The sequence below is a fragment of the Passer montanus genome, unplaced genomic scaffold (genome assembly GCF_014805655.1).
Source record: "Passer montanus isolate IOZ18808 unplaced genomic scaffold, ASM1480565v1 scaffold91, whole genome shotgun sequence".
Classification (NCBI taxonomy): Eukaryota; Metazoa; Chordata; class Aves; order Passeriformes; family Passeridae; genus Passer; species Passer montanus.
Window position 1 is genome coordinate 849,525 of NW_024374479.1, and position 72,089 is coordinate 921,613.

A 72,089-nucleotide genomic window follows, 5' to 3' on the forward strand; every position below is an offset into this window, starting at 1 on the left:
TTTCTTTTTTAATTTTCTGTAATTTCAGGTGAAATCCAAATACCAGTACTAGGGTTACAGCATGATTTACTTGTTATCCCACAAGAAAATATGCCTTGCCCTGCCTGAGAAATGTTCTTGTGTTTTCTTGCATGAGATCCCTCTGTGGACTGTCAAGTCTAACTTTCCCTTCTCTACCTGGCAGGTTTCAAAGAAACTTTAAAAGTAGTCATAAGGAGTTCATTCTTGTTTTCACTCCTGGGAATCCCTTGAAAGCCCTATTTTGTCTAGGGAAATTCTACAGTGTGGGTTAGCCTGCAGAAGGACAAGGGTGGTTGCCTCCTGGCATGGCAGCCTGGGAAATTCTGTTATCCTGGAGAATGCTGCAAATTTTCCTTCAGAGGCTTCTGTGGTGTAACAGGGACCCCCACTTTTCTGGCTTAACACAGGCCCTTTCTGCCTGGCGTTCCCTCTCCTGATAGTTTTTCTCTGTCAAGTAACTTTGAAAATAAAGGCACAAAATGCAACAGTTCACATTCTTCCTGCTTGGACAGCCAAGCCCCAGGGAGGCTTGGCTCTAAGGGCAGAGTTTGTGTTGCTTGGAAGCAAACGCTCTCATTCCCTCTGCCCCTTTCTCCTTGCCAATCCTTTTCAGCTTACACAGGGGAATCCTTCTGCTCCTTTGCTAGGAAATAAGGAAAGTTATGCTCTTGATTAATAATGATAACAATATTCTTGGCTTGGAAAGTCTGAGTTAGGAGCAGAGACAGATTTTCACCCCTATCCCTCCAGTTTGTAATAAAACAGGCAGAATTCATCACAGACCAAATGTAAAATGCTTAAGGCAAGCTCACATCCTTTCATCCCTTCAGAGCTGGAAAGAAACAGAGTCTGTACATTAGCAAACGTTAAACTCTTGCGTATGAAGATGTAGGATGTAGGATTAATGCCTACTGAAGGGACAGATGTATGACCCTCACATGCACTAACTATACATTAGGGCAGTCACTCTATTGGTCAGGAGACGATGGTGTGAAGAAGCACTTCTCACCAGGGAAAAAAACAGACTAGAGCGGGAAAAAGCCACTCTAAGATGCATCCACTCCATCTGCTAAGATGCACTTTAAAAAAAACTCATTTCCCATTTCTGGCATCCACAGTGCAGATCTGCTGGAATCTGCATGCCTCACCCTGCAGTTCTGGTGCATACAGACCACACAGAGTTTTCAGCTATGACCCTGGGACTGGCTCATCTTTGGACAAAACAGACCTATGCCAATGCTGGATTTGCACATAAGTAGAATTTTGCTTGGACTCTGTCTGCCCACATGGGGTTTTGTGGCCTTGTAGGATTCTGGCTGGCTGTACTTTAGTGTATCCATTCTGATTTAGCTAATTTGGAAAAGACTTTTCCCAAAGACTTTTCTCCTTCATCCTGTAAACTAACGAAAAGAAGAAGAAGTGATGAATAAGTGATGAAAGTTTGTCAAACTTTCTTTTCATTAAAGTATGAAATCTTTATGCTAAGAAAGCAAAAGCTGATTGTTTCCCAGGGTTTGCTGGGTTACATGGAAATACTGGATTTGACTCTGGTCACATCCAATTTTTGCGTTAGTCTAACTCATAACATTGAATACTACAGAAGCAACTGCAATTTCAGTGCATTTCTGAAAACGTTCATTTTAAGGGCTCATCAAAACACTTTGTTAGAGCAATCCTGAAGTCTCACCTGTCACTTAAAATTCATATTTATAAGGGAGTCATAACAAAGGTGAGACCAGCTGTTTTTGAATTGAATCTTTCAGCCAAGGTAGTTTTTGACTGTATTAGGTGTGCTGGCTCATGAGTTGTAAGAGTATTATACTTGCTCTTAGCAGTGCTGAAAACCTGCTGTTCTACAAGATGCAATTATTGGCTTTGATCAGCCTAAATTGTCAGATATAAGGAAAAACAAACCTGCAAAGAAGACAAACAAAGAAGTCCTCTGTGATGGACTCAATGGGGATTTGTGCCTTGCTAAAACAGGTCCACATGTATTGTAGAAGGCAACTACTAGACCCTGGCCCAACTTCTGGAAAATATAAAAGAAAAGATACTGACTGAAAAGGTAAAAATTTAGCCAAAGTTCTGATAGTTTTTTCTCTTGTAGCAGGGAGTAACTTTTTTATTTTATCCCCCCCCCCCGCACTGTAGCAGCAGGGACTAACTTTCCCCCCTGTATAATTGGAGGCTATGCATTCATAGCTGTATGTGTAGGTAGGTAGGGAACTGCTGGATACATTAAAGCTGGAAGTTAGGTGCTAAAGGGCATCAGTCCTGCTGCTCTCAGCTTACCTCTAAGACATTGAGCTCAAATAGCCAGGTGAAAGGTTAGAAAAAAAAATCACGTTATAGCAAAGTACCCAAAAACTGGACACCATTATTTCTCTGGAAACATGTTCTCCCAGCAAGTAAATTGATTTTTTCCTCCATTAAATTTGTTTTTAATTCATCTAGAAATTCATACAAGTGGTTAGCACTCATGAACTTCTGAACAGTATTTGGGAGTAGATCTCTTGCCTACCCATTTACCTCTGCTATTATGAAGCTTTAAACAATTCACCTCCCTGCATGAGGTGTTGCTATATTACAGATCAAAGTTTTTCTGTTTGCAGAACCATGGAAAGAATATTTTAATAATTTAATCTGTTTGATTAGAACTCGGCATTCAATGAGTAACAAGTTTGTGCTTTTCCACAGAAAGTGTGGATTAAAAACTCCAAATGAATGAGTAGGACTTTCTTGCTTCATATTTTACAGTCATTGCTGTATTGATAATTCATTTTTTCAAGTGAGTAAAAAGTATGTGGCTTATCACACTAGCACCTCATTACTAAGATCACAGGCAACATATTGAAAATGGTGGGATGCTAGTTAGTTCCAGTGCTTTATGTAGCTATTAAAATTAGCTGCATCAGAACTTCTTTCAGTTTACACCATGTTAAAGGAAGTTAAAAAATGCAGTTCTGGTTCTAATCAGCTTTTCAGATTTACTGTATTCCAATATATCAAGAAGACCATCAGTAGTAAATCATAATTGTGTATGGGTAGAGATCATGGCTCTAGAAGGGAAGTACGGCTGCTTCATTCCAAAATCCACTGATTTTAAACATGGCAACAATTAAATTTTCTAGTCACAAGCTCATGTTCATGAGCTTGTGAGTAGAAAATGATCCCTGTAAGATATTCTTTTTGAAGAGCTCAACATGAACTTTCTTGACTAACTGCTATGGGACTTCTTCAGCTAGAAACACTGACATTAGTTGGAAAAATGCATAGGTTTAGTCCACACTGCACACTGCACCAACAACACATCTTGATCTTGTGCACTCCATCATCTACAGATTTTAAATAATTTTTGAAATTATTCTAGCAGTCAGAAAGGACATTTAAAATTAATTACAATACTTCTCTATCAAAACTGTGTTTTATCTTCTGAGTAACATTTTCAGGTTCTCCCCTAACATTTGAATAGTAAAGACAAAACTACCCAACATTTTGTGGTGCTTTTTGTAGTTTTTCTCAGCTTTTCTAACTGAGTCAAAGTTATCTTTTCAAAGTTGCTGTTTTGGTTTTCAGTTTTTTTCTTCATCCACTGTCACAATGATATCCTGTCTGGTCTGTGAACATTTCCACAGACCAGAAATCTATGTTTTCACCAGAAATAAAAAATGTGCCAAAACATGAGTTTTGGTCATGGTTACACTTCAGTTGTAGTTTATATTTGATTTGATGCTGCCCCTTAGAAATGACAACAGCTTTAGAGAAGGTTTGAAAAGCATGCAATGATCCATTGCAATCATTACAAAATAGCATAGGAATGCCTACAACAGTAGGAACAACACCCTGTCTATAATTCAGTTTGGCTAATTACATCCTGGTATTTGTAAATTCACCTTTATTTCTAAGCTTGATCCAAAACTTCCAGAAATAACTGTTTTTTCCCATTACCACTTTCTGGAGTGGGATAGGTTGTATTTCACTTCTAGGTGAAGCCATCTCCATGTTCTGGTTTTTATTTTATTTTTATTTTTTTTAATAAGAAATGACCCTTGAGTTTATAGGGAGGTGTAAGGCTCTCATCTGAATGATGAAAAAGGTAAATTCCTTAAAATTTTTCCAGCTAAAATAAATTTGATTTTATCAGTTCACAATTCATTCTTTGTCACACGGACCCTCACCATGAAAAAAAAAATACATCAGTACAAATTGACAAGAGGCAATTGTCTGTCAATGGACTTGCTTTGTAGGTACAGGAAGAGGCCAAGAATAAAGTATCTTACAGCACAAGTGCACCAATCACTCAAAAATTGCCTGATTCTGTTGTCAGGATATTGAAAACATATCTTTAGAAATGCATGAGATAATAATGAATAATATAGCAAACAATGAGTTAAAATTTCAATGTAAGAGAAACTGCATTTAAGAGACTTCCTAAATATGCTAGCTGCATGGCTCAGAAGTTTTGTTTTGCAACAAAAGCCTGAAAGAGAAATTAAATAGTAAAAATCTGCACTTCTGAATATGATTAACACATATTAAACTGCATCTTCAGCACAGTTTCATATTTAAGGTGTTTGTGTCTTGTTTCCATCTCTGTCTACAACTATCTATCTGATTCTGTCAGACTATGATAAAAATACAGATTTGGATGTCATTCCTTATTAAATAATCATACAATGTATAGATGCTTCTCAGCTACAGAAAGAGGGTAAAGCAGTCGCTCTTTAACAAATGCCACGCTATATGAATTATGCAATTTCCATGGTTATAAAACAACTTGAGAAATTGTACTGTAACAATATGATATATGGTAGGATTGATTACTCCAAAAATCCTTTCAAGGAGGAAAATTGCAGGGGGAATGGGGAAGGGAAAAGCTTTTTTTTTTCTGTTCAATCTTCACTTCCTAAAAATTTAGCTTCTGTGGAGAAAAACCTCACATTCAGTTGTTACATTGAGTGGTCATTCAATTTGTTTATTAAATAGTCAAATATATTATTTTCAGTATATATGAATAGTTTAATTTATTCTGCTGAAAGAGAGATAAGTATCAGAAATAGCAATAGAAGACATATAATGAGATAAGAATACTAGAAAATCTGAGGATTTTAGTACAGTCCATTATTCATTCAATTCCTGGCAGCCTTTATGATTACAAATCACTTGATTGACTAACTAGACATTCTCAAAGTGAATTATGAATCAGGTTCATTTTTCCTAGTTGAGAGTTGGTACATGTTGTAACTCTTCCACTTTGTGATATATCAAGCTCTTGTAACAGTAATAAGAGATATAATCAACTCCTTATTTCAGAACAAATAAATTGGCTTTTCAAAAATGAAATGTGGTTGCTAACATTTTTACAGTGTGCAATTTAATTCCTTCCTGCTATTCTCAGAGTGCAATCTGGTGTGATGACACAGCTTTTGAATATTTGACTTTGCTGAAATTCTTTTAGGAGACTCAGACTCTCAGTCCAGGCATACTGATATCAGTGGAAATTTGGTGTTTGGTCTAAGAGCAGTGAGTGGTCCCTTTACTTGTTGAAAACAAGCCTCAGACACTGAAAACCTGGGCCACAATTTGGCCTTTTGTGCCTGGCTCTGATCTCAGCTTGGGAATACTGAATAGTTTTAAAGCTGTTTAAGTTTACTTTGAAACACAAAAAAGAAAAAAAAAAAAGAAGAATCTCTTCTAAAGTGTGCTTGACCCTCAAGTCCTCTTTCATGAAAAAGTCCCTCAGGCTTTTGTGGAAATTATGTAAAGGGAATGACTGGCAGGCTAGGGTAGGACTCATTTGTAGAAGAAATGCACAATCAGATCCCAAATCCCTCTGGAATAGGTTTAGTGAGAGGTGCATTTCACCTTCAAATGACTGCAGGGAAAACAAAATTAAAACCAAAAAAGACTGCCCAAAATCTGTGTGAGTGAATGTCCAAGATAATTACTATGAAGAGCATTTATGCCTTGCATTTGCATGGCAGATGTAGCTTATAGTGCTGGTTTGGCTTTCTGGGATGGAGTGGTCTCTGGATGCTTATGTCCCAGTCAGCAGAGGCAGCTCCTAAGTGTGGTGATATGGGCTGGGGTATATGATAAAGTGCTAGGTCTGAGGGACAGGGTACACCACATCCTCTGGTACATGTGCTGAAACAACACATCTTCCCACATGGGGTTCTGTGCAACAACACCACCGCACTGTGCAGGCAGGAGAGGATTTTTCTGTTGCTTAGGGAGGTTAGCCTGGTGTCTGTGTGCTTATTTTAGTTCCAGTAAAGGGATAGGCTGATATACAGTGGGTTGACATTATTTGTAAAACAATTTTAAAGACTTCAATCCTCTCTGTTTCTCTTCTGAAACACAAAATCACATCACTAAAACAAGACCTTTTGGGAGAAAAGATGTATTACCACTTTAGTTTTGGAAGGACATAATGTGTTCATTCATTATAGAAACAATGGTTACAGACTTCAGATTTCTTCTTTATTCATCTTTCTTTCCATCTAATTTCTAATAACCTTAATTAAATGTTGAGTAGTTTAGAATATTATTAAATAGCTTTCACAGGATTTAAATTTTTTTGATTACATCATGAGTATAGATTATTAAATATTCCATTCATTTAAAAATTATGATTAAGAGGATAATACCAAAAAAGATGTTTGTAACAATTTTAACTAAGCTGTGTTAATTGAGTTAGGGAATAAGAAATGAGATTTAAAGGGTGAGAAATGACTGAAATCAAAGCCTGCATAGTTTTGAAATCAAGTGGATGAAGAGAATGTCAGAATGGAGAAGGTGGGGGGGTCAAAACCTGAATGAATGGTTTGAATAGAAAATTCACTTACTTTTAGGCCATGTGTACTGTTTTTCACATAAATGGTTTGCAATGGCACCTGATGTCTTGTGGGTAAACATGAAAGGTAAAAAATGCCTGCTACTACCAACAGGATACATGCTACTCATTGTCAGGCAAAGGTATGCAACAAGAATGGACACAGAAAAGTCTGCTCAAAAGTTTCCACACCTGGCAGATCTGCATCCACTAATGTGCACAAGCACAGCAGACACACCGCTGGGATCACTGTCCGAAGTGGTGCACGGAGTGGGAATGACTTTGTTTAAAAGATTGACACAGGCAGCCTGTTAAGGACAGGCTAACTCACATGACCAACATCAGGCTGGCTATCACATGTATCTTGCTTGCACATGGATTCCTTATACTCAGTATGTGCTACCTCCTTCTTTGGCATGTTTGCTGGTTTCAGAAGTTTTGTACTGATTCAGGGCATTAAGAGAAGGCTAAAACATCATATGTCTTAATGAAGCTGCGGAAAGACTGACTACAGAAAAAAAATCAGCTCTTGAACCCCAAAGAGAAAAGCATAAAATGAATCTGAATTTAACCAAGAATAACAAAATACTGTAATGATATACTAATGATGGAGACATTAGTATTGCAGACTTAGTTATGTAGGCTGGGATTTAATATGTACCTCTTTCTTTCAACCTTAACAGCTTTAATTATTTTTACAAACAAACAAGCAAGCAAGTAAACAAACAAATTCAACGCATCCTTAAACACTACTAATAAAAAAATCAAATCATCACTGATATTTGAAAACAGAAATCAAAAAGAACATATTGCATTCACACCAACTACATACCAAGCAGAATCTTAATAACATTAACCTTTACTCTATCAGATATTTTCAAGAAATACCACTACATTTTTTGCAATGGCTCATATCTGTCATTTAACTGACATGTGAACTTTTCTAAGTTTGCCAAATCACTGAGGCCTGAATACCATTCAGCAGTGTTAATTTTGTTTTCCTATTCGAGCTTTTACACAATTATTCTCATGGCAATCATTCTAGCCCTGAGTGTAAATAATACTTCAAGTGGTTTGTTGATATCCAAAAAACAATGTATATCTACATTAAGAGACTCGGTAATCTAATGGGAAAACCATGCATATTATTAAGCTGAAATGTCTATTTCTTTCCTCCCAGATGGAAAGTAGTACAGGGTAGTGCCATGACATATGCATTAATTTTATTTCTTCCGCAAATTTTAACACGTATTATTTTTGCACATTTTGAATCTTTGCCTCCCACCCAGTATACAGGAGAGTTAAAAAGGAATTTGCTGCAGAGAAGATCTCAGTCTTAACAAGGGCCCTAGGTGAGCTGAGGAAAAAGAGAATGGGAACAGTTCTGCTTTGGAGAAGAGTAAGAGAAAAAATGAAAGTTTGATAGGAGGAAATCTGAGGAGGATTACTGGGGGAAAAAGAGAGACAGGGAGTATACCATTTTCCTGGCTCTCACATTTCTGTCTTATAGACTGGGTATACTGGATCTGAAGGTTCTATCAATAAATAAAGAGCACAATTAAAATGAGGATTACAACCAAAGAATAATGAAAAACATAAATCCCAGTATCTGTTTACCAGTGTTGCTACCCAAATAAAACTTGGTCTGTAACAGATTTCTTCCTAAGTCTACGGATTTCTTGCTTATTGTTTTCCACAGTTTTATTTCATATTATTTTCTTTTCAAAATTCCAGGGCTTTTCTTAAATTTTTTTTTTGCTTTTCAGTCCAATGGGGCTTTTAATTTCCTCAGGATCTGAGAAAGTGGAAGGAGCACACTGTATTGCAAGATGAATGTTTGTGTGGGAATGAGCTGCGTGGGAGCATTTTATGAAGTACTTTACAGGTACTCAAAAGAATAAGTTTAAAATTGTGATTGCTGATGTTTACAGATGTACAAGCATAGCATGGCATAATCTCTAAACACTTATGGCCTAAGGAGAGGTAGGACATTACAAAACAAGGATTTACTTATTTGATCAGTGCTTTTCTTTTTGCTGCTTTACTCTCTGAGTTTCTGTAAGTTGGTCTTTGTATGTGTTTGGACTTCACAACCTGTGCCTATCACTTACAAGGAGTTTTGAGCCAACATCAGTTAATGGAATCTAGAGTGGGTGTTGAGTCTTGAGGGGAGCCCTGGGTAAACTGGCTCAGAGTGGTGGTGTGGGTTCAAAATGGTACTGCCCTTCCATGCTGGCTCAGCCAAAGGCTACAATAAGGCATCTGCTGTACTTAGATGAAGTGACTCCTCCTATTCCATAGAGGAAAATGATATCTACAAGTGACATGGAGGGTGGAGAAAAGGCATGTGTTGTGCTCCACAACACACCACCCAAAGCAGCTCCTGGGAGAAGCCCAACCTGTCACACATGCACAATGCAAGCTGGCTGCCTGTGCCTCTGCAGAACTGCAGTGAGGGCCATGGACCTTTCCACTGTATAAAGACTTTCTGAATTGATGAACACATCTATCTCCTGAACAAAAGGAGGTATTATGGCAGATAGGCACACGCTGCTTGATTTGAGCATCACAGTGCCCAGCCAGGTCAGTGCCAGATACATAATGTATTCTGAAAAAACAGATCTGGCGGCAAAGCACAATAGTACATACCTAGCTGCAAATTTACATAAAATCTAATATTTTTGTATCTGCTTAATCTGCTTACTTTTAATTTGACGTACATACTGTTATGAAATACCTCGGTCTTCTCTCTTTCCACTGAGCAGCTGTGGTCAAAAGACATCTCATTTAAGTGCTACCACTAGATGGAAAGAAGTCAGCTTTTATTTCTCTAGTCCTTTTTTTGTCTTTTTTTTTCCCTCTTCTGATCAGCATAGATGCAGTTTTCATCAGGATATTTTCTGTTGTGTTTGAATTCTTCTTTGTGTGATTCCCAGACAGTGCAGCACTGCAGTATCACACCCCTCTCTGGTATGTTATTCCCTCAAGACTCCCATGGCAGAGAGAGATGGGTAATGTTTTCTGAGCTTCTTCCTCTATTTTTATTCTTCCTCTATTTCTCCTTTTCTATAGAGGATCAAAATGGATTATTTTCATCTTGACATGCAAATGCCTAGGCTGTGCCCTTGGCTGAGATCTCAGCATTGACTACATAAGTGTAAGATATGGGAGCAGTAGAGTTTTAATATTGCATATGGAAGCAGCAGCCTTATTTCTTAAGGAAAAAAAAGAAACAAAGTTACTGTAGTCCTTTGTGCATTGAAAAATAATAAAAAGCCTAATAAAAACATTTCTTCATGCACTACTGAATACTATATTCACATGCAGTCATTGGTCTGCAGAGAGGCAAATGAACATTGTGTACAGCTCAGTATCTTACTGTTGTACTCAGATCTGCCTACTTGCCATGCCAAAAGTATCAATGGGAGTAAAAGACACATGAATAATTTTACCAAGTCAGATTATGCCTCCAAATACGAACATTTAATAAGTGGTGGAATTATAAAAGAAATAGAGAGGATTTCTAAGGTTGCTTGAGAAACATTTACAGAGATAAAAAGGTCAAATTCTTCACCAATTTTCACTCTGCACAACAGTAGTTAAGTAAATGACCTGCAAATCGGTGCAGGATACAACTCTCAGAATACATTGATACAACATAAAAGTTATCATGTGGTTTCATGTTAACATGAAAGAAATGGTATCTGACCTTGAAAGCATGCACACTGGCTTACTGTTTCTAATTATTATAATATTCTTTTTCTGAAACAGCAGCAGCAAAACACTATCAAGAAACTGCCTCCTGGCTAACATTCTCAGCAAACCCTCATGGCTATTTACACAGATGAGCAGCCCAACAAGTAAGTTGTTAGTTTAAATGAAAATTATAGCAGGTAAAATTTGTCAGCCTGGGAGCTGAACTAACCAGGAAAAAATTACACAAAGCTGATGGCACAGTTTTGAACATTGGGAAGAATAAAGGAAAGCACAGCTACTCAAATTAACTCATGAGACTAAGGTAAACAGGAAAAGTCCACATCTATTGTTATGTCGCACACAGCTGATGAGTGCAAGACACTCAGAAGTGATGGCTTAACTGTGCTTTAACACACTAAAACTCAAGTGTTTGTGGTAGGCAGTGAATTAAGTGTGGACTGACAACGTAGCAGCATGGTGCTACTGTTAATTGTTCTTGCTTTTTACTTTCCTGCCGGAAAAGTGACTGGACGAGTTTAGGCAACCTGGATGCATTCTTCAAAGCATTCCAGAGAAGTAAACATGGTATTTGTAAGAAGCTGGGGAAGCACTCTGGCACAAGGTTCTAAGCTGGCTGAGTGGGGTGAGGAGTGGGAGAGGAAAGGTAATAAGTCACTCTGGGCTTGTTCTACAGTGTCCCTGGCTGCTGTTCAGATAAGGTCTTGCACATAGTCCACTGACAGGCTCACTGCCAGGAGATTTGTTACTACAAGAGTTTTGCTTAGGCAGGATTTCATTATAAAAATTGTTTCAATCCTCCTTTTATAAAAATCTATCCCACCTTTCTCTTCTACCCCAGGAGGAGGAATATTTTGTGTATATATCTGGGTGAAACACACAAACAAATTCATTTCACATGGATAATATATTCAGAGCGATTTGCTTTTCAGAGTCAGAAGCTCAAAATCATGAATTTATTATGCAAAGTAATAATTGCAAATTATACTGACAAACTCCATTCCAGAAAAAAAAAAAAGGGAGTATTAATATAACTGAAAGGATTTAAAAAATACTGTCTCTTAACTTGGGGCTACTACAGATATTTTAGGAGGTTATATATCTCTGTTCCATGTAAACCACCAGCGGCAGTAGCTTTCATTTTAAAGGTCTAGTGAGATACTGCAATTAATGGGCCATCTAACAGCATATGTCGTGCTTGTATTGAGTAGCAAGACATGGAAAGAAAATGAAAGAAATGCTTAGTGCCATAAAAATTTGCATCTCTTTCTAGTACAATTTTAGTGCAAAGAAATGAAATATATCAGGGTCAGAACATGAAAGGCTTTGACACCAGTTTTTGGGTCAAGCTAGGCTATGCCTTTAGTGGGATAACTGGACAGCATATTTTGACTTTGTGGGTCTTAAAGAATCTGAAATGCCTCATTAACAATCCCTTGGAGATATATAAAACTTCCCAAGGATGACTGGACCAGCCCAGCTTCTCCATGTGAAACTAGGGGGAGGTGGATATTGCCCTTCAAGATGCTCACATGTTCCCTGCCTGGCTTGGTCCTTTGTGGTCATCAGCAGAAAGAGGCACTGACAGCTGCCAGAGTCAAGATCTTTAATGCAGTGCTTGTCAGCTAAAAGAGATTTATTTGCTCTGCTGGATCTGTAGGTTATATCAGGGGTACTCACAAGATTAATTTGTAATCATGGTCTTCTTCACAAAAACTGCACAGCTCTTTGCTATAGGAGTATTTTTCTCTCTGGCACAGATGTTCCATTAGAAAGCATTCTGTAGTACATGTTATCCAGGCTAGTAGAGATTTGTGGGTAGTTATGACAAAAATAATGTGCCTGTAAGCTTTGCAAGTAACGATTGCAGTACTTAAATTACAGCACCATTAGAAAATAACTTTAGTTCAAGCTAAAGTTTCTAAAGCTAATACTTTAGTGATATTTTTAGCATTTCATAAAAACATTATGACCTGAATGCAAGGATGGGATTCAAGTGCTCTACAAGTTTTTTTCTGTCTCTGTTACACATGCTGGCTGTGCTCTTGAGAGAGTATAGTTCTTTCCCTCCCATAAGTGAGATGCATGAGAATCACTTTTTGCTACCAGCCCAGGAAGAACTTATTCAGATTGTGGTGTGAGAGTCTCCATGTAGCTAGGTTTCCAGGTATTACATGAGGCATTTGGGGCATTTAAAACTTCACCTGATTGTAGTTCAAGCCTTAAGCCATGTGCCTTTGTGAGGGAGAAGAGTGATAGTTTAGCATTTGCAAGGGACTTTGAAAACTTAGGAGCTGTGGGAGTTTACAACCCACCGCAGAGAACAAACTATCTAACCCTTATTATCTTTTCTCATAGTGTGCCTTATTGATAGTGATTGCTGTAAAAGGGGTTCCATCTTGTTGAAAAAGGTCATTAAAAAAAATATGTAACTGAGATGTTTGTGTGTAAGCACTGAATTTGTTGAAATTCTCCTTAACTGAATAAAAAGCTATTTTGCTTTTCAAGCAAAGCAAGAGAGATCATGATTTGCAGATAATTTACACAGCCCCCAAGAACCGACATGTCTTTGAACTGAAAAAGAGGAGCAGTCTGCAGCCTCCAGCCACACCCAACTGTGTTATCAATAGCACTTGCAAAGGTAAACCTGCTCCTTAGGCGTCACAACACAGTTCCTCCAAATGGAATCATACTGTAGTATGGTTTTGGTCTACCCCATCAGATAAGACAGACACAGACTAATAAACTCTTTCAAACATGCAGTAAATCCAACTAAGAGCACAGTTAAAGTTAGAAAGGGGAATTGGAGTTCAGCAAAACTCAACAAAGCTGAATAACTACTCAATTGAATCCAATTATCTTGGTATTTGGGAACTACTTTGTGTTATTCAAATCATGCTTGATGTGGCACTGTTTTGACATGGTTTGGGAAGTTCCTGTCACTTTTTCATGTTCTCAGTGAAATTGCTATCATGACTGATGATTCAGCAGCAAAGAATGAGGTACTCTGTATCTCTCCATCCATTGATCCAAAGAAAATTTGCTATAAGGTTTAGCAATAAGTCTTGAAGTACTACAAATAGTTACAATTGATCTCTACATGCCAAATAAATGAACATCATAATGAAGTGCATTGCTATTAGGCAAAGATAACAACAGATGTTCTAGCATGAGCTGAAGATGGTTAAAAACCATGTTGGTGGCCCCCAAATTGCATCATCAAAATGATAATGTAAAAATGAAAACTCAGGTCTGTATTTCCTTGCTAGGGTCTCAAGTCTGATTTTGAAGCTTCAGTTGGCCCTACTGACTTGAAAACTACAGAATAGTTGGATTTTACTCTATTTTAACCTTCAAAATGTTTGGCAGTCTAGACTCCTTTTTCTGCTGGTGAAGGAGACAGATCAGCCCATCACTGTATAAGAGAGGCAGGCTCTGGATTGATGACTTCTGAAAACACTGAGGTGATCCTGGACTGATGTGCCTCTAAAGCTGATACCATGCAGGTGGCTCCAGCATGCAATCCACAATGCTGAGTGAGCAGTTTATGTTTCCTACCCTACATCTCAAAACATGTCCAAAACAGCAGACAGAAGCATCCATTCACTTAGCAGATAAACCATCTAATGAGTGTAGGTCTTATGGGCTGGTTTTTTTTTGTTTGTTTCTCATCAAACTGACAAGTGAAACAGTGTTTTCTGTTAAAATACTTTGGGAAGAGGACAGAAAGTGATAGTGCCTGCCCTCTTCTTGTAGTGCAATAGCCCTATTGTCAGATCTGTCACAGAGGAAGAGGGACACATGGGTCCCATTTCCCCTTCTGTCTTGAGCTGCTCAGACCTTTGCTTCCTGCCCTTTTGAGAAAAGTCTCTAGTCAACGGGAGGATTCAGTATTCACCAATGAGCCAGTGAGCAAAGATGAAAGGGAGCTCATGGTTTCAGGGGTCAAGGAATCCTTTCAGTTGCACTTTCTGCTCTCAGGATAATTTCTCTTTATTTAAAGACTCACTCGTGTAAGCATACACAGTCTTGGGATGACACACTGAAATGGTTTCACCATTTTTTGCTGACCCACATGAAACGTGCCTTGCAAAAAATATATGGGACACATGTTTTTGTTGAATAGAAATTGAAGATATTTGGACTACTCAATTGACAGAAATGAGTAAGAAGGAATATAAAATGGCATTATTGAGATAAGGAATTGTACTGAGAAGGTAAACCAGGTTCTTTGTTTATCCAAGAAAATAATGAAGTAGAGAGGAGGAAAAAAAAAGTAATCAAAGGAAGCTTTTATTTTCATTTTCTGTCTTTCTCTTTTTTTCCTAAACAAAAGCTGGAATTAACCTGTTGAGCTAATTACTACTAGGTATAACTTAGGCCAAGAGATTAGTAGGGTCCAAAAAGGATTACACAAATATATACATAATGAAAATATCCATAAACTACAATAGGTAGAATATTATATCCAACCATTTTATAGACTAGTTTACCTCTTAATACCAAGTGAATCCTGTGTACCTCTGTCTAGGCAAGGACCTTGTGAAGCACTCCTCTTTTTATCCAGGGTCTGTACTTATCTATCCTACTGAAGAGAAAAAAAGAAACCACAATAAAAGAAGTCAGCTAAAATATAATACATGCCTCTGCATTATTTCTGTTCCAGGGGAGCAGCTCTTTTATTGCTTAGATGGAACAGTGATTTTACAAAGTTGAGTCATACTTATACTTCTTGTATTAGCATTTTTACTCTATAATTAAAATTCAGCCATGGTAAATAAAGGAAGAAGCATAATTTGACCACCCAGCTAGGAATGAAACATTGGAGCCATTTCTGTAAGAGGAAATCCACAACAGTGGGGATGTACTTTTCCATTATAATTGTACTCCTACTTGCAACCGGAGTGAGCTGACAACAAAGGTATTTGCAGAATAGCTTCACACCAATAATGCAGTGGGAGAGATGGACATCTATCAAATTCTCTATGTGTCATTTTATGCAGGCTGAGAATAAACTTTTCTCTTCCACTCTGTTACAAGGATCACAATAATGCTTTGGAAAATCAGAGAGCATTTCAGGGTTGGGCTCTTCTTCCTCCTCTTCCTGGACTTAGTTATTTAGAAACTAATAAGTACAGGCAGATCTTAAAATAACTGTCAAGGTTTTATAATTGGTTTTAGTGTCTGGGAGGCGATAGAAGTTAAGGGAAGATTAACTCTCAGATTATATTAAGTCAATAGTTATTTACTGACTGTAGTAAATGTCAAATCAAAATTTCATTTGAATTTATATAGTCTTTTCCTCTCTGATCTCTTTTTTGCTGGTCTCTTGAGCCATCTAAATTTTCCCATTCAGACGAAGGCTGCCCTTCTAGCCTCTTAATGTGACCCTAGGGGTGAGAAGACCAACTGGTTTTCTGTTTGCTGCTGAATATATTGTTTTACTGTTATGAAAACATAGAAAGGTCTTGCCTTGCTACCAGACTCACTATCTCACATTGTCAAATCCAGAGAAACAGATCCACTGTAGTTACATCCACCAGAAGAAGCAGAGCATTGAACACTGGATTCCTGAGTGTTCTTGTGTCCGCAGGTACTACTGAAGTTTTTGCAGTCCAAAGGTGTTCACTGCCTTAAGAGTCCAAGACCAAAGAAAGGTCTTTCTACCAATATAAATGTATCAGCTAAATTCAGTTGTGAATGATATTTAATAATTCCAGAGTCCCTTTACTCTTGTTTTATAATTTGTCACATTACTTTATTACTGTTTGCAAAAGTAACAAAAGATATTGCAACAAGGATTCATTTGGGCAAATTAAACCTGCAGAGGGATTTCAAATGCAGGTTTTTGTTCTCTGGGATTAGACATCAGCAGCCTGCAGAATTATTTCTGACATTTCATCCATCATACATTCAGAATAACTAAACAAGCTGCTGATGATCTCTTCCTGCTCAAAGAACAACTTTCACAGAACATTCCCAACCTATTAATGTCAGGAAATTGTGATTGGAAAATTCAGAGAAAAAAGAAAACTGTTCTACATATGAAAGGCAGAAATCTTATAATGTGCCAATAACATGCATTGTGAGGTCTGTTCATATACACACCTTTAGCTGGTGTAAATCAGAATGACATAACTGGTGTATGTATATTGATTTAGTTCAGTCCTGGAATTTTCCCACAGGAGCGTCTAGATCCACAGCTGTCAGAATCTGGACCTGGTCTTCTAAAAGTAAACCATGAAACTGGTGTTAGGTAGAACGTAAGGTGGATTGCTTCTTTTCCTCTTCTTTGTTTGAAAAAGTAAATTCTGAAGCATGTAAGTTTTCAGCATAACATTGTGCAGTCTGCACATTTCAGTCTTTTTCTTAAATTTCTGAGCACATATTTTAGTGGCCTATGTTTTTACTTCAACCAGTTGCTTCCAGGCCAAACGCCGTCAAACTAGGTTAACTATATTATGTAAAAACTATCGCATCAGTGAAAAAAACAAACCCCAAACTATGGCTACCTCATAATTACAGGTTAATAACCTTTAAAACGTTATTAATTACTTTTTCCTAATACACCTCAAATAGGTTTCCCATTCTGGACAGAACTTCAAGGATTTTGTCAATTACAGGAGGTTTCCCTCCTCACCCTGCCTCCTTCTCTCCCCTGTTTTAAAAGTGAATATAATGTGCTTTGATATAACATGGTCTCACAGTGAAATCTATAATGATACACCTAAACTTACAGAAAAGGTAAAATCACCAAAATGGAGATTTTAGAAACAGAATGCATAATCAGATAAATGAGAACAAAGTTTTGAAAAGTATTGCAGAGGAGTAATATAAAATATTGCTAGTGTGCTTCTTACTTCATCATTGTTTTCCTTCAGTAAATGTTCTATCAGCTGGGGAGAGTTACTCACATGTTTGAAGCTGGGTCTAGTTTCTCTGAAATCAGATTCCTTATTCCCAATACTCTACTTCACAGTGCCAGCACAAACATATATCAGCAGCTGAACAGCACTTTAAAGAGTTAGGAAGGACCTATCAAGCAATTACTCAATTTCAGATCTCTGTCCCTTATTTTCACTGAGCAAATCTGAAATTGGTGTAAGCAAAGTCAAAAAAAAGCAAATAAGCATTTTGAAAGTCTGAGCATCTCATCTACGGAGTGAAACTCACCTACTGTTTAACCTTGTAGGTAAGAAGTACTGCTGTGAAGAATGATCCCTTTCCCACAAATAAAGCTTTAAAAGGTACTTGTATCGTCACTGATGAAAACAGTGAGTGCTGGTGCATTGAGCTGATGTCAGCCTTATTTCTGTCAGGGGCAAGTCCAGTTCTGGTTGCTTCTGCACTTGGAAAATTGTGTGCAAGCCTATTTCACCTCTGGTGGAATTCCCTTAGAGTTAGTAGGGCTGTGCCATGGATGAGCTGGCTAGAATAAAGTGAAGGAGAAACTAAGTTTGAAATTCTAAGATTATTTCCAAAATTAACTTCTTTCTGTTGTAGTTGTTGTTACTGAGCCTAGATTTGTGCTGTTTTCTAGTGTGTGCAATACAAGCTATTGTAGACAGATATTGGCATTTTGTATAAACAGGTGCACACTCATCCTGTGGGCTGAACTTGACAAATAAAAGCATTTACAAGCTTCTCATACGATAAGCAACAGTGTGACCATGAGCCACCTTTGCTTTAAAGGTGTTGGTGTGGCTGAGGTTTGTTAATAATATTAGTGGTGTCCTTTGTTTGACACCAGCAAAGAAAAAGCTATCACAATAAAAAGGCAGCAAAATCTCAAGCACATCTCTGCAAGTGTTTGAGAAAAGACAGGCTTTGCTGTTTACCCAGAACTTGTCTTTTGGCTTGTATGGTATTAGTTAAACCCTGTAGAAGTGCTACACTGAATAATCTGAGAAAAAAGGGAAAAAACCCTGAACCCATACAGATATGATTTACCACAAGGAGGAAGTCAGAAAGTTTCAGAACAACATCCTGATGTTTTAGCTACTTAAGCTCCATCCTTCCTTGCATTTTCCTATCTGAATATTAAAAAAGTCTGAAATTAACAAGAGAAAGTTTCTCATATGTACAGTTAGATATGTCTATGCTGTGGATGTAGGATTTCGCAAACTTTCATAAAACAGAGGAGAGTTTCCTGCAGCTGTCACTGAAAGCAGAGCTGTGGGACTATAGATGAAGAATCTTTATCCTTTTTTTCCTTTCCTTCACCCAGAAAGCAGTGAGATTTACCCTAGGTGAGCATCCAGAGTGAATCTCCCTACTTGTCTCCCGCTGGCAGAGGTGGCCAGTGTTACTGTGGGATGACAGATCACTTGAACTCTGCCACTGATTTTCAGCCTGGCTCTTCATCTATCCTCCTTCAATAATGTATGTGTAAGGGTACACAACCATTTAGGTGTCTCCCATACCAAAATTTCAGGAAATTGGGCCTCAGTAGGAACAAGTACTTTCCCACCAGAACAATTTGCTAATTTTACTGCAAGTGTAAGACTTGTGAGCAGGTCCATGAGCAGTTCTGGACCCAAGCTTCTAACCACCTTTATATATGTATTTTCCATCTTTGTGCTGGACATGTTTAATTTCTCTGAGAGCATATTTTTTTGAGCTGAGACAGAACGTAGAAAGAAAACAAAGCTGGGTGGGATGGCTTTGAAATACGAATGCCAGGCTTTGCATGAAGTGTTATTTTAGACATTCACCCAAAACACCAGAGGATCAGCCCTAATCTCTGAGTCACTAATAAAACTAATAATCAGTACAGGAGACAGCACTGAAAGTTTTTGGAATGATGGGGTTGGATGTCAGCTTGAGGGAGATATGTATATGTAGATCTGAATTGCTGCAGAACAGAGACAGGCATCATCTCAGGGCTAAGGATTTCCAAGGATGCTTTAAAAGTAGGTTACTTTATTTTTTATCCCTCTAGACTTTTTTTTTCAAAATCTGGTTTTGCTTCTGAAACATTCACAAGCAAAGAATTATGGAAGATATCTGCAACTGAGTACTTTGTAGCAGACAGCTTTTTAAATGAATGACTTACTTGAAATTTCTTTTCTGCCTGGAAAAACTGAAATTATTTTTTCAGTCTTGATATTGGAGACATAGAGTCTAATGCATGGCTCCTATGTGGTGGCAACAACTTTTTTGATTTATGCAAGCAGCCACAAAAAGCCTGGAATAAAGAAATCTTGAATAACAGGTAAAAGTTGGTCACTTTGATTTCCAAAGTGGCTCTGAAGATAATGAGAAAATATGGCAAAAAAGCAGTAGTCCACTTCCCATACTGATCACATAGTTAGGATGTGAACCCATATGCCAGACTTAATATCACTTTCTTGCACAAGGACGGAAGCTCAAAAAGGATCTGTGCTTCATGGTGACTCTTGAAGCCCCATTTCCTACATGAAGCAAAACACAGCATAGAAGTTAGGCCATCCCTCGTCTTATATTTCTCAAACTTCTCTCTAGTTCTAAACTGTTTATAACTGCAAACTTTGAACAAGGTTAACAGTCAAAAAAAAAAAGGAAAGAAGGCAAGACACCTATAACACACTGCATTTGTCTTGCCCAGAACAAGAAATCTCTTTTAAAGGGAAAGGAGCTGGCTGGGTACACAAAATAAAATCAAGACATCAACTCTGCGGTACTGTTATTTCCCAGCCTTTAATATCTATGAAGGTAGATAAATACTTCTAGATGACAGGAACTGTCTTTTAGACAATCAAATTTGGGTGAGTTGAATCCCAAACATATTTTACAACTAAATATTTCAATGAACAATATAAAACTGAAGTCCCTGTAAAACAAAGTCTTATAATATTTTATAAGATGTCTCCAGTGCTAAAATTTCAGTAGTACATGCTACTACTGCATTTCCCAAAAGACATGAAGTATCAAAAGGCTGTGATATCATTTAATGTATGACAGTGGCTGAGAGAGACAGCACAAGGCCTAGGCTGCAGATAGTAGCTTCACCCTGTGTTTCTGAATAGCCTTAAAAATTTACTGCCAAAGAACTAGGCTAGGTGTACTAAGAACTCTAAGGAGAGATATTAGGCTGGGCTTGATATACTAAGTTTTGTCTCAAGAGAGATATTATATTCACTAGGATTCTTTCTAGGTTCTTTTGTGTTTCTGGCTTGTGGTCAAAGGTTAAAAAATATATGTTCAAATTTACTTTTGCCACATGCATGTACATGATGGAGTAAAAACCTGACTATCAAGTTAAACAATACTGCAAGGGTCAATTATGGCAAAACTAGGTCAAATTATGGCCCTGATAGTGACAAGTGGCCCTGATGGTGACAAATTTGATTTGATGCAAGTTGGGGAAGATTTCCAAGTAAAATTTTTAAATTTCTTCATTGGACATCATGTCCTTTGTCTCAAGATTCTAAAGTCATAAATGCCTAAAATCAACATGCTACCAAAAGGCATATGGAAAGGTAAGTACTCAAGCTGTGTGCTAAAACTATGCTTTTCTTACAAGAAAGGTCAGCCCTTACCTGAAAGTCTATTGTGTGATGCAATCACAAAGAGCAATTGATCACTCCAACAACCAGCACCATACGTAGAATTTAGAATAAACTTCTCCTCTTTAACCTGCCTTGAGGTTCAGCTGGTGGTTTGCACTCGACACATCTGTTGGCATCAACAAGGTTGACAGAAAAGTATGTCAGTGATTGCAACCTCTGCTTTGATTAATTGACTCCATAATTTGTCTCTTTGGAGGGGCAAATAGAGGGACTATAAAATTAACATATTTTCAAAGAACTGTATCTTAATCAAGCATAAATATTTTTCTAGATTAAACCATTACAACCTCTTCCTATACTAGTAGATACTGTCTTAGCTCAAATTTGGTTTCAGTAAAAAGGTATTAAAGCATTGACCTAAAATAAGTTGTGTTAGGGATTTTTTATGTGTTGTGCATTATGGAAAGTACTGTGCTTCCTCCATCAGAACAACCTACAACAAAGACTACATGCCACAAAGCTTTGAATTCCTGAGTACCCTGGCTTTCTAAGGTAATAAGTTACTACTAGTAACTCACTGAATATTTAGACAGAGTTGCAAGCAACTCACAACCCCAAGTATTTTTTTTTAAATTTAGCTTTGGAAAAAACTGAACAAATAAAAAGACAACAAAAATTTTTAAGATGATAACTTAAACTATATGAAGCATCAAATTATATTTAAATACATCCTAAAAACTGAGTGGTCTTGCCTTATTCTTATCTGTGTATAATTTTACCCAATAAGAACATAATGTTCTTTTCTTATTATGGTTGTAAGACTATGCTATTCATACCAATTTTCATGTATGACAGATTCCAGCTCTATTTGATACTACAGTGACTATTCATGTGTACTGGTGATCACCTCCTCTTTCCATGGCTGCAAAGAGAAACACAGAAGGATCACAAAACCCTGTAATAATAATGTACAATTTACATATACTCACATTCTACCACTGAAGCAGAAACATTGTGTTCTGCTTTCTTAATTTGCCATTTGCTTGTTGAAAACCTTAAACATTAATTGGAGATCAGTATTATTTCTTGAGCTAGTGTTGACTTTTCTTATGTTTCTTGTCAAGATAATTTGTACAGACCCTTCAAGGCCAAATATCAGGTACATATAATACATAGAGATATGTGTAGACAACACGTTGGCAAAGTATTTGAAATGATATTCAAAAACTATAGTACTTTCCTCATCATGCACATTTTTGATTGTACTTATGCAATTGCTGGTGCATATACTTTGTATGCAGGCTCTTAGGACATCTTCATTTGTTAGGATATAGCTTGCCATACATATCCATCTACTGCTTTTCCACTACTCTTCAAAAATCTTGTCTCCAGACTTGGTTGAATGTAAGAGTTTAATTAGAAATTTGCAGATGTTTCCCAGAGGCTATGTAGAGTGGGATTTATGTTTCATCAATGAATAAGTTTACATTGGCTCTTATTTGAATATATATGGGCAATGATTAGATCCTCAAAAGCAAATCCAAAACACTCATGGACATACTTTTCATATCACTGAGAAACAAGACATTGACATTAGGGCTGTCACTTTTACAGTACATAGGGCGGGAATCTACAATATAAACACAGATAAAATTATTGGTTTTCAATCCAGTTTAATGATCTTCCACCCACACACTGAAAATGGGGATGCATCCTCTCTCCATCTGAAACTAGCTACCTGAGAGATTGCAGCTGCCTGCAGAACAGGCACACCTTGCACTTCGTACCAGGTGGGCAAGGTTTTAATCATGGCTGTGGTGATAAAAAGGCTGGGAAGGCTTACATTTCATGCACTGACCTAGACAAACACAACACCACACAACATCTTTGCTGCAACCCAAGCTAGTTCTCTGATTCAACTTTCCCTACATACAGAATCACAATAGGTTGGAAGGGACCACAGTGGGGCAACTGGTCCAACCTCCCTACTTAAGCAGGATCCTTCTGGAACAACTGGCACAGGATTGTGTCCAGATGGTTGTGGAATATCTCCAGTGAGAGAGACTCCATGTCCTCTCTGGGCAATCTGTTCCAGTCAGTTGTCACCTGCATAGCAAAGGAGTTCTTCCGCATGTTTAGGAGGCACTTTGTGTGCATCAGTTTCTGTCTATTGTCTCCTGTTTTATTAGTTTGCAGCACTGATCCATCCTCTTGATACCCTTACTTTAGATAGCTATACACATCTATGATATCCCCTCTCAGTCATCTCTTCTCAAGGCCCAGCTCCCCCAGTCTTATGTCATACAAGAGATCCTCCAGACCCTTGACCAACTGAGTAGCTCTCTGCTGGACCTGCTCCAGCAGCTCCATGCCACCCTTGTACTCAGGGGCCAGAACTTCTCACAGGACTTCAAATGGGGTGGCACCAGGGCTAAACAGAGAAGGATCACCTCCCTGGACCTGCTGGCAATGCTCCTAATACATTCCAGCATTCCATAAGGCCACACTGCTGGTTCACGTACAGCTGGCTGTCCAACAGGATGCCTGGGTTCTTCTCCTCAGAGCTGCTTCCCAGCAGGTCAGTCTGTGCTGGTGCCTGAGGTTATCCCTCCTCTGCATTTACCCTTTTTGAATTTCATAAGGTTCTTCTCTGCCCATCTGCCCAGTCTATGAAGGTCCTTCTGAAGGGCTGCACAACTCTCTGAGACATCGGTGACTCCCCCAGCTTTGTATCATCTTCAAACTTGCTGAGGAGGTGTTTCCCCTTCATCTAAGTCATTGACAAGTTAAACAACGCTGAACCCAGTACAGAATCCCAGGGAGCACCTGTAGTGACAGGCTTCCAACTAAACTCTGTACCACCAATCACAACCTTCTGGAATCTGACAGAGTAATCCAGACTCAGCCAGTTCTCAACCCAGCTGAAGTGTCCATTCATCCACTCTATACTTCTTGAGTTTTCTAGAGAGACAGCCTTATAAAAGTCAGGGCAGACAGCATTTGCTGCTCTCTCCTCATCCATCTGGGTAATCTTTTCATTGTAGTAGGCAATCAGGTTGGTCAAACAGGGTTTACCTTTAGCGAATCCCTGCTGACTACTCCTGATCACATTTATGTCTTCCATGTTGGTAGACATGGCCTCCAGAATAAAGCATTCCATCTTCTTCCCAGTGATCCAGGTGAGGATGACCGAATGGTAGATCTCTTTCTTCTCTTTCTTGCTCTTTTTGAAGACTGGAGTGATATTTGTTACTTCCAGTCCTCAGGCACCTCTCCTGATCTCCATGACCTCTCAAAGATGATCATGAGAGGCCTATTTATGATGTCTGCCAGCCCTCCCAGCACTCATGGATGCATCCCATCATGGCCTGTGGACTTGTGGATGTGAAATTTATTTAAGTACTCTCTGACACAATCCTACTGCCGTGAAGGAAGGTCTTCTTCCTAACATTCACACACCCTGGTCTCCTGGCTTAGAGATCCCTGGGGGCAGATGCAAAGAAGATATTGAATACCTCTGCCTTCTCTGTGTCCACTGTTACTAAAGTGCCCTCCATTTACTAATAGTTCTCTTTTGTTTCCTTTTGTTATTTACATATTTGAAAAAGCCCTTTTTGTCATCTTTGATATCCTTGGTTAGATTTAATATTAGATGGACTTTGGTCTTTCTAGACTTCTAGACTCAGGGAAAGAGGGGTCCCTGCACATACGCCTTGTACTTTACAGTCACAAACATAACTTGCTTACATGCTTCTGTGTCTTGATGCATTGCTGAGTTTGACCTTTTAGAAACCTTGGGTTAATGCTTCCCCATCATGACAGCAAACTTCCATTTTGGGTTTACTTAAAAACAGGAAAAGAAATTAAATTAATTTCAAAATCCCTCTTAATTATTGACACAAGAGGACAAAAAGTTCTCCTCTGGAGTCCTGAAAACTAGTGTAAAATGTCAAAGCTAGAGTTCCTCTCCAGTAAGTTATTCTCAGTAAATTTGGTCTGTTTGTTGCTCACATACATATATAGATCTGTCTTTATATATGCTTTCTCCTCGTGAAAAGCATTCTGGCTACTTAACAGGCATGTGGGATCCTGCATAAATTATGCTGATTCTATATGATTCAAACTATAAAATAGAAAATTACATCCCATTTTCAACATGTGAATACACAGATTATGTAAAATGTGAAATATCAAACTGGAAATCCTTAATTCTCATTTGTGAGTTATTTTTTTCTTATCCCACAGTCCCATTGATTTCAACTGGGCTGAGTAAGGTCTCACATAAGACCACATTCTGGCCTTGTTCTAAAACCACATCAAGTCTCTAATCTTGCAATCTGATCTGTGCAAAGACAGTCATGTTATGCCAATGGGCTGTTTTTCTGGCGTGGGAAGACATTTCATGAATCAAGGCCATAACAGTTAACTACCCAAACAAGAACATGACAAAGCTTCACTGCAGCATTTAATCTGATGTTTTTGAGGTTATATTAACTTTTAACTTCAGAGATGTGCAGTGATTCTTCACCAAAAATGTGTAATATTCTGGAAGTATTCTTACAGCTTTAAGATGACAGAAATCACATAAATGTTAGAGAATGGCAGTGTAGTCACTTCTGTAAGTGTGAAGTGGACTACAGCAAGAAAATAGCAATGCCTGCAGAAAAAGTGATCCTTTCAGGACACACACTCCTACTGTTGAATTTTTGCATTATTTTTTTCCTGCTGTCTTATATTGACATTTCCAATTTGCTTGTGAGCAACATGGGTATGTGTCTTGGTTTGAAAGGACAGGTATCTGCTAGGGAAGGCAGGAGCATCTCTTGAAATGAAAAATATAAACGCTCTCCCTCCAAACTATAATTTTGAAATTAATGGCAGGGTGGGGGAGGTGGGGGGGGTCTCAGGCAAAGATATGGGAGTAGGAATAATGTTCTTTATCAGGAAAAATAAAATTGAAGGAAAAATAAAAATATAAACCAGCACTGATAGAGTCAAAAATCAGACCTGACACCCTGTGGGTCAGGGTGTTGGTAGCAGTCTGATTGAATGGTGACTGCAGTCCTCTTGGAGTGACAGATGTAGTTCTGTTGAAGCAGTGATCCTGTAGAAGGGTGTGGCAGGGTGGGGGAGGTGGGGGGGGTCTCAGGCAAAGATATGGGAGTAGGAATAATGTTCTTTATCAGGAAAAATAAAATTGAAGGAAAAATAAAAATATAAAACAGCACTGATAGAGTCAAAAATCTGACCTGACACCCTGTGGGTCAGGGTGTTGGTAGCAGTCTGATTGAATGGTGACTGCAGTCCTCTTGGAGTGACAGATGTAGTTCTGTTGAAGCAGTGATCCTGTAGAAGGGTGTGGTTTTCCTCTGAAGATCCAGTGGTGGTGTAGATGGGCCTGGTCTTCCTCTTTCAGTAGAAAAGAAAACTGCTTCTCTGGGAGTCCAGTGGGAAAAGGCTATGGTGTTCTAAAAATCTCAGATTATGTCTAGGTAGGAATGCTGGGCTCTTCCCCTGGGGGCGGAGCATCTCCCAATGGGATAATGTAATTTTGTCAGTCATGCAGGGACACTCAATGGCCTATTAACAGAAGATGTCTCCCCTGAGGGAAGATGGTTTCTGGAAGAGAAAAGGAAAACTGCCCCACCCGGTTTTAACAGGTGGCTCAATTAACAGAAGATAACTGCCCCATCTCTAACAGATGGCAATGGAATACACACCCCTGCCCATATCTTGCATTTGCAAACTAAGACAGTATGAAAGCTCAATCAGCCACACAAAAGGTTTAACTGAGCACTACACAGAAGTTATACATCTGTGACAGTGAAACTGAGGTACCTACCTATTTTATACAGCTTTATAGTGCCCATCTGCTCTCACTGCTATCTATTTTATAATTAATAGCGATCAGAAATATGAATACTCTCAACAGGTACTTTTCATAAACTTTCACTGAACTCTGATGGGCATATTCACATCTCTGCAGCACTACAATGTGTTTTCTTCTTACAGATATATCAGACATTTCACTCCTTTAGTGAATGGCATACAGATAGATGGATGCACCCACATGAGCCCTGTTGTATCAATGTGCAGCCAGGTCTGCATTACAAGTAGAAAGAACTGGGGCTTGACATGAATAAAAGTGTCCTATCATATTGTATATGAATTGATCTTTAATGACTTTATGTGACCATTGTTTTTTTATGGCATGAACACCACTGTAAGATTTGTTGGTTACCAACTGTTAAGCCCATATCATGAAGCTCCTATGCATCCATAGTTTCAGTTTTTAAATACATCTTCCTTGGGTGATAGCGAAAATGGTGAAGGACCCACAAGAAATATTTTGCCTTTGGCTTTCAGAGTCTCTTGTAAAATAACACTGATGGGCTACATGTCTATAGCTGCTTGTCTATGTTAGAGCAGGACTGGGATGTCTCAGATTTATGAAGAGTTGAATTCTTTCTGCATCTCCTTAGCTCATAAAAAGTTGTATTGCTGCCCTCAAAAGTGAAAAATAAAATTTTGAATAAAATTTTAATTAATAAAATTTAATTAATTAATTCATTTTGAATAAAATTTCATTTCAGACACTGTGAATCCAATCCATCACCTGATTTTGGATTGCCATTTTGATAATTACCAGGAGCTGCATAATGGCTTGAAGAGCATCTCAGTAGGATTTCTCCTGGCTGGAGAGGAGAGCTGAAGAGGTTAATCAAAACAGGTACAGCCCTTCTTACCTGTTACTGCTTCTGCTCATCTCCCATACAGCATATGTATAATCTGTGCATGTTCGGTACGGTATTCCCTGTCTGTGTACTCAGAATTATCTGAATACAGCTGTCAACATCTCGATCAAGGCACAGCTCTAATTAGAGTTCTCTGTTGTAGTTGAAGGAAACATGCTTGGAAAGTTGCTCCATGCCATGTTTCAACTACCAACTACCAACAGTGGCTGGTTTTGTTGAAACTTCTGTTATATTTAAAAAAGGATATACTTTTAGTTAATTTCAAGCTTTCGCTTAGGAAAGACTTTTGGAGCAAAAGTGAAGACCAAAAGACAGCCCAAAATGTAATGGCATGAAAGTAAAGGTGAGAAAAATTTAAATACATAAATATAGGAGCTTAAAATGGAAACTGGTGCTCCTCTTTAGCCATGGTTATTTTCTGTACTAATCTACCTGTCCCTATGAAACAGACAAAGGCAGACATGTCATCACTTGTTTTTGCGGCCAGACAAGAGGATGTCTGTAAAAAATAATTGTTCAAAAAAAAGCCAGAAAAATTAATGCCACTGAGTACCAATAATATGCAAAACAAATAAGGGTCAGGATCAGGAACACTGAAATGTGAATATTCAATTAACAATAACAGAAATGATGTGGGACATGGTATGCAAAGGATGAGTGCCTCAGGCCAAGCATTCTCAATAGCAAAGCCAATAAGTAATTTGTTAAAAACAACCCACATGACTGTTTTTTTCAGCTCATGAGAAAATACATGTTGAAGATTTGCTGTTCTAACAGCAAAACCAAATATGTTCCATAACGCAAACATAAAGAGGATGTATAACCAACACATCTAGGAAAGTGATAGGAAGGAGAGATGCTTGAGGAGAAAAAACTTGCTAACCAGAGGTTTTTATGTTGACCACGGCACCACATGTCTGACATGCTGATTTCTCAGTCAAACCTGTTGTCAACAGAAATTTTTTCTTGAACTGTAAAATTCATAGCATGTGCTTGGCTTGCATCAAGAACACAGCAGTTTATTCCCCACACAAACAGCTCTGTCTAGCTCGGCTGGGTATAAACAGAAAGACTTATTCACTAATTATTTATACAAACATAGCTGCATTCTGGAAGATTCCTAGGAACTGGAAACTGGTTTACTTCTGATTCTTACTGTTTTGATTTTCAGGGCAATCAGACTACTGAAAATCATCTAGACCTTCATCCACAGGTAATCCACAAGTGATTTTTCTCCCCCTGAGAGTACTGCTACTGCTTATTTAGTAATAATAATAATAAAGTACTTATATAAAGCAAAGTCTTTACTTGTACAAAGAATTTGTCTTCCAACCTGTCCAACTACTGAGACTACTTGCATGAGTAAGGAGTATGCCATAGCTACCAGCATCAGCCTTGCTGCAGATATTTGCAGTGTGAGAGGAATATTCTTACGTGTGCAGAATTGCATTACACTTCTGTGTCCCAGCAAACAGTGGCTTTTTCAAATCAAAATGACTACTTTTATGGAAGTCAAGTGGAACTCATTCATAAGTGTTTTTTACATTATGCACCTCCTTCTTTCCCCTTTTCTACCCACTGGTAGACCAAGCAGTTGAAATACTGAAACAAGCTTAGCAAGGGGAGTAAGAGGAAAAATATTTTCCTGGTGCTTTGCATGCTGTCATTCACATCCTCTCACTTCTTGATGAAACGCAGCCACAACAGGAAATATGTGAAATAAGTTCCCAGCAGTTTAAAGCAAAGTTTCAATGACAGAGGGTGATAGAAGAAAGAATAGTGCAGTGAAAAAGAACTATCATTTTGGACAGGCAGATCTACAGTCATCTAGGACTGTAAACCAAACCTTACCCTATTTTAAGAACATTTGAAGGGTTTATAGGACTGGGTCTCAGTTTAGGCTCTGAGATTAGCATTCCACTTGTGCAAAGTACCATGGAATTTTAATGAATAAAAGTAGCCAGAGTTTCTACTCTCTTCCTGAGATCTGTGTATTTGCTAATTTAGAGACAAATTTCACATGTGACTTGAGTGGTGCATTTGTACCAGCACCATACTGACGCAATGGTTAAAAAATCTGATGCTGAGGAAAGTGGCATATGTGAATCTTATGTTGTCCTAGATACACACATAAATGTTTCCAGACCTTAGATAATGAGATATTAAAATACTACAATGAACCCAAAAATCTGAGAGGCCAGTCCACTTTGCTGTTGTGAGGGTTTTCTGGATTTAAAATAATGGAAAAAATCAAGATTTTATTTAAATTTTTCTTCTAAATGCATGACTATTTTTCCTTAGGAAAGGAGTCTCTAGGACCTGATTATCTTTGCCCTTGTTTCTGTCAACAGTTACTATACTGAAATAACACTTCAGGCCCTTTATGCTGGGTCCTCAAGGGGAGTTGGGTATTTAACTCATTTTGGTAAAACCAAACAGATATTTTTCAAGGTCTCTATCTTAGCTAGTCCTTGTCTTTATTACAGGTTTTCTGAGTTATTTTTCTCTTTAAAATGTTCGTTTAGAGTTGCAGGGACCCACCAACAGCAAATAATGAGAGGAGCTGGGTACGGAACTTCTTGGTCTCATAATGACCATCCAAAAACATCAAAACCTGAGAATCAAGATGGTTGACCCAAATCTAAAATTTTGTGTAAGTCATTTATATGCATTTAAGAAGACTGTTCAAAAAATATGTTTTTAGCCTTGAGATAAGGTATTGTGAGATGTGTAGCAGATGCTTTGGGACAAAGCTTTAAGCCTTTTATTGACATTTGCTTTGGAAAAAATTAGGTAGCTGTCTGTATAACATCTGATCACATAGTCCTGAAAATCTGGCTGTATTCTTTTTGTTAATTAAAACCACCATTCAATAGTATGCAATGTGGTCTTTTTATTTCAATAGCATGAAATATTTTGGATATTAGCTGCTTCTTAAAATGACTATAAATTTCAACAAATACCAAGAAACACAACAGCTTCAAACAAAAGTGGAAACACCTCACCACAACACCCAATTCTTCCCAGAGCACTTAATCCAAGATTTCTGGAGCTTAACTGCACACTCTAGTGCAGTTTCTGGAGCTATAAAAATTTGTTATTTGTCCCTTAATGTCACAGGTTAGAGTAAATGCTTATATGTCACCGTGATATTTTCTGGAAAAATCCCTTTGCCAGTATTCTTCTCCTGGGAAGCTGAGAAGCCTCAGGGAAAAATGAAAACAATAATTATCTGACTTGCTTCTCCTGTGTTTTTCTGCTTTGGAATGTGGTTTGGACATTGTTTGCCAACAGGTGCGTGTCTGATTGGTTTCATGTGAATTGTTTTGACTTAATGACCAATCACCATCCTGCTGTGTCAGGACTCTGAAAGGAGTCACAAATTTTAATTATCATTCTTTGTAGCCTTCTGTCTGTATCCTTTCTCTATTCTTTAGTATAGTTTATTATAGTTTTAGTATAGCATTCTTTAATATAACATAAGATCATAAAATAATAAATTAGCCTTCTAAGAACACTGAGTCAGATTCCTTCATTTCCTTGCCATCATCAGGGACCCTGAAACTACCACACTTATAGGCTGAATTTTAATATTTGTGTTTTTGTTGTAATTTAAAAGTCACATAAAAATTGTTATAAACTGCTGGAGCACAGTCAAGTGTTTGTAAAAATCTGGCTAGATGACATATTCTCTTGATTCCCATCACTGGAAGAAGCTGCTGGGTCTTGAACAAAGTAAAAGAAGAGGCTGATAAGAGGCAAATCCTGTGAGGGGGTATAGTGATTTTTATTATGCCAATGTTCTCCCTTACACAATGGATCAGGTATGAAAATTCCATTCCGGGAGAGTACAGGAAGTTCAAAGTAGCCTGAAAGTATTCATACCTTTTGATGGACCATAGTTGACTCAACTGCACTGATGGGAGAGGCATCTCTAATGTCTTAAACAATTGAAGACTCCTGAAGTGTTTCATAATCTACATCATTGCATCATTCAGTGTGAAACTTCCCACCTCTGAGCAGGTACCTGGGCATTCCCACTTGACCATAAGTGGATTCCGATGCTTTGTGGGCTTTCCCCACTCCTGACAGATCAAGCCAGTTACCGCCACTCTGACCAACAGACATCAAAATTGCAACAACAAAGTCTCCTTTCAGCATCCAACAGGTGGTAACTCTATACTTTTCTAGTTTATTTTTCCTAATTTTTTCTATTTCTACCTCACATTTATTGTTAAATAAAAATCCTTTCTATTGACTTTGGCATATGGTTTTGTTTGTAATAATCAGATCTTAACACTATATAATTACCTTTTAAGTCCATTACTCTGTTGTTTCTTCTCATGATTCTATTATCTCCAAACTGTATCAGCTGAGCTTTTCTGTATTATTTCCCAAATAAGAAAAAAAGCCAAATGAAAAATCAAAAGCAAAGTTCACATGCAAAAATTATAAACTTCTGCACAGTTGTCAGTATGTGAGCATATTCAAGATAGCATTCTTATTGACTTAGGGGTTGCTACTTTTCGTGATGCTTTCTTGGTTAGTAAAGTCAGTAGCAGTAAAGCCTTGGAGTTGGTAGCAAGAAGTCAGTTGTGCATTTGAATCCCTAATTTTCTGGCTATAAATAGCCACATCACATTTCCAGCAAAAACAATGGGGTTGTTTTCAGCACTGCTCTACTAAGGAGGCATGTTTTTTATTTTCTTATTTTATTACAATTAAAACCATTTCAATCACAAAACTCTGTCCTGCATTTACTTTTGAAACAGAGCATGAGGGATGTTACTCAAAAGTGAAAATCCTGCCCTTCCTTGGGCCAAATGAAAGAAAATGTAGCAGTGCAGCATTACTCACTGGACTTCTATTACAATTTTGAATTCATGGACTAATTACTAATACTTGCCCCAGTGTGCAATTAAAAAGTAGACATCTTGTCATAAGCAGTCTTTTTTCCTTCTGTGTGGGAAAGATGGAAGTATTATCTTTGTCCTAGTTTTGGCCAGGACCTGGAAGTTATTTCAGACCACTTCACAGAGTTGTTGGAGCCAGAGGGAAGTGACTCTCTGGCTTCCAAGAAGGTCATAGTTTCAGATTGAAAAGAAGTGGTGGCATTGTCTGCCATTGTTCCTTGGAGTCCTTGGTGAGAATTCTTGCAAGTGAATGTCTCTCTTTTACATAATTTTGTTGTTAATATTGCTGTTGTTGCTGTCCATTTTTCCATTTTCCTATCTCACTGCTGTTCGCAATAAACTGTTGTTATCTCAACCAGTGATCTTCACCTTTTGTGCCTCCAACTCTCAACTCCATCCTGCTGGAGCAGGAGTGAACTGATCACATATGGTTTGGGAGAGCCTTGGTAAGAACACTGAATTAGTTAGTACCATTCCTAAACCATGACAACCTTTCATCAGACATGTGATAAGGAGTTGCATGCATGGAGTATAGGCAGGTTCTCTTCTTGCTGTAGAGGATTTCCACCAGTGCCTGTGTTCTTGTTGAGTAATAATGAGATACCATAATGAAACTGTAGAAGATGTATGTCAGATGGTTCTCCAATAACATTAGAAAAAAAAAAGCAGCTGAAGTATGGGATATTGAAGGCAGATTAAGTTGTTAATGCATATTAGTATATTCTTAATTTCCTTTTAATTGAAAAAGACATATTGACTTTAATTAAAACCATTTCACAGGAACTGTCAATTAGCACATGTCAAAGTAGTTAATTCAGAACAGAATTCTCTTAATTAGGGTCTGCTTTCCTTTAACTGTGGGGCCAATGAAATCAGCCCTTACTTATCAAGAATTTACATGTCTCAAAGAAATACAATACAAATCTCTAAAAACTCTTATCTATTATTAGAAGCCCATATGGATAACATTAAAATGATGGTGCTGGCATTGTTCATGTCACAGACGTCAGAGTTTCCTTTATGGCTGCTTGGAAAAAAAAAGAAAAAGATGGCTTTGAAGAAAGACTATTTTAAATACACAGATTTATTCTGCATTAAAGAGACTACAAAATTTATTATATAGATGCTCACATTTAAATTATTTAATATGTCTGCTTAGATAAATGGGCCTACTCAAATGTGTTGTGTGTTCTGTGAGCCAAAGACATTTTCAAAGCATGCAACATGCTGTTCTTCCCTTAAATGAACTATAATCAAAAGGAGAAAACAGATTAGATTTTTTTTTTTGGACAATAGTATAACTGTTAGCTTTCACTGCATGTGAGGATTTAACAGTGATTGCTAATCCAGTGGCTGTGAACATCAGTGTGCTAATGTCATCTCCATTATCAAACAGTATATAGTCTCTGTCTTGACTTTCACATTTTCTGAATATATCTCTAACTTGTTGATGGATCTCCACCTCTTGGCAGATGTACTGCTGTAAAGATCTTCTCCATGGTTTCTGGGAACCTCCACATCTGTAATGCTGGTCACATCTCTTCAGGAGTAAGAACAGCTGAGAAAAATATAACAAATCATAAAAGGAATAATTGCAAAACCTAGACTTAGTCTAATCATACAGGGTTTAGCCACTGTTTTACTGACCCCTGTCAACATAGGATTACAGAGATTAGTGAAAGGAATACTTAATAACTGAACTGTGGATTCTAAAGAGGATTATCTGGTAAAATATTTCATGTATCCTGATGGTTTGTTGAATATATTAGGAACCTGATTATGGGCCTGGCTAACTCAGCTGTAAAAGAAGAATCATTCCCCAAAATCAAATATAACCAGTGTGCATTAAAATTTAATGTGTCCTAGAAGTACACTTCACCTAGGATCCTACCCATACCAATTTTTCCCCCAGGGCAACTCTCTGGTAGGGGTGGGTGTAGAGCTGTAGGAGTGCCATGTGTTAAAATCTGTGTTAAGGTTCCTACAAAAGCTTGAACAGTGGATGAACTTTAGCTAGGTGATCTGCAAAACCAAAATATTGTGCTCCAGGAGTTCTTCAGCTCAAGCAAGAGGCTGTGTAGAGATGTTACTTCACTGCCTAGTCTCCTGTGTAAAGTGTACCTGGAATATAACTAATAACTACCTCTACTTTTAAAGGTGACTGTAGATTGGTAGCATAAGACCCTAATATTTATTAATTAATCCCATTGTGGTCCATATTTAATCTGTGCTCATCAATTTAATGCTTACCATGATTTAGAACCCATTCAAGCTGATCTAAGTCACTTTGGCACTGAATTCTGTATTTCAACTTCTTTTATAACATAGCAGAAACAGTGATTTGCATTTTGATCCTCTTGCTCAATATATTATTTGCTTCAAAATGACAATTAGCAATAACTTTTCTTTTAAAATCACTCCTACAGTGGCTGTGCATGGGAAGTATGGTTATGCTCATCACAAGGGTTTTAAAACCGTAAGTGACTGTCTTTATGGCTCTGTTATACTGAACTTCAAACTGTAAAAATATTTGAACGGTTTAAATTATAAGAAATTCTCAGATTATGGTGAAATTTTAAATCTTTGCAGTATTCCAGCCACATTATTAATTATTGATGTAGCTCATATACATAATGGCAGGAACAATGGAGAAACAGTTTTATGAAGGGAAAGTAATATATCGAACCCACAGACAAAGACAGTTAGAAAAAGAATTAAAAGCAGAAGATCCCCCCTGCAAATATACCAAAGCACCTCTCAGCATAGCCTATGTGCCATGCTGTCAAAGCAGTGCAAAGTTTTTTTTTTTGCAATTAATACTAAGGTGACTCATTGCTTAGCAGCAGCACTAATATTTACACCCCTGTGGATCTCATGACTTAGTAGCATGCTTTGACTTCAATTACATCTGTCAGTTTTTGATAGCAAGAAATCATTACAGAAGTTCAAAAGCACTTGAGCTACAGCAAGATCTTTGCAATTATCTATATAATATCTTTCTGCTTTTATTGGCTCCTTGATCTTCTGTGGCAGCCCCAACCTCTCTGTCAACTTTGTTCTGTAAGAAGTTGAACCTTAAAGCATGATATTAAAAATATTTATATATATGTATGAAAATACTGCAGTATACAATGGATTTCACCCAGTCTGACATTCTTCTTGGGATAAATGCTTAATAAAAGTTGCCCATGTGAATCATATGCTGTTCATGTATTGTTCATGAATCAAATGAAGAATCGTTTAAAAATTACTAGCATAACAGAAATTTTTACAGGCTTTTTGTTTAAATTGTTTAAATCGCTGTAGCTCTGATTTCCAATAATTTTAACCAAACAGGTATGGCAGAACTATCCCAGAAAAGGGAGTAATCGAACACTTTTCTTGTTGTTTAAAAATATTTCTTAAATATTTTGAAAGTGAGAATTTCTCAATTATGCATTTGTCCTTCAGAGCAAGACCATAGAGGGTATCAGAACCCAATCCTACAAACCGGGGTGAAAGCACAAAGAGTTTGAGGATTCATTCCATTCTCACAATCACAGTGAATAAAGCCTTATACACACGCAGAGTAGTAAAGATGATTTGTTCTGACCAGTGTGTAGATCACTTACTCAGAAGTCTTTGGTCCTTGCAGCTTGCCTTGCCTGGCACTTCCTCCTATTCCAAGGAGGACTTTAAGTCATGACAGCTGTGCTCATGTTAAACCATGAGAGCAACTGGTTTGCAGCACCCAAAGATGGAGCCTCCACCCATTAAACTGTGAGAGTTCCTCGCTGTCTTCTAGACTGATGTCTTGTTTGCTATTGTTTTGAAGCACAGCCCAGATTTTTTCAAAAACCACTGTCTTTTGGACAACTATGTCTTCTGCTGGCTATTTTTGAAGAAATCAATCTTTCTGTTAAGCAATGAAAAATAATGCTAAGGCACCTAATACATGCCCAAGTATTTCCAATGTTGTGTATTAGCTCTAAACAAGGGCAGTCAGATGGCTGTTCCCTCATTTTGAACAAGAGACCTATGGATCATCAGCAGTTCACTGATCATAAATGAGGAACTGCTGGCTTTGCTCCCACTGTGTCTCTGAGCATATTCTTTCAGATCACATTGTCTCACACTACAGTAATATTACCTACTAATTTATTAAACAATTCTGCAAGCATAACTAAAGCATTTGGGTTGTTAACATATATTTAAGAAGATTTTGAATCAATACATAGTATTTTGCGGTGAAGTCATAAAAATGTGCCAACATGAGTGTATCTAATGCTGAAAATATTGCATGCAGATGTCTGTTTCCCTATTATTCCATAAAATAACTGTTTATTTTTATTTATATGAGTAATTTTAGATGCAAACATTTTACCAAAACCCCATTCATTTAGGGAATAGATAAACACAATGAGCTTAATATAAGAAAGTGTTTTAAAACATATTTTAGTGATTATAAAATGAAAAGAAATTTAAAAAGTCCTAAACTATTTTTCTTTCTTCCTCATGATGAGAAAGAAATATAGGTTATCATCTGGTATATTATTTATTATGTGGCAGTGAAGTGAAATTTGCGCCTCACACCATGTATTCTTTACATGATGAAAAGGAGTATAATTAAATTTGTTTATTTGAAGGTTCTGCCTGGGCACATTGGCTACCAATTTTATTTTTATTGCAGTGCATGGATAGCTAAGTCACATATCCTTATGTTAATGCAGAGTACATAGGAAAGGAAAGGGAAGTATAATTTTTGTTGCCGCTTTTGTAATTTGAAATTTACATGGTGTCTATGCACATTGGCTACCATTTCATTTTTACTGCACTGCACTGATAGCAATGTCATATATAATTAAAACCAAGGTAGGGAAAAAAAAAAGGAAAACCAGATTTTCCCCCCTGCCTCTGCTATGAACATTGTCTGAAATTTTTGTATTGTGTGAATAGCATTTCCAGAGGGTGGTGGATATACTGAAAGATCTTACCTCCATTGTAAAAGAAGTATAATGCTATATGTGTTTGTATTGCTTCATAAGAGAGTGGATAGAAAATATAGTGCTACTCACATTTCTTATCAGTGGGATACAAGTTGGTTCAATATCTAGGAACAGTTAATGTAGAAACAGCCATTTCCCATGAAAACTGGAATAATAAAAGGACTTAATTTCCCCAAATCAGTATATTTTGTTAAAGTGCTTATCTCATGCATCCCAAAATTACTTCTGTGGCCACCTCACTGTCCTTTACCTTCTAAGCAGAGAGCGTGACACACTTTTTAGGATATGTAGGGGTACTCTCTATCTGTGGTGGACTCATTCCCATCAATGACTTGTATAAACAACAGTGACCAGGATGGACATGGTACCCACCTGCATGGGGAGGACCAGACAGCTGCATGACTGATCTCTTTTCCATGATGTGTCATTTTACAAGTTAGCACAAACAGGAGGCAGGAATATGGCCCTTGGATTAACTTTGGGAAAATTGTGCTTTATTATGGTGGATCTGTTGTGAGCAACTGTCTCAGTTTTGGAGAGGAAAAGAGGTCAGCTTATTTTATTTTATAATTCATTATTAAAATTTTTGTATCACACAACATTGCCTCTTTATCCTTGACCTTTGGGGCAACTGTGTTGTGGTACTGTAAACTGACTTTAATTTTTTAGGAGCTGCCCTTGGACAGACAGAAATAGGGCTGCCAACAGAAGATGTGAAGCCTCAGTACAGTCCTTCATCTACAGCTTGGGTAGTTCTACTAATCTGAGCTAGATCTTATGCATTGCAGCTTGCACCCTGCTCTTTAGGCAGAATACCACAAGCTGGTCAACAAAGCTACTGAAAAGTCTGGAAGGCATGTCTTTGAAGAGCAGCTGAGAACACTGGGTTTATTCAGTTAGAGAAAAGGACATGAGCTCATTGCTGTCTACAACTTTCTGAGAAAGGGAAATGGAGAGGGAGGTGCTGATTTCTTCCTGGGATCCAGCAGGATGTGTGGGAATGGTTTAAACCTTTTGCAGGAGAAGTTGAATCTTGCTATTAGGAAGCATTTTTTAAATTGAAAGAATGGCCAAACATTGAGAACAAAGGAATGTCCCAAACCTGTCAGTGTTTAAGAGGCATTTAGACAACGTGCTGAATAACATGCTTTAACTTGTTATTTAGGTAAATAACTTCAATTAGACCTGAAGTGATGAAGTAAGTGGACTTAGATAAGCATTGTAGGTCCCTTTCAACCGAAATATTAGTCTCCCCTCCCCTCCTTTCCTCTCAGACCACAGAGGATGGTCTCAGACAATAATGTCCCTTTCTTTTTTGTTGAGCAGTATTTTGAATGGGAACCTTTCTGGAACATATAGCTTTGCCCCTGCACGGACAGACACAAAGCTGTCTCCAAGTTTGTTCACACACCTTTGAAGAGGCTGTTAATAAGGTGGAATAAAACAGTTTCCAGGCTCTTCCACTCTTGCCAAAGAGTAGGACAATAAAGGAACTAGGCATGAGCTAACCTAAATGTGGAAGGACAAGATAACCTTTGCCAACATATCTTTAATGAATTCTGCATGGCATTAAATGACTATAGATGTATGTAATAGATTTTGTGATGTCATAACACCACAAAATGACAATAAGCCACCTGAAAACAGAAATGCATGACAGCACAGTGTACATTTTTAATGCATTGCCTTGTGTGAGGAGGAGGCTTGGAAAAACCTCCTTCTCACCCACTGCAATAAGTTACTTGTGTGCAAAAGCAGCATCATTCCTTCTTCAAAATATCACATATAATGAAAATCAAAAAGAAACACTGGACAGAGGAATCCCACAAGTCCTCTCATTCACGCTGAATTTGAAGTGTCAGTTCCTGTACTGCTGCTGCTGTTCCTTGGACGGTGTCTGTGAAAATTGGTACCCTCAATCATGCAGCACAAGGGCACAGGTGATGGCTTGCTTTCGTAGAGACCTTTGCAGTGTTGGGCACAACTTTTGATGATGCTGGTGTTCTTTTCCTTCTTTAGCTCAAGTGAGACTGAACAAGTGTGAAATATTATGTAGCAGGTGTTAGAGAAAGAGGGATAATGCAGCAGTTTTGGAAGAAGTGCTGGATGGAAATGAACAGCTAAAGTCTTCATCTGGAGAGGAAATCCAGAACTGTCCTTTCTTCATGAGCTGCATGAAAAACAGGGAGTGTGTATTGGGGGTTAGTAGAAAACAAACTTCAACTTGTTTCTAAAGGTCTCCATATGCTTTTATTTGTGTTTTCTATTTTCCTTTTGGCTGCACTGGAAATTTGTTTTATACTGGCACCTCCCAGAACATTTTTAAGTTATGAAAAACATACTTCTCTCAGGGCTCCACAAATGAACTATGACATTTTCCCCTTCTCTAGGTTTTTATTAAGCTCAGTGGGACTAATTCCCTATTGCTCTGCTCCTTGTGTAGGTCTTATGTGTCAAATGGGTGTGAAATGCTGGCTAAAACTTCAAACATATCTATATATAACTATAACTGGTCAAGCTTGAAGTTTGGGATCACACCCCCAAAATTTGTGTCTAAATCTTACATCTCCAGTGTGGGATGACCTTCTTCACATGGCAGGTGATATCACAGGTATTAATAAGCCACTTTCTCTTCCATGATTATTTTTGTAACAAAATGCTGGTTTACTGTCTAAAGTATATTTCATCATTCTATTCCCCGCTTTTTGGGTTTTTCTTGACAGCCACCATGAACACTGACCGGTAGGCTGACAATGGAAAGTAATAGCAGGAAAAATGGATTTTTCCCAACATGTTGAAGACACTGCCAACAATCCCTTTGCAATCCACCTGCAGTCTGCAGTTACAGAGAAGCTGAAGCTAAATAACCAACGATGGACTTTATATGCTAAAAATAAAACAGCACAGAAGACAAAAAACCAATTTTTAAATAATAATCAAAGTTATTGACAGAAATGATGGATTATTTTCTGTGATAAACTTTCTCCATGAAATATTATTCTTTCTCTGGAATAACTGCAATGGATGGTGACAGATGCTGGTACTCAAATTTAGTTTTATTTTCTGTCAGAAACTTATCCTTAGGGCCTTCTAGTTAGACACAATGATATATCTATATCTAGTTTAAGGAAATGTCTTCAAAATTCATTTGTAAGAGAGCTGTATTAAACCAAATATTCAGATTTGTGGTGATGGGATCATTTAATATCTAATATGTCTAATAGCAAAGAAGAAATCTGACTAAGACAGTGGAGTAAGAAATTTTAGTTTCATCACTGTTTCTTTGCAATCACTTCCCCAAATGTTTACACATGTAAGCACTGACTAAAAATCACTTAAAAAGTTTAAACCAATGCTATTAGAGCTTTTGCTGATTGTTTATTTGACCTGCTTACGTGAGTACTTGAAACTATGTGTTGTCTGAAACTGACTTGCAACAGGTGAGTTTAAAGACTAGTTTAAAACATGTGTTGATTATGAAATGAACAGAATAAGTCTAAATTATTTCAAAATTTATATAAAAATGAGTGTATCAAAGTACACTAAAGCATCTGACTATTTATACCTAAATTTTAAAATAATAAATATATAATAATTAACCAGTAATTTTGAAATAGATAATTTCCCGCTATGTTTTAATACATTTAATAATGAAAATCTTCAGGCTAGCATGTTTTACAGAAGACATACAAGCTTTTAGTGAAAAAAAAAAAAAGAGAAAGCATGCTGGTACTCCTTTGAAAGCAACTTTTAATGTGAAAACACTATTAACATGTTTGATCTGTCATGATGGGTAGCAGAATAGGATTTTATAAAAATTAAAAGAAACTTTTATTGGAATGGACCAGAAATTCAACAAAAAAGTATTTGATAAGGATTATATTTCTGGACATCTAGTACAAGCAATTATTCGTAATAATAATATTTCCTTTTATTAATGACTATCAGAGATATTGAAATGGTGTTTGGTAGTCTGTTGGCCATCTGTCATTTTCCTGGCATACCAAAGAAGTTAAAATAAAATTATTTGGGAAGAACACCATTACTTTTCTGCCCTATATTGATGATTATATTCATAATAGGAACTGATATCATGTTGTGCCATCAAGTGACTTTGTGTATTACCCAACAGCTTTCTTCCTGACAATCCAAAGATGGGCCCAGAAGGAAGAAACTGCTCACTGAACTTCTGTCTTGCTCTCAAAACATTATATTAGAGCATTTGTTGTAGGACACCACAACCAGACATGGAGAACTTTTTGCAGCAGAACAAGATGCTAAGGAATGATCTTCAGATTTCCATGGGGTTGTCTCCTGTTCATGGTGCTGCAATTTGCTGTCTGCAGATGAAAGTTATTTCCCATTAATTATTGATGCTGCAATACATCCTAGTCTGTTTTAGTAACAGATAGCTTTGCTTAGTTTAAAGAGCCACTGCCAGGAGCTTAATAGCCATTGGTTTTGATGAGCAGAAAACAGGCTGGCCTTTATTTTTTTCAGAAACATTTGAAAAACGACTACTGCCATGACCACAAAGTATTAGCAATCCCTTTTCACAAATTCAGTTTGTTCATAACCTTGTGACATAGACCATAAATAGCCTTCTTGTATTTCACGCATATGAACAATTAACATGAACAGTATATACAATATTTACTTTACAAAAAACAAACTAAAGTGCTATATGAACAACCCATCTATTGGCAAAGGATTAATTTCCTATTCCACATTAAATCCAGATTGTATGCCTAGCTAACTTGCTTGCTATGACACTGTACTGGTTGCAGGTGGTAGCAAGGAAAATATTAATCATTTGGCACTGGGGCTGCTACTGGAAAAGTTATACTAGAGAAAAAAAAACTAAGAGAAAGCTGAGATTTGGATCATAGAAAAGCTCATATGATTTTCTGCACCAGACTATGAAGTTTAGAAATGAAAAAATATTTAAAAGGAAGCTATTTTTATTTTTGAAAATGATTCTTGGTGAGTTTATTTAATATATTTTATTTGCACAGATGATTAGTATGATAATAATAGCAAAATGCTAAAAGAATATGTGAGAATTCAAAAGAATAAATCAGAAAATATTTACTGGAGTGAGTAATTTTTTGTCTGCTTTATACCTAAAACCCAGGTACCCAATAGGAATATAAGACAGAATAACAGTTAGGCTACTATTTTTTTTAACAAATTTATCTTTGTGCTTTGAAAACTGGAAAAGATATCTTGTCTGATGAATTGGATGTTTTAGTTTTTAAGTAATATAATTAAAAGTGTTGATTACAGTTAGGGTAGAAAAGCAACTGATAATGGTGTATGTAAGAACATACCAGAATTTTTTACATGCTTTAATCTTATCACAATTTCTTGCTAAAGATTTACATAAAGAAAAAAAGATTAAATTCACAGAGTATTTAATTCTGTCTTTTGTTCAACATAATGAGAAAATATTTTTGTCTTCCAAATGCAAAGAATAGGCAAACCCTTTCACTACTGGAAATGTCCATTTTACTGTTTTAATCTTGATTCAGCACGTAACTTCTTCTAGGAAAAACTGATGATTTGCTCTATTATCAGAGATAACACAGGGCCAAACAATGGGCAGATTGAACAGGCAAGAAAAAGATGAGAATTTCCACAGAAATTCTGTTACTTGTATATCTTTAAGTGATCAGGAAAGTGACCCTAGCAAGATTAAAATGTTCAGGGTGCCTTCTCCTTCCCAGACAAGAGGTAAGAAAACCTGATGGATTAAAGGATAATGCTATCTCAAACACATCTATCTGAAGGAATGACCAAGCCCATTTACCCATTTTCATTAAAAGAGACCAGACTTCCTGGCAACATATGTAGCACCAGTGTACACGCTGATGCAGGTTTGGAAGGACCTGCAGCAAACCAACTGCCGCCACTGGGGTAGTGGAAACCTAAGGATGGATCTGATTGGCAAGTTATGTAGTGAGTTGCAGCAAAGTTGAGAATGAAAACTCTTTTGGATAGGAAATTATAATAGCACAAGATATTCCCTAAAAAAATAATAATATAGAATCATAGGTGGGTCTGGGTAGGAAGGGACCCTTAAAATTCATCTAGTCTAATCCCTCTGCCACAGGCGGGGACGTCTTCAGCTAGATCATGCTGCTCAGAGCCTCATCCAACCTGACTTTGTATGTTTCTAGAAATGGGGTGGGCATCTACCACTTCTGCGGGCAACCTCATCCACTGTCTCACCATCCTAATCTTAAAATATTTCTTCCTCATATCTAGTCTGAATTTACCTGTTTTCAGTTTGATATAATTACTCCTTGTCCTTTTGTTCTATATCCTTTTCAAAAGTCCCTCACCAGCTCTCTTTTAGCCCCTGTAAGTGCCATAAGGATTTTCTGGAGCCTTCTCTTATCCAGGTTGAACAAACCCAATTCTTTCATCCTGTCTTTACAGAAGAGGTGTTTCAGGCCTTGTGGACTTCCTTATATTTGCATTTGTAGGTCCAAAATCTTACACTGGTGTCCCCCAGAGCCCAGTGCAGCACTCCAAGTGGGGGTTCACCAGAGCAGAGTAGAGGAGCAGAATCACCTCCCTTGCCTTGCTGGCCACAGGGCTCTTGATGCAGCCTAGGACACATGCTGGGGCATGTCCAACCTTCCTTCCATCAGTAGGCACAAATCCTTCTTGTAAGGCCCGCTCTCAGTTCTCAACCCCCTGACTGTATTGATTCTGGGGTTGCCCCAACCCATGGGCAAGACCTTGCACTTGGTCGTGTTTAACCAGATACATTTTCCAGAATTCCACTTCTTGACCTCATCCAAGTCTCTCTGTATAGCATTTTGTCCTTCAGACACATTGGGTCTATGCTATCAAAATATGAGTGCAGACAATGAAATAGGAAATAAATACACAGTCAATAGACTTTAAGGTGTTATGTGGATCTCCACAGATCTAATTCGGATTACTTAAGCTCATTTGGCTCTACCTTTCAAAGAAGTTTGAGTCTAGCCAAATGAAGACTCAAACTTCTAGCCAAATGAAGGCCATTCATGTGGGCTAAGATACCCATAACTCCTTTGCCTTCATGTTTCCCCTAAAGCAATTGTAAAAAAATACTAATTTTTTTGTTTTCATAGGAATTTAGAAAAGCATAAAACTAAAGTGGGCCTCAAAACCACAAAGACGCTTTGGAGTTTATACTCTGCCAGGTAACAGAAATAGAGGAGAGCATACATTGACAAACCAGGAACAGTTAGGAGTGAAAGATCAAATAAGGTGTGAGAAATCAAAATACTCAGAGATCTTTGACAACAGATATAATATTTTTAATTTAGTTACCAGTGCAAATGGTACATGTGTAGACAATATCATGCTAAAGAGAGGGGACAGAGAGGTTGAATGTTGAATTTCTCTTCCTTTATTTCTTCCTTTCTCTACTTCACTAATCCTGATGTCAAAGAAGTGCAGTTTCTGTCCATACATTTCACTGGAGTTTTATCAAGCTAATATATGGATTCTACAAATTAATCTGTGATATTGTACTGTAATTCAATAGACAATGCTTAAAAAAAAACCCCAGACCTATCCCTGTATTTTATTTTCCATGTTTTCTGGTGGTTGTTATTAAAGGTTTTAAATCAACACTAGTTGCCACACCACAATGTCTGAAATACTATTGTCATTTTCTCCTATAAGATAGATACATCAGCATAAATATTTCAATGTCAAAGGAGGTATTTCTTTTTCCTCCATGACTACTGTTAAAAGACTTCAAATATTTATAGATTTTTTCTTAAATCTCATTGTCAACACTTGCCAATACTCAGAACTTAAATTTCTCCCAGCAGATAAGTTCCCCCAGTATTTTAATGTATTTTTTGTTTCTAAATGCTATTCTATTCAATGGAAATAAAAATGTGGACTTAACAGACTGATGCATGTAATGAAAACGATGAAGCAATTTGAGAGATACAGCAATAGCAAGTTACCAGGACTGAATTATCTCTCTCCAAAATTCTGAAGAAAGAAATTTATTGATTATAGTATGTATAGATGGGAATATACGTTACCTCTTTGTGATAGTAATAATAATATATAACCACCCCCATCACAGTCTGAAAGGCACTAATACTGCTAATTTCAGGGTTTTGAGTTTAAGAAATGGTGTGAAAATTCAGACACTTTCTGGTGCTGGGAAAGTTGTTGAATTGTCCTAAAGGTAATAAAAATGCAGGACTTGAAGGAGGATAACCTGAAAGGACTGAAACTATGCCTCTTCTGTAAAGAGGAGCTGAATTACAGCAAAACAGGTAAAAGTAAGAAAGGAATAAAAAACCCTAGACTTCCCAAAATCTTATGGTAAAGGTAATTTAAATAAACTGTTCAAAGAAATACATTTCTTTGTAGGAATGAATGAACTCCTACTTTGGATTAAACCAGATATTTATTATTTTTAATGCATCAGTTCTCCCTCCCCACCCCCCACCCAGCAGGAAGGTAAATTATAATTGTACTGACACGTAGTTAGGATGGATGATAGCTCCTGCTGTGTTTCTCTGGTCATGTCGAGACATGTTAACTGGGATGGAGAAAGTAAGAACTAGCTAATATCAGTAAGGTGATTTGAGTGGCTTGAAAACGGATATGGTCAGTGGTAGGATGCTGGGATAACTGAGGTGTCTGCTGAATTCTAGCTCTTCCTGCCAGCTCTTGCAGGGTCTCACACTACACAGCAACCTGTCTGTCCGTCCATGCCCAGGCTGTGGCTGTGTTTACTCCTGAAACAAATCTTGATTCTCCAGATTTGTTCTCTAGGAGCATACTGCAAAGACTGCAAGGATGTTGTAGTGCCAGTGGAGACTCATGCAAGGTCTGCTTGTGAGGAGCAATGAGGCAGCTTGTGTTCCCATATTTAAAAGAACAGCAATAACACAGCCAGCCAATGAATTAGGCTTTTTTTTCTGCTTGAAACCTGTAAATTATACAGAAATCAATGTCATATTGTCACCCTAACCACAAATTTGTTGCTTGCTGTACATCCAGGTTTGTTCATCTGACTTTGGGAAGGACACTTGGTATCACTTGGGTAACACACTTTCAACACAGGTTTTATTTAGCGTGTCAGATTGCAAAGCAAGTAGTTAGACCTCAGCCTGAGAATGACTCGCCTTGGATTCACCCAAAGTCTGTAGAAAAGAATATCAGTTGGGTGGATGTAGGCGTACAACAAATGGAATAACTTCTGCCCTATGCAGACCCACAGATCAAAAATAGGACACATTGATAAACAGAAATAAGATTAATTCCTCTGTCTGGCTTGAAATCAAAAAGGAATCCAGTTCTATTCCATCAAATATTTTGGCTGTTTTTTAAAAAATAGTTGGATCAGTGCATTGCTGTTATTCACTGTAACAACTCATATAAACAGATAAATATATGACTTTTTAAGCCAAATGCTCTTCTCAAGCTTTGAAATGATACTACTGTGAAAAGTTTAGCTATCTAAAAATAATCAAATATAATGCTTCATATTGTATAATAACTTTTCTATCTGAACAGGTTAGGAAGGATATTTTCCCATGTTAATGGGTAACCTCACTTTTATTTTTTCATGAGCTGATATGTTTTTGAGATACTTATTCATTAATGCTGGAGACACAATGTGCCTGGCCTAATTCTTTTTGACAGTGGTGTTACTACTCCAGTTGGGAGAAAACATTTAACATCCCAGAAAAAATGGAACTGTTGTTCCCTTTGCTTCTCATGGATTGAGCTAAATCATTCCTTTAGGGTCATCCAAATTTTGGTCTACTTTCTTTCTCTCTCAGTCAATCAAATGTAATTTTTAATGTGTCCAATAATCACTATGCCCAGACTTTACCTATTAAAGCACAAGTAAGCACAAAAGTGATGCAGGGGCACTGGCTAATGGTGACTTTCCCTCATACATACATATGTAAAAAGCTTGTCAAATACACCTCTGCCTAATAAGAAAGCACAAGTGTTCTGACAAACAACAGCAACAAATTAAAAAAATAGTCACTATCCTGTCAAATAATGTTTTTATATCAAGGATCTGGAATACAAAACATGTTTATCAACAATCACATTATGAGTAGAATTCACCTGAATGTAACACCTTCTCCCTCTAAGGTTTTGAGTGAGGCACATTAAAGAAGATCATACAACTTACTTATCCCAGGAACAAAGGTTCTTTTTTGAAAGCTGTCAGCTTGCTGACAGATATTATGAACATTTACTTCAGTCTTGTAAAACATTTAATCAAATTTGTTCCTATAGCTTCAGTCCAAGAGGGTTACTGTTTTGTTTAGAAAAATGTACATAATTGAGGAATAATGAATACATATATAACTTGAATGCAAGCCATTATCTATGATATTCATTTATTTGTAATGAATACATACTGGTCTATAACAGACTTAAGGGCAATGTAAGCAGTGTATGAAAATCTGTTTAATATAAGGCTATTTGCCAAATTTGCTATTATGCACCATTCATTGAACTTTAAGAACCTTTTGAAAATATAGATTGCATTTGCAAACTTCCATGTATGGAGAGCTGGCAAGCTGCCTGGTTTCTACTTAAAGGATCGTCATCCTTGGAAAAACAAATTTCTCCAAATAGAAAAAAGTCAGTGTTTTCATGTTTTACTGCTATCAAACTGATAAGGCTGACAATTTAATGTCTCAACACCTGAAATACCTGTGGATAATTAGTTACTTCAATCATCAGAACTATAAATTCCTCTGTTTTCAAAGGTTGTATACATATGACAGAGCTATTTAAAAGTTTTACCAGAAGCCTCCCCATCCTCAATCTTTGATTTCTCTTAAGCTATGAAATTACTTTTTCACCAAATGCATAATTTTATAATTAATGGGAAAAAAAATCAAATCCTGCACTGTAATCAGATGTTTAAACCTTTTTATTGATGTCCTGTTTCATTTAATTTGATGTGTATTTCATAGCCTGCTTGCCTGTTAAATGTATGTGGAAAGGTGCTGGCATTCCAGCTGAAGAGATCTTCCTGAGTGAGAAAATGCTCAAGGCTTTTTTAAAGTAGGCACCAAACATATATTTCCCTTCTTTGACTCCAGAAGATGCTAATAGCTGTCCCAGAAGACAGGTATCACAATGTAAAAGGCTAGCAGAGCTGTGAACCTTCAGGATCTGACTGTTAGCAAATGAGGTGGGTAGTTTCTCAAAACTAATAAAGAAAATGGCAGCAATGATGAGATGCAGAAGGACCTGACAACAACAACAACAACAACAATGAAAAAGAAAATAAAAAGAAAAGAAAAAGAAAAGAAAAGGAAAAGAAAAAGAAAGGACAGAAAAGAAAAGAAAAGAAAAGAAAAGAAAAGAAAAGAAAAGAAAAGAAAAAAGAAAAGAAAAGAAAAGAAAAGAAAAGAAAAGAAACCAGCAAAACGAGAATTCTGGGTAGTACAACATCTGGCAGAGCTGATTTTAATATTTGGCAGGTTGAGTTCAGTAATCTTTGCTATTCATATTGATGTGAAACTTCATAAAATTTTAGAGATTTGTATGTATTAATATATGCAGGAATGATGCTACAACATGGAAACAAGTTTGCTAGCACCTGCCATTCATTTTCATGATAAAAATTGATATGAACTTTTTAAAATGCCTAACAGATAACTAATTTCAACACTCAATAAGAAAAACTACATCTTTAGAGTGTCCTTTATCTTTAAAAAGTAATTAAAAAAATAGACTAAAACTCACCAGCCATGAAAACCAACATTCTTCCCTCCTCTCTTTTGGTTCTTTGATTACTTGGAGCCTTGTAATCAAACTAAGCTTAGTTTCAGGACCCTTGAGGCAGTATCTCTTAGTTCTCTGTCAGGCTCTGCTGGAAAACAATCAATCTTGTTCTTGTGCTGGTTTTGTAGAAGTGCCACAACACAAGGAGTGCACTGCTTTGCTCTTTCTGTGAAGCTTCGATGACAAAAGTTTATCAGAAGCTGACTGTATTTAGGATTATGAATATGCAATGACTCTCATTCGTATTGAAGCACAGGAACATGGTCTGACATCCCTTGCCACTTTTAGCTCTTGCAGAGTTGTCTAATGAATTGTCTTGCTCTTTCACTCTCACAATCTTTGCTGTTATGGCCCAGTTTGAGAACACTATTGATGGCAAAATATTAATTGCCAAAACCCACTCTTGATTTTGTTAAACAGTGTTGAGTCAGTGTTTAAATTGTCGAAACAGAAAACCATTAAACTCTACAGGAGATAAATCCATGGCAAATGGAGGATATCATGTCTGCATGCATAGCCATGCACAAACATAAAGGTGTATGGCACAGGTATGCATACAGTCTTGTAACTGCACTTATACTTAAAGACAGATGTGTGTGTATCAGTGAAGGGTCTCAGAAACCTAATGTCCTGATTAATTTTTTCTTTTACTTTTCCAATAAGAACAAATGGAGACAATGGAAAGTTTTTCAAATGAGCTTGACTCTGATACACTGGTATTTGATCAACTGTTTTATATTCTTCCTTATCCCATTGGAAATACGCCAAGCACTTTTCAGCTCATCTGCAATCTGTTTGAATAAGTTACTGATAAAGAGAGTTCAACATGTGATTAAGACATATGGCTTGATTTATTGTATTTGAGGAGGTGTGTAGGCTTTCAGAAAGAAGTGAAAATGACCCTTCCCCCCAACTGGCTAAATTCAGTATTTTTCTCCTATTCATCTGAAAAGTCTTCTGACATAAAAGAAGTTTTAATGGCTCTCTGCAGATTGTGAAGGGTAAAGTGACTTGAAACAGCTAATGTATTTAAAGAAGCTTAAGCAGCATTCTGAAAGGTGTGTGTGTACTGCAAATAATAAATGTTATGAAGTACTCCCAGTAGGATGTCAGTCCTCTGGAGCTCTATATATATTAATCAGTAATGGAAATCTTCCCAGTTCAAGGAAAGAGGATCTCTTTAATTTTTACTGTGATTTTTTGGCACTGTTGCTCTAACACAAGCTTATCTTACCTCTTAATCCAAATTTAGGACTGTCTGTTCTTATCAGCTGGATTAGAAAATAACGAACATCTAATGAACATCTACATGAAATACAAGAGCGGTTTAAAATAAATGTGATTCTGACAAAATTGGCTCAACTACCATACATCAAACACTTGTTACCTCTCTTTGCTTTAGTGACTCACATGACTAAGAAAGAGTGAGTGATAAAATCTGAAGAAAGATTAAACCAATCTGGACCTTTTTAAAGATCATCAATCATTCTGCACAGCCATGATATTATTCGTTCCAGTAAGCCTTGTTCTCCTATTTTATGGACATCTCAAGCCCCCCACCCCAGGACAAGTGCTACCATGGGAAATAATTTTTATAGGCAGCATCTCAGTGTGGGCCAATCAGATCTAATCACATAACAAGCTACTGAATTATTCAATGTTCTCCCTAATTTTGCATTCTTCCTGCACTTTGCTGTCACTACAGGATTTTAAAAGTATGGATTTTTACAATATTAAGAAGATAATAATTTGCAGAATTTTTTCTTTCTCTATGTCTTTCAATAATCATCTTTCCATTAGATAATTGCAGTGTACACACTACTATACACAGAATATTTTTTCTAAAATAATAACAATCCACAATGTGGCACTCACAGTGTTTAATATACAAATATAAGGGCAACAATAGCAAAACAATAGTGTTCAAACATAAAATATTCATATTTACAGAGCAAACTATAACCAGCATGTCTTTTAGCTGTTGCTGTGAATACAGGGCTTACATTGTATGTGAAAATATTTCAGTTTTAATTGCAAATCTATGCAGAGATGATTTGGGGTCTGTAATTAGCACATAAATTTCAAACTTTGCAACTGCTGTGGAAACACACATTATTTATGGAACTATTATCTAAATATAATTCAGTGTTCTTTGCTTTCAATAACTACTGTAAAAGTCTGATTTAATAAAATGTGAAAAATTTCCCATCTCTTGCGCTTCTGTTCACATTATGTAGCATTCATTCCTCTGCACTGCCATTTCCCACTCAATCTGCTGTGGACTTTGCTTTTATCCGTACTTCACTCACACCTCAGGGAGATTTCTTCACAACCATAAAGTGTCTTGCACTTAATTAGTTTAAAATGAAAGCCTGGATTATTCAAATAGCTCTGAACTGCACAAACAGAGTAGTTTATGTGGCCTCCATCCTCATGCTTTTCATCATGGCTAGAAGCAGGAATGGACAGGAGTCTAGTCTAAGCTGGGTTTAAGCTCCTGTGTTCAGATTTCCAGTTATCCAGAGAGAGTTAATGGAAGGACAAAGTGTTGCCTTGTTATCACCCACGTATTGTAAACTTCAGGCTCAACCACTTCTACCTCCCATCAGTGTAAGGCACAACCAGTACAAAATTTGCTTCTTCCTTGCCAGAAATCTCGTTCATTTTCCATGCAGGTTACTTGCAACACCTGTTTTACAGCAATAGTTTCTGAGACCGTTTACTGTTCTTGAGTTTAAAAGTGTATTTTTAGATCTCATGGAACTGTGCATTTTTCTTGCCAGCTTTGTCTCTAGGTTCAGGACTGAGACTGCAGATAATGAGACTGGGCATGAGATATGCGCAAGTACCAGTGCCAGGTTAAATAGCAAAACAGAGCTTGCAGTAACAACAATGACAAAGTCCATAATATGGGCTTAAGTTACATTAGAATGTGGCACATCTGAATTTTTCTATCCTCTACATTTTTTCCCTCATATCATTTTGGGTCCCTGTGTATATAGTTTTGCTCTCTTTAAGGAAAATACTTGCCCACTTTTTGTCTGCTTCCAAACTGCAAAGATGGCCAGCTGTCTCTGGCTGTTCCAGCACCTCTTTTCAATGGCAACCTCAACAGCCACTGCAATAATAATCAAAATAATGATCACTAACAGGGCTGCCTTGCTTCTCCCAGGGCTGCCTGCCCTTACAGAAAAAGCTGTATCTGCAGGAGCATGACCCAGCCCACTCACAGGGTGGGCTGAAAGCTGTATCAGTGCCAGGAATGTGCAAATTTTTTGGCATGTGGCTACCAGGATTTTCTCAGACCTGGGAGCAATACCTCCTCATATGTCTGTCCAGTTGCTAGCACTGTAGAGAAGCAGGAACCCTGCATGGTGCACACCATCATAATTTTCTGTTTGGATGATGATATCAGTGTTATGGAGCACATGCTCTAGAAAGAGAGTTAAAAAGATTAAAAAGATTAAGTGTGAAGCCATTGAAAGCTGTATTTTAAAGCTCCAGTATTACTCTTACCATTACAATTTAAAGTGACAGAGGCCCAATTATGAACAGTAATTTCATTATATAAAATTACTTTGTTTTTTATTAAAATTAGTTTACTTTGTAAAGCCCTCATTTCTGCTTTGCCATCACTGTCACAGAACCTGTCTTCATGGCTTCTGGTGTCAGCAGGATCCTGAGCCTCCTGATGAGGAATGGACCAAAATGGCAGAAAGGCTTGAAGCCTTATGGGAAATAACAAAACAAGTGGCCAAGTGGTCTAGTCTGCTCTTGTGGTAATATTAGACAAAACTTCAGTACCTGTAGGAGATCCCAAACCTGCATTTGACACTTTAAGTGGCATCAGGAGGCTGAGAAGACAGTGAGTACATTTTTAGGAAGATAAAAAAGGATGGGTGAAGCAGGAGAAGTTTTCTGACAGATGAGTTAAAAATTGTTGCTTTCTTCACAATTTTGATGCAAAAATTTGCTGGTTGTTTACACAATAAAACTTAGCATTCAGTGTACCTCATAAGACTGTTCAAATTAAAAAAAAAATCTTCTGTATCTTTATTTGGCTGGTGCTACACAGACTACTTCAGATCAATGCACTATACCATCTTTAAAACCTCACACACAATGTGCTCGCAGTAGTCTTATAATTTTGGTATATTTTTCTTAACGTCTGGCATGATGACATGCCATGAAGGCCTGAGCTTTCTCATGAGAAGGAAGGTACAACTTTCTTGGAAAAGAGAAAATTCTCATACAGAAGGTCTTTGAAAAGTATCAGAGTTGTGCAGCCTTTCACACAAAGATTTCCAAAAGTGAAATTGGCATTTGGCCTACAGGTAGCAGAACTGTAGTCTAAAATTTCGGGAAAGTAGACCTGTCCTGGTATCAGCCAGACCATTTAATGTGCAATAATTCAGTTCAATTTGATTTTTTCACATTATTAATGCATTTCCAGATGTAGAACAATGAATCCAGTTTTCAGATGAGATTAGTCACTCCTGAATAATTTGGGAAATCCCTAATAAATGCCCAGGTAGAAAGGAAATCAGAGTACTCTTTTCAAATCTGACAGAATTAATTATTTCTCCTTACAAGTGATATCAGAATATTAGGGTATTTTTCCTACCTACTTGGTAAGCAGCTGCACATGAGATCATGACATATAAGTCACACCTTCAGCAATGTTGCTGAAGGGATATAAGATACTTTTCATACACTGATCATCATCAGCCCAAACAGTTTTCATTTTTAATCCCACATTTAATCAAAATGGAAGTGATCAGAAGAAAATATCAGAGAAATTGTTCAGACTGCACTTGAGTACATTCACCAAGAGGGGTGTAAAGTAGAGGTAAAAGAATGTTCTCTTCAAAGGTACTTCTGGGGCAGGGCAGAAAATGATTTCAAGAGTAGAAGATACAAATACACCTTACCAGCTCACTCTTTAATGGTCATAAGTATCTGTGTTACAAAAGAAAGCTACAAAACAATGCAGGGAGACAAACTAGCGATACAGTTGAGCTTTTACTTACCTATTCCCCGGAGCACAAACTGTAGCCATCAGTGGAAAAGGTTTTTAATTTTCAATTAGTAGGCCATTGTCAGCAGTTGCTTTCTGCAACACTGGTAAGCTCAGTATTTTGTGTTCATGCGCTACTTTAAATATTTGAAGTGGGACACTGTGCAGCAGCTAGAGGACAGCATCTCTCTGTGCTCAGTACTGTACAAACACAGGATCAACACATCAAGACATCTCTGTGTCTAGGAGATTACAATGCAGGGAAGTGACTGGAGATATTTCATTGTCCTGTTAAGGCCAAATTGGCAGTGAGATTGAGCCCTAGAGGAATAATTCATCACTTATATTATTCCAACTGAACCTCTATGCTCATATCAATATGTGTGTTGTTCTGAGCTTGACCTGGCCTGGGCTGGTCTTGCACTTGAAGGAAAGAACCACCATATGTCATCACCAAAGAGTTTGCTCCCAGCACCATCCTTGCAGCTGGCTGGATACTGGAGCTAAGTGACCTTTGGGATTCAGTCCAAAGCTTTCCTGCAAAAACAGGTGAAGGGTAAGCCCAAAAAAGGCTATTTAGCGTTGATTTAGCAATACTGGTGAAATTATTCAAGGAGGGACACAGGATCTGTGCAGATGGACAAAGCAATGGGCAGAGCTGTGATCTGCTGTCAGATTGAAAGAAAAAGAATTATCTTATGCACTCTAGATACTCTTCACATGCTTTAATTTTTAATAGAGGTGTTCGTCTTTAAGTGCTATGAGCAATACAATGTGAACTTAGAGGACTATGCAACACAAGTATAATTGACTCACTATAATCATTCTTTAGATTTTTTTCTTTTTCTTAAGTCTTAATATTTCATTCTTAATGGAATCAGAAAATGACAGAGAGCTGGAATGTGACATAGCTGTCAACTAATGTGATTTCAACCTAGTAGCCAATATTGAAATTAGATTTGAATTACTGCATACATAATTGCAGATTAGAAAACTGGAATCAAAGAGCCATGGTAAGACATAAACCACCTGAAGGTCATAGGCAAAGGAAACCAGAAATAGTGTTTACAGAGATCAACGTTTTACATTTTAAAGTATCACTGTATCAAGGAACAGAGGTCTTTTTATGTTTGTGGCATTGCTCTGTAAAATTTGAGTTTGTTTTGCATGCAGGTTAGGTATCTTTCCAGTAACTAGTCTTGCAACTGAAAAACCAAACGAACATTATTTAAACTGAACATTTGAACTGTTGGTCTGATGCTAACACTCTTTTTAAGCACTCTCTGGGTGTGCTGTGTTACCCCATCACTAGTAAACAATGAGGAAAGCAGCGACATCCTGTAGTGACTATAACACAACCTCCCCTTAATTACAGGTTTATGTGGATTGTCAAAACCCATCATCTGAATGGGCAAGATTGAATTCCATGACTGCTGAATTGGACTTACTTTGAACTGAAATAATAGTGGTGAGGTGTCTGTGCTTATTAGGGCTCCTAGTAGAAGTCTTGGTGTGTTATGGAAAGGTGGTCTTACTGTTGTCTGTGGTGTTTCCTGGAGGTTGAAACTGTGACAACAGAAGAGAAACAATATTTGCTCTCAACCAGACTAAAGTTCATAAAACTAATGTAACTGGAAAACAACATCACAATTTAAAAAAATGTGGACCCAGTCCCAGTTTTAGGGAGTAGATGAGGGGAGATGAAATCATCACATTCTCACACAGGAAAATGAACAATGTTATATATTGCATAAAAAGCTCCCAAACAGATTATTTTCCTCTTAAAGACATGTCAGACCCTGAATCTCTCCTATCTCTTTGAGTCTGTAATTTCTCTTTCTGACCAAAGTTTTTAGTCAGGAAAAACAGAGCAAACTTCATATTTTTTTACATATTTTTGTAAAGATGGATGGCTTCACAACTGTTTCTTGATCCTGCAAACAGGTCTGATTAAATGCATAGGAAGAGTGTTACTTGGTAATTTTGGCTATTAGTCCTTACCCTCAACAGCGTGAAACAGAAAAGGAGGGGATCTGCTTAGCAGCAGTCTGGATCTGTTGTTCTATTTTCAGCTTTGGTAACAACGTTTTGTTATTCTTGATAATGACATTCATTTTTTTCTGTATTTCAGTGTATTCACCTTAAAACAATTGTAATAATCATTTTCCATTGCAGAATGATGCTAGAACTACTGACTTATGTAAGCAAAGTGTTTTGAGATGATCTTAGGAAAGGAGGTATAGAAAAGGAAAACTGTACAAGAAGATAGCTGGCAAGAAACACCAGCTTATGGTGCCACCACCACTTGTGATGCCATCATCTCACTTTTCTCCTTTTAATTAACACATCTTAGCTCATACCTTATCAAAATATTTGCACAGATACAAAGGTGAACATGGCCCTCAGAACTTTCTTCAAGGGAAAATGTTTCCTTGTGGAGAAAACTTATTAATAGTCAAAGCAATGATGGAATCAGCATTTGGGGCAACTCCAAAACCACCTACTCAAACTCACAAGGAAGAGAGTTAGACACAGATCCTGGTGGCATAATTAGTATTTCCTCTGGTTTGGCTCTTGTTATTTCAGTTCACATCTATTGAAAGGAAAAAAAAAAAAGTTTTAAGGCCATGATTGTGTTCCCCAGCAAAGCTGATTTCCATTTTGCAGGAGATTTTAATTTCTCTTATATCCACTACCAGGCTGACAAAACCAAATGACAACTTCAAATTCCTTTTTATTGACATCACCAGCAGATATAAATTTGGGAAAGCTGTTGATATGCTGGTGTTGTCCCCTGTGCTGAAGAATGTGCGTAATTATGTATGTTTGCTTCTTACTGTCTTTCAGCAAAGGAAGTGGAGAGCAGATTGGAAAGAAAGGAAATTTTTACCCTATTCATCTACTTCCTTCTTTCTGTGCAGTATTTCTGCCTGATATATAGAAAACTAGGGTGTGTGCCTATGAATGATAAAAGGTCTGTATGTATGAGATAAGCAGGTAGACACTAATCATGTTTTGAATTTATGTTTTGTGTATGCTTCTTCTTGGCCCTACTCCTCTCTTCATTCTTTGAGTTGTAGAAGCATATAACACACAAAGAGCACTCACACAGCCAGCCTCCCCATGTATATGGTGTAGAAGAGAATGAAGAACTAATCATTAAAACACCTTTCATTTAGTAGTGTCTGCATTTAGGAAAACCTTGTTAGGCACACTGACAACAACACTGTCAGGCACAAAAGAAACTTACACAAATACCCTTCAGTTTGGCCCTAATTTCTGAGAATTAAGTGTGTATTAAAAACTCTGAAAAGTCCTCCCTTAAACTTAATTGAGAAAGAACACAAGATACACTCTTATAATTATAAGCATATGTTGTTGCTGATGAACTGATTTTGAATTTTGCATATTTGATTTGTATCAAAAAAGAGGAAGAGACACATGCTGCTGTGAGACTTCCATTGTAGCATCAGTATCATACCCTCCACTTCTCCAGATATAAAAGGTAGTTTAGGCTTTTTGTAAACATATAGGTGGGCAGTATCTGTGCTGGTATTTTGCTGTATGACTGAACTACATGACGGACAGCTCCTAGCTGCTGATGGGGTGGTACTGCTTATGTCAAATCTACCCATGTGTGGCTCTCACTGGAAGAAGCAAGAAGCATCAGTGGATCTCTGAATAGAAAAGTAGGAATGGGAGCATCCTTGCTCAATGTGTTTAAGGGGATTTAGTTGTCTGACCTGAGCTTTTATCACAAACGTTATCATATATCTTGGTAGGATCAGGCCCTTGTTTTATTGCAATTGTATATTGGAAACCTTGAGGTAAGTTAAATTGTCAGGTACGTTGAAACTATGACAGATCTGTCCATAGACACCCAACTGAAGGTAGCACTGAGGACTGCAACCATACACTGCAAGATGGACACACAACAGGGAAAGGGAAAGTTCTCCATCCCTCACTCTTCAACCCACAACCTTGCATAACCTCCCATAGCTTGAAGCAAGACAAGAAAGTCAGCATTTTGCACCCTCCAATAGCTCAGACATGACAGGTATGGTATTTTCTTACCCACAGAATTGCCAAGGAAATCCGCCCTAGCAAAAGTGCAAAAGTTTTCAGTATAAGGAGGTGGGGCGCAAAAACTGGCTTCTAGGCAAAGGTTGAAATGACTCAATCTGAAACAAAATGTAAAGCAATTACTGCCTGGAAAAAAAAAAAAGATCATGCTGACATTTAGAGGCTGCAGTGATAATATCTGTCCCTTCCAAGGCTGACATAAACAGCCTTGATTTCATCCCAAAATGATTTTATTTTTGTTTGTTTGATATTTAGGATATCCTTTATTTGGATGTGGGGGGGACAACAGGATGGATTGCCTTATCTTCAGCTTTTATGCTGAGAAATAATTGCTACCCCAGAAAGGTAATTACATACGCCATTGTTTATACGCATAATAGGCCTGGAAAAGCATGTTCTACAGATAGAAAAAAAAAAAAGAAAATCCTGCTTTCACATCAGGGTGGAACACTATGCAAAGTGACAGATTGCCACAAATAGCATTCAAACCCTTGCATAGTAGTGGTTGATTTTTCTTCTGGGGAAGAGGGGGAAGGGATGAAGGCTATGGAATAGGGTGGAAAGAGGGGAAAAAAGGAAGACAATTTTGTTCAACAGCCGTAGTAACATTCACAGTGATTTTTACTATCTTGATTGCTGCTAAATGAACCTGATCTTCAAGTTGTTTTTAAAGCCACTGCCTCAAAAGTCCAGCTTCTGTTGCCATTTTGTGCAAATACCACTTCTCCTAAAGTGGCCTTAATTTGAATTGCTTTGAAAGCAGACCAGATAATCTGCTAGAATATGTTGTGGCATGATACATCTCCCCTTTGTGCCCTTAGTACCACATAGAAAGTGAATTTAGCTCAGAAAAGGACAATTCGTCTATTTTCCCCCCTCCCATCGTAACACAATAAACCAAACAGTGTGCTGTGATGTCAAACCCATTTAGATTTTTTAAAATGCAAAATATGTATTCAAAATATTGAAAGTTACAGGGTTGAACAAAGAAAAGAAATGCATATGTATTTTGATATTGAACCAAGCATTGTTAGATGCTGAAGCAATTCATAGCAGGGCCATTCTCTGTGGCAGTGTCCAGCAAATTGCATGAGCTGCTTGTTAGGCTTGACAACAGTGTTTTACCTAACAAAGGCCTCAACAGCTCAGAGCAGCAGAGGAATGTCAAAATGAGCACATTTCACACACAGATGTGTGACCATTGTAGTCTATAAGAAGATGCATGGGGTGGAGGGAATAGGCTGGATGCTGGGAAGGCTAACAGTTAGCAGTAGGGACATGGCCCTACTGACCACATTTAATCAACCTTTCTGTAAACAATTCAACATTTTCATTGTTCTCTAAAAACTAATAAAGAGAAACAAGCACTTTTCATTCATCTTGAAGTAATTTTCTGTCAGGTTTGAGCCCCTTGTGGCTTACAGCTTGTGCATTGCTAGCTGTGTGATACAACAACTATTTCAATTTATTTTACAAACTCTGGCCATTCACATGTCAGTTAGTGCTCACCAAGCCAGCATCTGAAATTGTGCAGTTAACGAGTTTTACAACATTTCTATCAAGAGAAACTATTTAGCATAACTGACTCTTAAGGAGTTATTATACCTCTAAAAATCCATTTTAAGGGGCATTATTTAAATAAAATAGAAAAACGGTTCACTGCCTTTTAAAGGGGCTACAAAAAAAGTCCATCAGATCCAGTGCAGTAATCCTCAGCTTAAAGCACTCTTGAGAGCACTTCTGGGAATTATCAGCATAATGAAATGTTTTGTGAAATGTCCAGATAGATTCCTCTACTCAACAATTTTACTGCGCTATATTTATTTTCCCTCTAGTTTTTAAAGAAGTGAATAGTTTTTTGAGGTGATGATTCTACACTGTCTAGATTAACTGAATGCATTTTTGTTAATGCTGTAGTATAACTGCGGGGTTCAGTCTGTGTATGAACTATATACATTTGCCCAGCAAAAAAAGTCAAGACCTTTATGTTATTCTCAGCTCTAAAAGGGTTAAATCACAATGAGGCTTATGCAGATTTGCATTTCTCTTGTAGCACATTTTTTCTTACACTTAACAACTTTCTTACCCAGTGGCACCTATAAAATGTTATATTGAAAAGAATTCTTAAATTGCTCTTAAGAGCTCATAAAAATAAAATTTGTTATGAAGTGCTCTAAAAAGGAGAAATTTATGAATTTTAACTTATTAATATATACCTTTTAACCATGGCAACTAATGATCCAAAACTGCTAATACCTGGAGTCTACAATGGTAGAAACAGTGCAGCATTTAAGTGAGTCAATCTCAGTATCTTAAACTACCTAATGGTGTAAACCCCATGTTTACAATTTAAATTATTCACCATTCCTGCCTAAAATGAGCAGTGGTAAGAGAAAAATTATATTACAGTACCATTACAGATACAGTAGGCACAGTATGCATGTGTACATATACAATATGTACACAGATAGAGGCAACATATATGCAATGTTTTACCCGGTGTTATTTGTTCAATAGGACAACAAAATGGTAAAGGGTCTTGAGGGGAAGATGTATGAGGAGCAGTTGAGATCACTGTGTCTGTTCAGCCTGGAGAAGAGGAAACTGAGAGGAGATCTCATCGCAGTCTACAACTGCATCATGGGAAGAGGAGGGGTAGGCATTAATTTCTTCTCTATGATGACCTGGGGCAGGACCTAGGGAATGGCTCGAAGTTGCGTCAGAGAGGGTTTAAGTTGGATATTAGAAAAAGGTTCTTCACCCTGAAGGTGGCTGGGGACTGGAACAGGGAAGTGTTCATAGCACCAAGCCTGACAGAGTTCAAGCGGCCTCACAAAGTTCAAGAAGGACAATCCTCTTGGGCACATGTTGTCTACTTGGGGATGGTACTGTGCAGGGCCAGAAGCTGGGGATGGTCTTGTGCAGGGTCAGACTTGATGATCCTGATGGTCCCTTGCAACTCAACATATTCTGTGATTCTGGGATCAGTTGTATCTAGTTCCACTAAGAGCCTCAGTATTATGTGTCAGACAAAAAAATTTGACTTGGTTCTTCAGAGTTTTTACACTTGTTCTAAGACAGGGAGACTAACATCATCACCCCTTGAGATTTTTCAATAGATACTCAGTAACTTTCATGTGCAAGACACCTAGACAATAATTTGTCATATTGGTGCCATCTCAGAGCAAAGGTATAACTTTTCCTGATGGTATAAGCTTTCCATAATCACTATAGGCAGTACTAAAGTAGTAGTGCCAAAGAAGCTGCCTCAGAATTTACTGAGACAAAAATGCATGTAGTATGACTTCCAGACTGGCAAATCTATGATTGATCAACTATACTGAGTGAGATAATGGGCACTTTCCTAGCAGCTGAGCTACAGCTCAGTTTTGTAAGATGTCAAACATTTGGGCACTGTCTGTACATATTGTGTTTTAAGCAGTCACTGGCAGAGCTGGCTAAAGCAGTGGGCTTTTTTAATAACTGAAATCTTTATCGGAGTGGTGTAATGCTCCTTAGCACTCTGCTTAATGCCTTGCTGTGGCAAAACACATAAAGCACAAGAAAAATGAGAAAGCTTTAAAAATATGCACAAATTTATGTTATAATCAGTGGAAAACTTAACTACACTTAAATAATGTATGAGTGGTTGTGCTACTGAAAGGTAGGGAGAGATGAAAGCCATCAGACTTCCAGATACTAAAAATTTTGGATGGTGAAACTTGAAAGCACCCATTGTACAAAAAAAAAATTGTATCCAGATCTAGAGAGAAAACCAAGGAGGAACAGACCAGAAGTGAATCTTGTAAAACTGATCACACAGGCAAACCAACTGAAGGAACAAAGGAGTGAGCTGAACTTAATTCTAGTGACACTTTACAATTGTATATATTCATGCTTAGTTGTTACCTTTCTGCATGATCAACCAGTCTGCTGGTGAGAGGTAGAAACAGGCCATTAGCACACTCTTCACAGTCCTCCCATATTTATAGGATATGACTTCTCTTTACAAACCCCACTTCTTTCTGCTTCTTCACCTGAAAAGGGTTTTGATAGGAAATTCAGAACTGCATCGTCAATCAGAGGCAACTACAGGAAGCCTGAAATGAGAAAAAAGAATGTGTAAGACCTCTTCTGCTGTGCACTGAGGAGATGCATAAGAGGCAAACACTTAAGTGAATAGGAGGTGGCTTGACTGCAGTCATGTATTTTAGCACAGTTAATTACTGTCATGCATTTTGCATGAGTTTAACTAGTATGGCAGCAAGATTATTTATACATAATGTTGACCAAAATGGAAGCAAATATTTTTTGACCATGCACAGAGATTTTTTGTTCTGGAGTGAAGGTCTTTCCCTTTTGGGGAAACATCTGTGTAAAACGACAAAAAAGAAAAAAAAAAAGATGAGTTTTAGGTATGATAGATTTATTTGTGACAAATGAAAAGTCTGTAACTGATTTTTTGTGTGACCAAAGACTCCACTGATTTTTCATTTGTTCATACAGGTTCAACTTTTTGCCCAGGAGTTGTTCAATATTTCTCTTTTCTAAAAGGACTTGTTTTGCCCCAGCAAGTAACATGCACTTTTAATTTACAGGACATTCTAACAGGTCTTGGAGATACACAGACTTGAAAGGGTCTAAGTTTGGTGCAGACAACCTTTGACTATTCCTTCCTGCACGTGTGTGTGGTGCAAAGTCCCTACAAATGAGCTGTGGGTGAGAAGTTAATTAATTATTTTACTGAGAACTAGCTTGGCTATCCTTCAGCCCACTGAAGTCTACTGAAGTTTGGACATCTCAAAGCTCTAAAATATGAAAGAATATTATTATTTTAATCCTGTGCCTATAGGAGCAGCCAGTCTTTTGGTCCATATTCCTCTGCACTGCTGGGCTAGCTGTTTTCTGTTCTAGTCCCAGAAAAACACTTCCATTATAAGGAGGCATGGTCAGACAGAGAGCACGATCAATAGAAAGCTGCATAAGTGTGCTCTACCTCTCTAGGGAAATTGTTGTCCTTGTTAAGCCTTTTCCCCTTCAGAGAAGGCTTATGAATGTTTTGCGACACCATGGTTGAATTAAAATAATAATGTTAATGGCAAATGAAATTATTGAGACACCATAATTTAGGCTTAGGTATTAGGTAATACTCAGACAAGTATTCAAATTATAATTTAAAAACATTAAATGTCATAGAGAAATAACTCAAATCTGAACACGCCAACATCAGAGCTGATACTGCATAGTGAAGAAGGCATCTATATTCACAGTTTCTGTCCCTAAGTTGGTGACAATCTTAATGCCAAATTTCCTCACATTAATCAGAGCTATGTATCAGGATAATGAGAGGCAAACCCACATCTGTGTGGTTCCATGACCAATAATATCAACAAGCTTTGTTTTAGATACTTCTGACCTTTGATAGGGAGAAGTAAAACCTGATGAAGAAAAAGTGGAAAAATTGCATAAAAACATCAAATGTTTTCTTTCATCTAGTCTTTTATATAATGCCAAGTGACTTAGGTTGGATTTCTTTGATGTTTTGGGACATGATGACAGTTATTTGCTGTGAGTCCAAAATTTCATTCACAGACTCTTAACACAGGCTCTCCAGCCTATGAAGTTGAGTCTGGTTGATATAATAATCTCTGTAAGAGCTGGGTATACAGCCTACCTCTATTACTCCCAGAGACGCATATAAAAATTAAGACATTACAGCAAGATCAACCTTTGTTTTTTTTTTTTTTTTTTTTTTTTTAAATTTTTAAATATTAATTTATTTTAAATTTAATTTTTTTTTTTTTTTTTATTTTTACCCTGGCTTCCAAGAAACAGAGCTTTTATTTGGTCATGGAAAGGTTGTGCACATGTCCAAGTAAGTTTGAACTCATTAGTTAATTGCAGATGATTTCTAAGGGAATGGAAGGGATTGTGAACCTAACAGAGCAAGAAACTCTGCACTATATCTCACAGTGGTCAGGTATGTTCAAATGACACAGGTGGCAGGTTCTTTCCTATCCCATTGACTTATTAATATCAATGCCAATTGTCAGGTATTCTCCCATTTGTTTCTGAATAATTTCTGGATCACTAATTTTGCCCATGGTCTCTTTACTTTATCTTCCTCTTTTCAGCCAAGTCAAGCACAACTCAACAAAAAGACCAGTTTCAGCCTCATGCTATCAGTTGCTGTAAAATGCAAGACTAAGCTTGAATTCACAAAAATCTTGCTCTTTCACAGGCATAGTGATCTGCTTACTTTTAAAAGGACGGAATAAAAGGATACCTAACTCCCCATACCACTGTAACCAGTTGCACCAACCACAGATAGCAGAAATAATGTGTGATTACCACTGAATAAAAAAAAGTTTATGAACTCAACCTACCACAACAGGCTGTTGGAACCTGTTGAAACCACACTATAAAATAAAAAAAAAAGCACAGTGGATTCTACATTACAGAAAGAAGAGGTGGGTGAGTAGAAGAAAGAAGAAGAAGAAGAAGAAGAAGAAGAAGAAGAAGAAGAAGAAGAAGAAGAAGAAGAAGAAGAAGAAGAAGCAGCAGCAGCATAGGAGTCTACCTTGAGAACCTGGAAGATGGAACTTTGGAAAAGATCAACACCTCAGTTAACAAAAAATGAGCAGACAATTGTTAGGGAAACTTCTCTGAAATGCAATGATGCCTAGTACAAACCCTCCTCTGCCATCAACTGCTTTTGGGTGATCTGCAGTGGGGGCAATCCATGTGGCAGTCCTGGAGTGGGGTCAGCCCTGCAAGAACTGTCAGAAATGGAATTGGGTGGAAAAGCAAAACTGAGGCTTACATGTTGTGCTTTAATAGATTTCTATCATCAAAGTCATCCTGGTGTGTGAGAAGTTTTTGACAACACACTGACAAGGAGACTGAACCACGCATTTCTGAGCTAGACCAAAGCCTTTGTCACCTTAGCTGGCATTGGGACTGCTGAGATACATTTCATCAGGGAGGGGAACACTCTGTTTGTTTGGTCACGGCCATTTTCTTCAACCAAACTAGTATTTCTGCTTTCACTGAGTGCAGGATTCACATGCTTTCATCTCTCTGTAGGGAATTTTCTTCATCTGAATTACAATGGTATGGCTGATAGAGTGATTTTCTTGGGAAGCTTTGCAGTAGGTTTTCAAGTCAGACAGAAGCCCTAGCTAGCAATCACTTGAGCAAAAAATATCTTTAATGTCCTGGAATGCTAGTTCTTGATGTTTCAGGTGTAGCTTTTATTTTTCATTCTGCATGTCACCTACATACCTCAGATGATAGTGTTAGCTGCTCTATACAGATGAATTGCAAAACTAAAAGTCTTGCACTTGAAACATGTATTTTTGCATTGTGAAATCCACAATATCTTCAAAGTAAAAATTTTAAACAGAAGAGAGTGTGGACATTTACTTGACATTGCTCCCATCTTATTCATTCCAAGCCTATAATCACAGTCGCATTGTGCCATTGCTCATTGACAAATTCTGTTCTCTGGGACCAAATCTAAAGCTGGGAAGGTATCTATTCCTGTGCATCTGAAGAAGGTATGATGTGAGCAGCATCAACAGGAGGTGCAAGGGGATCTAGGATCTATCATTCACTGCCCAGTTACAGAAGTTCACACTAAATAATCAGATAAACTGAGGCAGATGTCTCAAGTTCTCTGATCACACCACAGGAGGCACATATTGACTTCAGTGGTTTTGGACCAAATTCCTTCTTCTCTGACAGTAGAAATATGAAAATGGGTAATTTAGTAGCCTCCTAATGACCTATGATCTTTAGCATTCCCAGACAGGGGAGAGAAAAGGGGAGTAGAAAGATTTCCTACAAAATGTTTGTAAGTGTGTTGTTTTCACTCTAACAAGTCCTTGCAGTACTTCATGTGCTTTGGCACTAGCTCAGCTGAAGACAAAACGTATTTACAAGATTCACCTGTGGCGTACTAATATGGGAACTGAGTCTATGTGTTAGAGCTTGAGCAACAGGTCAAATTCAAATTCAGGATTCAGCATTTCATAGATACAAAATGTCAGGAAAACCCCAAGAACCAGACAAAATAAAATAGTGATTCATGCTGTTAAAATAAGTGTGATTTGTAGTATGTTTTTTTGTTTTGTTTTGGTTTGGTTTTTTGTGTAATTCCATTTGAAAAGCCAAAAATTAGGCCTTTCAAATCTAGGGAAAAAATTGCCACTTCAAAAGGTAGTACATAGATCTGTGACACAGGGCTGTCTCGAAAGTGATTTGTCCAGCTGTCTTGGGTATATATCCCAGCTGTTGAATCAGCATTGAACCACTCACAGATGCAAGGTATGCTACAAAGTTATCAGACCACATGGTACTGTGATGCTGTAAGTACTTATTAATGAATGTTTTTCTAAATGACTTCTCAAAGAAACAGGACAAACTTTCTTAAACATCTTGATGTTTTACAGAAATACTGTAGTGCTGCTCATGTATAAAGTGTGCATCCATTTTCCTGACTTATTTTACATTTATTTTATTAAAATGATATGAATGCTTCATGCTTAAAGAAATATATTGCGTGTTGATACTAATTTATAAATTTGATTAATATATTAAATTTTGCTAGATTTTCATATATGTGCTCTTATTAAGCTTATAAAATGATTAATTTAAAAAGGCTGTTGCACTAGTGTATCTATTGTTCAATGTAAGACAGTGCAGAAGATAGTATACATCTAAAAAGTCAGGGGGTAGCAACCAAATGTGTATTGTAACCCTTTCAAAAAATCATAGCTGCCTTTCTAATTGTCTCTGTGTTAGATGCTAGATGCTGTTAAATATTGTTTATCACAGAATAGGTCCACTCAGGGTGTAAAAGGTGAATGTGTGGCTTTCTCAATGTCCTGTGCAATAATTCCTATACAAACTCTGAAAATGGAACTGATAATATGTCAATGATTACAATACAAAGAAATTAAATATTACAGCTAATTTTCTCACTGAAATCTAATCCAGGGATTAGCAACAATGGGAAATCTGTTGTATTTGCATTTAATTTGTACCTTCACACTATTATCTCCCATGTTTTAGTTTCAGGAAATGTGGTTCAGGCTATTATAACCACATTTCATGCTGCAGTTGCACTGTTATTTGAGCTCTATGCTAGGAAATGACTTACTGAAAAATAAAGCCAGCATACTTTATTTTAATTATACTAGAGCTGTGTCTAAGTACAAAAAAATAGTACAGCATATATTTAATATGGAGCATGGATTAACAGTTTTATGAGACATAAAATCTATTTATAACATTTTCTATTTACAAATAAGTTATATATCTTTCAACAAAACAAATGCCTGTAGTGTAAAAATGAATAAGGAGAACATCAAACTAGCAATCATGTAAGCAGTAAATAACATCTTAATTGGCCTGGAATGCTGGAACTTGATTTTTTTGGAACTAGGTTTTATTTATTGATCTATATGGCATATTTATCTTTCCAGTGATTTGTACAAGTCTATACCCTTTCCTCAATATTAGATCCATGTATGGCTTTATACTGCAAATGCCATTTTGGGAAATAGCTAAGTAGGAGAAGAATTGATGCTTCTGGAAAAGCCATCTATTAAAAAACTTTCACTGAGGCAAGAATAATTTCACAGTTTTTACACTTTGTCTTCTGATAAAAAGAAGGGGGCAGAGGAAAAGGGAAGAAATGCTGCTATTATGCAGTTGCCACCCAATGAATGTTTCGACTCTTTGCTGGTTTGGCAGTGACAAGAAAACAAGGAAGGATCCCAGTGCACTGGGAAATGTCTTTTAAATGCTCCTGCCTATGCTCATTTTACCAGTGAGACTAGCAGGCAGACATGGGTATGGTGGGCTTTATACACGGTCTGCAATCTCTGGATTTGGTTCTTCTGAGAAGCGTTTGTGCAGATTTGTTCTTAACATCCACACTGTATTTGAAGCCACACAGCACTTCACCCCACGCTTCGCAAAATACCATGCAGCTGAGAACTGGCAAATTCAATCTTCCTCCACGAAGGTGTGTGCTGGGGAATTCTGCTTCTTGTTGAAACATAGGTGTCTGCTGCTAAGTCAATATACTAGAGAAAGAGAGAAATCTATCAATGACTCTTCTTTCTTATAAAAATGTAGCTGAAAATCGCTGTGAAGATACTGCTTGGTTGCTGTGCTTAGGATTGTAAAATTCTCATCATTAAAACTGCTTCTGCTGTTGATAGTGGAAAAAAAATTACAAACAGCACTGTTGCACTTGCCCATCTTCTGCTTTTATGAAAATGGTGGTATAAACAGAGAAAAGATTGTGCTCTGATAGCTGTCATTGCTCCAGTATAACCTTAGCTGTCTGGAAATGAGCTAATTAAATTTTTTGGTGTGTCTTTTAGAGAATACATTTGCATTTGACATAATTAGTGGTAGGCAGATCCAGCTATATCCAGGGGGAATCTCAAGACAACTGCTTTGCTGACTATTAGTGCTTAATTTCTGAATGTCAAATCCTGCACATCTTAATTTCTAGAGAATAAACTCAATTGAACTTGCTCCCCAGTTATGCAAAAACTGTTCAGATAAAACCAAGTGGACACGAATGTAATGAATGAGGTTATTAAATTGTTTCAATTGAAAGAACCCTATTCTTATACCATCATAATGGGAACAATTTATCCCCACTGATCAGCCTGTCTCTTTTTTCTGAGTTCTCTTTGATCTTGAAGCATATTGCAGTGTTGTGTCCTATTGAAAAGCAAAACTGGGGCAATTTTAATGCTTTTGTACCTTACCAGTGCTCTATTTTTTCGTTGTTTAAAAATAGCTGTTAATTATAAGTGCAGTTTAAATGTCTCAAGTGACCCAGAAATGCAGGTTGGAATGAGACAGATTGTGTGTCTCATATAAAACAGATGTACTTTCACAGAGCATCCTGAATTCAGCCCTCAATATGTAACCTTCCCTAAGGTTATTTCAGTCAGGTATTGAGCTTGTTTTGCTTTTAATATAAAATCCCACACATTTTGAACAATGAAGAGAAAACTTCATCTATATTTACCTCAAGAAGAAAAGGCCTCTTTTTCTGTGTGGGTGTATTTTGCTGGTGGTGGTTGATGGGATGAGGGCATTTCCCTTCGACTCCAGAGACTCAGAAGACTGTATACCTCATTTAATCTCCACCTCTTCTGCCTCTTAATGTAATAAACCTCATGCCCTTAAAGAACATTTAAGGGTAATACATTTTCAGGAGATTGTCTTATTTTGACTGGATTAAGCACTGCACAAGTACCAGCCATACCATGCAGATATAAAATTTCAAGCTTCTGCGTTTTGAGAGGTTCAAAGTAATTTTTTATTTTCTTTTCTGCCAGCAATTGCTTTTAATTTCTGTCTGTGATGATATTAATCAAGAGAAGTCTGAAATGTAGGGTGCAAATTAAGGCAAGACAATGATTTACTGGAGGGCCTGAAAAAATCAGTTATTTATATGTCTATTTATTTATATGTTGTTAAACAGCAATTTACAGACATTTCAATTTGTTGACAGGACTTGCTTTCAGCTTTCTGATTAGAATAGGCTGTTAGGTGCATTGAGTTTGCTGATCTCTCCCGTGTCCCTGAAGTTCAGCAGTACACATTTCAAAACCACGACCACTTCATGAAACTGAGTGGGTTAATGGTGAAGGAAACCAAGGATCAACCAAGCTTGGATTGTACATTGAGATCTCAGTCATTGGGAGAGACTGTCATCCAGCTGAGGGCTGAAAACTGCAGGAACAGTTGGTCTGTGAGTGTGGAAGAACCTACCCACTCTGGAGATGAGCAGCAAACATGGTCCACAGGAATATTTTAAATATTTTTCTCTCTTTTTTGGCTATTAATTATGATATTCATTTTTATTCTTCATGTCAGCTAAGAATAAGGGCAAAAAAAACCAAAGAAAAAGGAGGTAATAATCCTTCAGGATATCAATTTTTTTTTTGGCTATTAAAGCTTCTTCTTAAAAGATCCAGAATTTTATAGCTCATGTTCAGACACATCCTCACATATCAGATATACACATGATGAATAGAGAAAAATCCTCATTTGATTGTGGGAACAAGTATACTATTTTGTTTTCTGCTCTCTGAGAAATAACTTTCAATTCAATACTTAGAAGACTTCTCCTGAATTTCAGAGGATATTAAAAATATAATATATTACAATAGGGTGAGTTCAACTTCAAGAGGAGCCACTTGTTTTCTAACACATGTTTTCTAACATCAGTCCCTCAAAGACCTCATTGATTATATCTGCCCTTTGGAACTTTCTGTAACTTTTGTTATGTGAAAAAGAGTGCTTCCTTTAACTATTCCCACTTTAAACACTTAATGCTATCACACTGGAAAACAGCAGATTTGATAGTAGCTGGAATGATAGCACATGTATATTGGAAATAAGAAAATTGACATTTGGAAAAATTGTTTATCAGTTATCACTATCTTTCGACCTTTTGAGGACAATATTTTGGTGCATCAAGGCAAAGACGTTAAGAGAAAATTTACTATTAAAACTCCATGGGCTTTGTTTTAGCCTCTAAACTTTCACATTGCTATTTTGTGAAACAAAAGGCAAGGACTGAGCCTCAGTTTAAACACCTGCAGCAAACTCAGACTCAAGCATATACTTAGAATTGAATGTTATCCTGATGTGGGATGGATATACACTTCAAAGTTCTCCAGCAGTGAGAAACTTAATTTGAATTTAGATGAAAGTATTTTAACTGGACTCAATACCTTCTAAAGTGAGTTAAACAGGGACAACTGTACTGCTAGAACTGTGGCCAGTTCAAGAAAGCTTTATTTCAATGTGATTTGGGCCAGCATTAATTTTTATATTAATTTAAAAAATATAAAATTTAATTTCCACTCTCTAATCGGTGGCAGTGACAATGTTAGCATACTAAAATGAATGCGGTTTGATATATGAAGTAACAACAGTTATGTGGCACTTCCCAGCCCCTCCCCAGCCTTGTCCTCCCCCATACCCCCACCTCTGCACACAAAGGATAGGCAATCAGCTTAGGAAAGGTTTTCATGTTTTGTTTTCATAGAAATTGGCAAACCAGAAAATTTGTGTCTCTGAAACAAAATAATAACTTTATAGAATTTGAATGGGTCACAACATGTGAAGAAAAATCATGCAGCAACAATTCTCTAAAGAGGCAGAAGTCACAAAAACTTTCCTGAAATCCATAGAAAAGACTGTGCAGGTGACCTAAATAATAAATAGATAACAAAAGAAGGCAGATGGAAAGGTTAACAGGCAGCAGTGATAGAGGACTCTGCTGCTTTACATCTACTTTCAGACCCAAACTGGCCTCCATTGATCTGCTGAGCTGGTTTTATGGACTAGTAGTTCTATTCAGATTTGGAAAAGTTCATGAAAATATACTGAGTTTTTGTGTTGGTAACATTAATTAGACTTTTTAAAAGTCTGATAA

The 72,089-nt window shown here is 37.3% G+C and overlaps 1 long non-coding RNA gene across 3 annotated transcripts; it reads left to right on the forward strand.

Moving 5' to 3' along the window:
• The first annotated feature begins 8,619 nt into the window (after positions 1-8,619).
• Positions 8,620-51,675, forward strand: LOC120495808. 3 transcript variants are annotated; one of them, XR_005626154.1, is made up of 7 exons: positions 8,620-8,741; positions 10,628-10,716; positions 27,654-27,790; positions 28,987-29,028; positions 30,341-30,468; positions 40,437-40,753; positions 41,846-51,675. It is a non-coding gene; the product is annotated as an uncharacterized LOC120495808 (long non-coding RNA). The 3 variants fall into 3 exon arrangements; XR_005626153.1 differs by having other exon boundaries at positions 40,437-51,675; XR_005626152.1 differs by lacking the exons at positions 40,437-40,753; positions 41,846-51,675 and having other exon boundaries at positions 30,341-35,937.
• The last annotated feature ends 20,414 nt before the right edge of the window (positions 51,676-72,089 follow it).